At 42.8% G+C, this 72,089-nt stretch overlaps 2 protein-coding genes across 3 annotated transcripts in view; both read left to right on the forward strand.

The window, feature by feature from the left end:
• Positions 1 to 4,646: 4,646 nt before the first annotated feature.
• Positions 4,647 to 27,817, forward strand: ppp2r3a (protein phosphatase 2, regulatory subunit B'', alpha). 2 transcript variants are annotated; one of them, XM_070920463.1, is made up of 13 exons: positions 4,647 to 7,479; positions 9,513 to 9,514; positions 22,386 to 22,670; positions 23,003 to 23,106; positions 23,197 to 23,299; positions 23,408 to 23,482; positions 25,321 to 25,564; positions 26,188 to 26,236; positions 26,330 to 26,419; positions 26,581 to 26,756; positions 26,876 to 26,994; positions 27,457 to 27,563; positions 27,721 to 27,817. In XM_070920463.1, the coding sequence occupies exons 1-13, from the start codon at positions 4,647 to 4,649 to the stop codon at positions 27,815 to 27,817; spliced, it is 4,284 nt and encodes a 1,427-aa protein (XP_070776564.1). The 2 variants fall into 2 exon arrangements, with proteins under 2 accessions (XP_070776564.1, XP_070776562.1); XM_070920461.1 differs by lacking the exon at positions 9,513 to 9,514 and having other exon boundaries at positions 4,647 to 7,475.
• Positions 27,818 to 38,799: 10,982 nt separating this feature from the next.
• Positions 38,800 to 72,089, forward strand: part of fndc3ba (fibronectin type III domain containing 3Ba) — an 87,399-nt gene continuing 54,109 nt past the window's right edge. The window contains exons 1-3 of the mRNA XM_070920349.1: positions 38,800 to 38,835; positions 61,983 to 62,128; positions 64,999 to 65,074. Coding sequence (XP_070776450.1) covers positions 62,012 to 62,128; positions 64,999 to 65,074 — 193 coding nt within the window. The 5' untranslated portion in view covers positions 38,800 to 38,835; positions 61,983 to 62,011. The remainder of the gene's footprint in view (positions 38,836 to 61,982; positions 62,129 to 64,998; positions 65,075 to 72,089) is intronic.

Here is a 72,089-nt window from a genome sequence, read left to right on the forward strand (position 1 = left end):
GTTCCTATTTGGTCCTCCTTCTTCACAAAGACCCACTTCCCCTTGAGAGGCCCCCCTGGCCTCTTGCTGTGTACCCATTGACACGCACAGCAAAACAACATGCATGCGTTAACGTAGGCAAAAGTTGCACAAAGTACACACCCTCTTTCCGTGCACATCTGCGGATGCACACACACATACACATACATGCTCAAACATACTTTTAGTGGCTGGATTGGAGGTTGTGACAGAAGTGGCCTCCGGTGATTTAGTGCTTCCTGGTGAAGGTCAGATTGAAGGGAAGACTTTTTTAGATGGAGGAGAAAGAAAGGTGGGGAGGGAAAGAGGGAGAGAAGGAGAAGATGGGAAGAGGAGAGGCGAAAAGGTTGTCACAAATAACCTCAGGGAAACTCAGGGAACACAATCAACCAATCTGCTTACTCTGCTCTCTTCTTGTTCTTCATTTGAATCCATTCACACACAGAGAGAGCAATAAAACCTCTGAAAAGAAATAGGAAGTGGAGGAAGAAAAGGATAAAGGGGACAGATCAGATTCCACTGCAAATTGCATTATGGTGCCCTTCGTTAAATCCTCACATAAAGCTAAGTGGTATCCTTCATTATGTTCTTGATCAACAGTAAGTTTCAGTCTGATGAAATTTGTTCCAAATAATTGTTTTTACAATGAAATAAAACATAGGGCTATGTGTATTTGGAGTTAATAGGTTGTGAGAGTTAACAGTTACATTTTTGTCATTTGTTCTTATTTTCTTGCAGGATTTCTTAAATATAAGCCCACATTTTTCATGTCCAAAGACATTCCTCATTTCAGCTTTAAGCTTTGGCTTGTTGACGTTAAACTGAAAGCTGATACCTCCACGCATTCTCAGCTAACTCGCCCATAAAATATGTCCCAACCCCCCCCCCCAACACTTAGCTGCCACTAAATCATAGAAAGGCTTAAAAAGACTCCACACAATGTGTGTGTGTGTGTGTGTGTGTGTGTGTGTGTGTGTGTGTGTGTGTTCTCTAGTGAATCATCTTTTTCTGTAATATGTGTTAGTGTGGCAGCTGTATGTGTAGGCATTCATGAGTAGGTGTATGCACGTGCGTGCGTGTGGAGGTTGCTCAGTGTTATAAACACCAGTGGAGTTTGTTTACATGCTCGGTATCACTTTGGGAACCTGTCGTTTACCAAGATATACACAGATAATAAGTGTGTGTGCAGCAAGGAGGAAATAGGACATGTTTGTGTGCATGTGTGTGTGTATTACTATCCTATAATAGTCTATTTCTAACTGTCTGTCCACATTTCAAGTGCAGCTTGCCAGGAAGTGTAATTTCCTGCTCAAGAGACTGATTCAGCAGCATCCAGCTGTTGTGTTTGTGTGGAGAGAAAGGGAGACAGAAAGATGAGGTGACCGCCTGTTTTTTCCACACAACTCCTTAATAGCTGTTTTTCCAGGTGCCACAAACCCCCATCCCCACCTTGCCAGCCGGTCTCCCCCTCCCATTAGCCCACCAATCATCCCTCCCCCTCTCCCCAGTTGCTCTTTTTTACACTTTTAAGTAGGAAACTCCGGCTCCATAATTTCCCCAAGAACCCACTGCAGATCATATGTCTGCGCTCTCAGTCTAAGTTGTAATAACCTTTCAATGTTGTTCTTTCGTCCTGTGGTTATTCTGAAAATCCTGCATCCTGGAGGTATGCAGTTATGAACTTCTATACATCAGCTGCGTATCTGTGTGTTTTCATGAATGCTTAACAAATCTGAAGAATTCTAAAATCAGTTATTTGAGTACAAGACCTTGGCTTCTCCAGATTTTTGCTTTCATGTTTTCTTTTAAAATCCTTTTCAGATTTAAATTTGCACAGTAAATAAGTAAGTTACTTTTGGATTTCTGAAATTCAGACATCCTGACTAAATATACAGTATGTTTGTATAGTTGGGATTTTGAAGTTAGGTTTGTGGTTGTGGCTATTGTAGTGCTGTCTCAGCACAGTATTACAGTTAATGTATATGTACAGTATGTACATATGGGCATGGAGGGCACAGCTCTAAGGAATGCGTTGAGGGGGAGGGAAAACAGAGGGAGAAAGAGAAAAGGAAATTGGTGCAAATGGAAAGGAATCACAAAGGAATCTAAAATGAATTGATACAGCGGGAGAGAGATATAGAGAATGATAGAGAAACATAAAAGAGAGCGTGAGAGCAATCCAAAACAAGGAATGAAAGAACTGGATCCATACATGTTTAATCCTTTCCCTCTTTTACACGGCCTTTAAATCACTTTACCAATCACCCTTGCTTGCAGATTTCACTGCACTATGTGTTTACCTTCTAGTCAGGCTCCTTTAGTTCCTGGTATGTGGCATGTTACTGGTATTTACATATTGCTTGACTGGTTTTACTGTACAAAGATTCTTCTCCAATATGAACGCCTCAGCAGTGGAGGTTTTTCTGCAAACCAAAAAGTAAAAAAAAAAATTGAAATCCAAAGCTGTTACGTGTCTGTTAGCTTACAGTTGTAAAAATTGTTAGGTTGTTCTGTATGTCAAAAGTTAGATTTTACAGCCCTGTGAGGAGTATTTGTTTTATTTAGGCTTATAATAAAAGGAGCAGGGCTGGAGCTCTTTGTTACAGACTGTACAGTGGATGGATGTCCTAGTTGGCAGCACATTTGTATTATGTCTTTAAGGTCATACTGTAACTTCGATTTCACTACTTTTGTTGTGTTTGCCAGTGTGTTTCTGTCTGTTGCTCCTTGTGTGTGTGTTTGTGCTTGTCTGCTTCAATCTTTTTGTTTCTTCTGAAGCACTGGAAGTTGAATCGAATGAAATAGAATAGAATAAAACACAGTAGAACAGAAAAATACATCTTTATTGGCTTTACAAACAGGGATTACAACACAGGATTTGCGCTGGAGCTCAGTGAAACGTGAAAGCAACAGGTGTTTTTTCCCTCTGACACACATGCCTCTTACTTAGTGGTGATTTCTCAGCGGGCTTAGAGAAAACTCTTTGTAGCCCTGCTGTGACGAGAGAGGGAGTCACATCGTTTTTTCCACTTTGTCTGTTTAACCATCCACGCTTCTACTTCTCCCCCCCCCCCCCCCCTCCTTTTGATCTGTATATGTACATGTGTCTATTTGAGGTTAATGTGGCAGGAAGTTGAGTGTGGTTTTGCAGTTTGTTTGATGATAAAGAGTAGGGCTGGGCGATATGACGGTATACACCATGCAACGGTGATAGAGATACAGTATGTCCACTGAGAGATACCATTTGCACCGCGGGAGCTATCCCTTAGTGTCTCTGCTTTATATTCAGGGCAGGCAATGTAGCAAATCAGGGCTGGATTCTTGTGTGATCTCGCAAATCCAGCTGCTTTGCAAAGTGACGTGATTTGGGCAGCAGGACTGCTTACTTGTGAGAGTATTTACTCCTGTGAGAGCGACAGTTGGTGGCGGTAATGCACCTCTAAGCTGGTTTGCCAACCATCGCAGAAAAAGAGTGACAAGAAAACATGGAGGAGCAGAGTGAAATTCGTAATTAAGTTTACAGAACAATTACTGTATTATGATATATATACCGTTACGGTGATATAAAAGTACATATACCGCAATAGAAGTTTGGCCATATTGGTCAATGAATAAACAGGCTAAGCTGTCATATCAGCTGTCATCTTGGTGATAGCTGGAGGGAGAGTGTCTTGCTCATACACAACAGTCACACCCTCATGCACTCACATTCACAATGATCCACTTCTTGATAACTGTCTTAATGATTTACTTTCTCTTCCTCTGTTTTCCCTTTCTCCCCATCTCACCCTCTCTCCTCCCTCCCTCCCCTCTCTGCTGACTCGCAGGTGGTGTCCTCCTGTCACAAACACACACTTCCTCTGACACATGGCTGACAGCGGGAGACGGAAGGGGCGAGAGAGAGTGCGGGACTGACACACAAGCACAGAAATAAAGAGGCAGTCGGCCATCTGTGGTCGGCCCCCTGCTATTCTACAGCTGTGTTAGAGTCAGCAAACACTTCTCAGCTCCGTCAGGACTTCAGAAACCACAGAGTGAGATAAGGGGGTTCTTCCTACATCTCATTGCCCAGGGGATGAGCCTAGGCTGGGGCAATGTTAAGGCCTCGCTTGCCTCGGATTAGGCCCCTGGGGCTGCTTCTTTGGAGAGATGGGTGATACCCCAGCTGGATCTTCTGCTGTCGCCATCCTCCACAGCTATCATTAGTGGCTAATGAGCTGCTGCTAGAGAGGAAACAGAGAAGGTGCCTGTGGAGAGAGGAGGAACCTTACAGCTGTTATTAAAAGGCCCAGACATCTCAGACAAGGAATGCTTTGCCTCTGCAAGAGAGTAGAACCCTTTAAAGCTCTTTCGGGTGCAAGCATGAAGGGATATCGACTTTGGAATTCATTGTTGTAAATTTCTTTTCAGGTGTTGATTGCCAACTTTGTCAGTCAAAATTGTCACCATGCAGTTGAAAGACATTTTTTTTCAGCAAGTTGATTCACTATTAAGACAGAAACCTTCTCAACTGACGGAGTTTCAACAAAACATTATAATCCATTAGGTTTTTCTTGTTTAAGCTATATTGTTTTTTTACACTTTGATATTATTTTGACCTTTCTATGCCCTGAAAGACATTGGTCACAATGGCAGCAGCCTATCGTGTAGTGGTGAGCAGTGTGAGTTGCTACAACAGTGTGGTAGTGGACCGGCGCACTCACTCCCATGCTGTGCACTACTGCTCTGGACCATGTGGGGCGCTGTCCCAGGGACTAGATTGTACTGTTGCACACCGTGGCACGTGCTCCGAGCTGCTTGTTGCACCTGACCCTGCATACACTGACCCAAACAGCTCACTCATACACTCCCGTAATATGATCACTCAGCAACTTCCTAACCATTGTAAAATGAGTGTTTCCATGGACACTAGTTATAATGGTGGTCTAGAGAGGGCAGGCAGCAGTGGCAATTTGTCTATAGGAGAGGACAGCCCCACGTGGCGTGGTAAAAAGACCTCCACTGGTGGAGCATTAACTGGAAACCTGAGCTCCTCTAGCAGTCTGAAGGACATTACAGAAGAGGCCATCAACCTGGCCAGTGGTAAGCTCAAGGAGTTTTCTTTTGACAAGCTTCGCCTCTCCTCTTCCAGCCATGTCACCTTTCGGAAAGGTCGCAAGGTCCGTCCTGACTCTTTCAGCCGTCGCTCCACTGACTTGGAAATCATCTACGGCCACTTCAGCTCCAACATCACCACAAACGGAATGACTAATGGCACAACAAATGGCATAGTTATTTCTAATGATGAGAACCTGCCACCATTTGTGCCAGGGAAAGGAGCAGGGCTGGAGGAGCCAAAGCTAAAGGGCAGCACAGGCACCTTGTCAGCCATCACCAAAGTGGGTGGTGGATCAACAAGCAGCCTATCGAGTATTGGGTCTTTGGACCAAAGTCTGAACACAGTGGCCTCCCTGTACCTTAACGCCCTGGGAGAGGAGAACCTGATTGCCCGTCTGCTGGAGAAGACACGAGCGGAGGCGGGCGCTGGGGGAGCAGGCGGGGAGGACATCCGTGCCTGCCTTGACATTCTGCTTAAATGTTCTGAAGACCTAAAGAAATGCACCGACATCATCAAGCAGTGCATCAGACGCAAAGCTGGTGGAGGGCCAGAGGAAGGTGGAGCCAGTCCTGACAGTGTGTATCGGGCTGTGATGACCCGACTCAGCTCCTATTTGAAGAGACTACCTCTGGAGCTGGAGGGAATTGGAAGCTTGGGAGGCAGTGGGCAGGGGGGTCAGGGTACACCTGGGAGCGGGCATAGCGATCTGGCTGAGCTGGTCAACACTCTTCACTCCATCCAGCAGGGACCGTACTCTCCAATATTTGGAAATGAGCAGCCTCCTCGCTATGAGGATGTGGTGCAATCACCTCCCATCCCAAAGACTGTTCCTCACTCTGCATCTTCTACTCCCTCCTCTGTTTTATCTTCCTCCTCATCTTCTTTGAAATCAGACTCCATCCATACCAAACCAGTCCAAAGCTCCCCGTCCAGAGCCACTCCACTTACCAATGGACTACAACATCCACACCCTACTTCTATCACACAACACACACTCGCTCCCCCATCTGTCACATGCTCTCCATCCAGCTCCTCTCCAACACACTCTCCCTCCCCTTTTCATACCTCCCCAACCCCACCGTACACACACACTCCTCCAGCATCCCCCATGGAGGCTCTTTATATTGAGGAGGAGGAAGCAGATGTGGGGAAGACACCAGAACAAATCTCACAACAGACACACACTCCAACCAGAGGGGTTAACACTATTCATAGCAAAAATGGGACAACATTGGGTGAACACATGCGCCTGACCCATCCACACACACTCCATAACTCTTCGAATACTTTGCCGGCCAGCTCTGGCTACAGTCCCACTTGGCCTTCCTCTGCCTCACTAACAGTCTCAGCACCCAAAGCTGTCTCACACAGGAATGACGACATTGACAAGCTGCTGATGGACTTAGAGAATCTGTCTCAGAGTATGAGCCACCCCAGAAACACTGAGCCTCCACTTCCGGTGAAAACCAGGAAGAGAGAAGGAGGCCAGGGAATTACTTCCAGTGAGGCCCTCACTCAGCCCAAAATGGCACAGTTCCAAGTCCAGAAGCCAACCAGCCACCTAGCCATGAATGGCCCTACCTCCAGGACTCCCCAGAGTCACACTCCTCCCCAGGGAGAGAACAGTGAAGCTGTGGTGGGAGAGGAGGAGGATGGGGCATTGCTGCTGAGGATCCTGGAGAGCATTGAGAGTTTTGCCCAGGAGCTGGTGGATTCTGGGGCGGGGAGCACAGGGAGTGCTGAGAGGAACAGCGGGAAGGAGCGGGAGGTAATGAGGCTCCTGCAGGATACACTGGCCACCACCGGCAGGGCTGACACCCCTCTGGAGAGCACAAACCCACCAGATGCTCCCATTGTTCCATCCATGCACATAAATGTAGTCCCAGCTATACCGCCCAAACACTCCCTGGCAAATACACCTGCAGTTTCACCTGCACCAACACCTATAACTGCATTATCTGAAGATGTGTGCAATTCTACATCTGAACCTGCACCGAAACATACACCTGATGCTGTCCCCAAACTTTTGCCTACACCTACACCTGAACCTACAACTGAGGCAACAGATAATGTTACAGAAGCCTCTACAGGTGAGACTGATCCAAAATCCATCCCTACCCCTGTAACATCTGCACCTGCAAGCTTGCATTCCTCCACACATTCAGCTGAGTCTACACAGGTGGCTGCACCTACACCGGTGGCTGCACCTACACCGGTGGCTGCACCTGAAGCTCCAGCCCCTGTCACCATACCAATTGTGGTCGCAACAAGAGATGCTCCCGTTGCTGTCGGTGACCCTGCTGCTGTGAGAGACACTGGTTCAACCCTCCTCATCCAGCAGACTCCAGAGGTGATCAGAGTAAGTGAAAGACGCACCTTAAAATTCAGACTACTGACAAATGCACATGCTAATGGATAGCCAGAGAGACAACCAGACGTTTACTGAACTTTACAATTTCACACTATTACAGCTGCATGATTACCCACGTATCAACACACCATGTGACATTTTATCAGCTATTCCATTTAAAACTCCTCTAGGGAATAGAGGAATAGGAATGTCAAGGACTTAAATCACATAATGTCAGTAAACTGCACAACTCAGACCTGAATTATTATTCTTTGTGTCTGGTGAGTCCAACTTTCTCTGGCTGAAACACTTGCTCGCTGTTTTGTAGAAGACAATGACGCTTCTGGTATTTGGAGTATGGTATCATACACATCTATTGCAAATCAGTTTCACAGTTAGAGCAGATCTCAGCAGAGGTGAGACACTTTTCTCCCATTTCGTGATTTTGGAGGATATTTGCAAGCTTTGCAGCTTTGATTTAATTCGTGTTCACTGTAGTTGCACATTGGAAAGATGTTTAATATTATGTCAGAAGTTGAGTAAACTGATGATATTAATGAAGAGTTTGGATCATAATAGAGCAGCAGCATAATCTAAATATTATTTCTTTTATTATTATATGTATTTTAAGTGTTACTGTTGCCATGGTGTAGGACGCAAATAGATCTGAGAGTGACAGACATACAGGAACCAAGAAACACAGCGATTGACAGCATTACACTGAGAATAGACAATTTTAGATAAAGCCTCAATTGGTTTCAATACATGTCATATAAACCAGCCCAGGAGAGGGTTTTATCGCTGTGACACAACGGGGTTGATGCCATTGTAATTGATGGGCCGTGATGAATAGTATTCATTAACTGCGATGAACACGCTGATACAGTTTCCTTATCTGGGCTTGAATAAAAAGGCTGGCGCTCTGAATCACAGAACACAACAGCTCATTGAGTTAGGAGTGGCTCTTTGTCTTTGTTGACTTTTCCTGGTTTCTAACTTGTGTTTTGTACTGTGAATGTGTATATGTTTGTGTGTATGTGTGTGTGTGTGCAGGCATGTGTGTGTGTTGGCTCTCCTTTCCACCCTGGGGAATATTTAAAGGTAATTTAGGGTTGTGCTACAGAGGGAGAGAGAGGGTAAGGCAATTGGAGTGTGTGTGTTTCTAAGTGCGTGTGTGTGTGTGTGTGTGTGTGACTTGGTGTGCATAAGCTACTGACACTGCAGTGAAAGGGGGGGCTGTCTCCGCTTGTCTCTGATGTGGGTGTTCAACAGCACACTGTAGATTTGGTTATTATGTATGACAGACAAACACACATTAACACCCACACAGAGGATCAAATCATTACTGTTGTCAGTTTTTCCTCTCTCCATGCATCACTCCATTTGATTTTTTTCTCCTTTATTAATTTGCTTATTCTTTTGCTCTCCCATCATCCCTCCTTCTCCTCGCCAGCCTCCCGCTGCTGTTTGTGTGTGTGTTTATTTACTGAGCTGTGTAACCTTATGCCCTGCTGATATGTAGGGCACCTATTTATGAGGTTACCATGGTAGCTGCCACAGTCAGAACAGAACAGCCAGCACCCGAACACATCATTACGCGATCTCATTCCTCCTCCGTCTTCTGTCTGCCTATCCATCCCTTCTTCCTCTCTGTTTTTGTTTTTCTGCTCCTCTGCCTCCACATATCTTGTAATCTCTTGTCGTTCTTGCATCTTTCATTCTTTCTTTTTTTCTGCATCTATGTCCCTTTTGTTTTTCTTCTTCGTGCCCTTCTTTCACCTGCAGTCAAGGAATCAGTCTACGTTGACCACCGCTTCTCTTCCTGCCCTGTGATTGGCCGCTGTGTTATTTTGGGAGCGGTAAATAACAGTTGTTGCTGTGTGGAGGGCAGAGCAACCCAATGAGAGGTGCTGATTGGAGCACAGCAGGAGCGGGGAAAGGGTGGGGCGAGGTTGGGTAGGGTGTTGGGGAGGGGGGCATCTGTTGGCACACTGAGTGTTAACGGTATCGTTACCCTCCAAGCCCCTCCACCCCTGGCAGAGCTAGGTGTGAGGGAGACCTAAATCTGTCCACCCCTCTGTACTATGGCATCCCGCTAACAGACTCACTGTCGCCACAGTGTAAATGGACCTGCATATGTGTGTGTGGGTGTGTGATGTTTGTTTGTGTGTTGTGCATGAATCCAGGCTTTCTTACATGTCCAGGTGTTCATGTATGTGTGCATTTACATATGTGTTCATGCATATGTATATGCACACAGATGTATTCATATGAATCCCATTTGTTGTATGTGTGTTTAACCAAGTGTGTGTGTGTGTGTGTGTGTGTGTCTGTTTGTTGGCCCGATGGTAAGTTGACCCACTGCTACTGTGGGTCACAGCTGAGTTTCGGAATAGCTCTCTGACACCCAATACCAACTCTGGCACTCTGGGAATTATGCTAATATTACTCAGCGCCAACCCCGCCTCCTGCCTCAGTTGCACATTAAGCTGCCAATCAAACTATAAACAAGGCAAGCCCCCTCACACACAAGTGAGAAAATGCCCTTGCACTCTCACACACAACTACTTACACACTCCACCTTGGAGATTTGTAGCTGTGTTTCCCTTGGCACTGCCATGGCTTTGATGGGAAGCTCTGCTAAGCCCTCTGGGATGACACTGGCATCAGGCGGTAGCATCCTCATCTGTACCCGTGTGTGTGTGTGTGTGTGTGTGTGTGTGTGTGTGTGTGTGTGTGTGTGTGTGTGTGTGTGTGTGTGTGCATGCACACGTGTTTATTGTTGATTCTGCTGCTGACAGACTAATACAGGGCTTTCTGCACCTGTCAGAGCAGACCCATTAATCTCCATGGAGACAAGGAAGCCAGCTGATATAAATCAGAGGCAAGGCCCCAACAGTCAAACTCAGAGAGACGTGGCAGCGGTGATGCTGCGAGTAGAGACGACTAAATCTGTCGGTGGTACTTCAGGTCAATGGCCTTCCAGTGGCAGTTACTCTTTCTCTTCCCCTCTCTCTGTTTTTTTGGGAAATATAAGAAGAGATATCTGAGAGCACATTTCCCTGCACCTAAATTTGACCTGTATGTGTTTGTTTCAGGGGGGTTGTTACAGTCAGCCAATGGTGACATAATTTACAGACGCACGTACACTCCTGGCTGTATCCAGAGCTGCCATTCTGATGGCTTAATTAACCTGCTACTGCTGCTGATTGGAGTGTTTTTGCCAACTGCTGTGGACGTGTTGCTAGAATAGAGATGGTCAGTTTTGGCTCGAGTTAGGGTGTGTTGGAGGGAAACTGGTGAAGAGGTGGTAGAGCTTCACTTCACACTTTGTCCATACCTGGGTCAGAGCCACAATTGGGACATCCTCTGCTAAAAAAAAGTAAATAATTTCTCACATACTGTCTCCTATTAAGGCTGCAACACATAAAGTAACAGGCACTTTTCTCACATCCTGTTGAGCCCAAACAAAACCTCCATGTGCGATTTAAAAATGGAAGCAAACCCAGAAACAAGGTTAAATAATAAGTATCTGTAGCTCTGTAATCTACCTGGTTAGAGAAGGTTTACAATTTAGTTAATGGAAGTAAAATTAGTTTGCAGATATATCTGTGTTTCATAGTCATACAGTTCAACATATTCTTATTCTGAAAATAACAGTATAGCAACAGTCCTCTTCAATGAGTCAGTGTTCCTCTTTCTTTCTTTTCCTGCCCATATTTTTTAGCCAGCTGAGGAAAGGAACTGTTGACCTTTTAGACATGCTACTTTTTGGCACAGGGAGCTTTAAAAGAAGGGTAGAAGGAGCGATAAAGAAAAGCATGGAGATAGGAAATAACAAGAAGACAGGAAAGCCGAATGAATGAATGTCTGTGTGCGACAACAGGGGGTGAGAAGTTTTTTGTTATCTGAGAAGCTGACTTAGAGGAAAGAGGAATTCACAGGGAGTTAGCAAAGAAGAAGAACAGGCGTAGAAAAAGAACGGAGATGAGAAAGAGACTCATGGTGCTGGGGGAGGGGGGATGGAGTTAGTGAGGGGGGCGCCTGCAGCGTACAGTTGTTGACTCAGGGTCGGCAAGGATGACATCATTCCTCGGCTGCTTCCACAGGAAATAAGGTCACAGCGGGAACCTCGGCCAAGCGGGGAAAGACGCCTGTTTCAACCTAGGTGCACAAGCTCACAGATGAATGCATTCATTAATACACACACACACACACAATGCACTCCCAGACCGGGGCCTGTGTTGCTATGTGTGAGAGGACTTTTCCAATACAGTTCATACCATCCAAGGTTAGCCTGGACAATGGAACATTCACCACCCAGCCCTGTGATACACATATACACAAAACACACAAACGCAGAAATGGTGGACTTCATTAACACATTTGGCTGGGAGATATTCGCACACACACATACACACACATACAGCACTTTTAAGCAAGTGACATCATGATACACCACTCCCAGTGCAGGCTGGGATAACATCCAACTGCTCTTCCCAGTGCAGTGTGCTCTGTTGGAGTGTGTGCGTTTGCACAGATGCTTGTATACGCGCACACACACACATATGCAAGCCTGACTTTTTGTATGCGAGTCACTTTTTCATCGGTAAAGTTTTTAGCTCAGTGGGAGGCATTGCTGCGTAACTCTTTAGGCCTCCCTCTGTGTCACCATGGAAACCATCACAACATGTTTATAAGCAGTAGGTAGCTGGTGGGACTCCCCTACCCCAGAATATCAGTTGTGCAATCTGATTGGCTGATGGGAGGGGGGCTCCCTCACAGAATCGTGGCACCAGGGGAGATCAAATGGAGACTGGATGTGTTTTTAGGTTTATTTCAGAATACCGACTGTGTTGATGTGGGTGTGGCTGGCTGTGCGTACGTGTCTGTGTGTGTGTGCATGCATGCACATGTGTGTGTTTGTTTCCATGTGAAAGAGTTTGCCAATGTCCCAGAACATCATGACTTGGTAGAAGCTTGGGTGTCACCCACCCCCCCACCCATCTCTCTACAGTCTCCCTGTTTAACCCCACCCTCCCTCTCCCTTTCAACTCACCCTTCACCCAGCTCCACCCAAAGTAGCCAGGGGGGTTTCTCCAGAAAAAGGCCTCAGTGCTCAGATGCTCTCGCCAGTTAATTGAGACAAACATGTCAGGATATATTCTCTGAAAATATTTTCATGCCTGTGTCTTAAATTTGAATGCATAAAAAGTAATTCTGAATGAATAGAATACAAGTTATTGTTGCGTGTTTTTACTTTTGTTACAGTTGTTTGCATATAAATTATATTTGGCGTGGTGCTTCCCTCTTTGGTGATCTATAAAAATATGGTTTTCATCATACAAACCTCTCACTCTGTCAGCCAAGACGGTTTCAGGAATTGAAAAAGATGAGATGAGGGAGCTGAAGCCGAGAGGATCAAAGGCAGTAGAAACCAGCATCTTCTGTCAGATCCAGGCTCACCGGTGAAGCTTGAGTGTTGGACAGTTTAGACATGGTAACAAACAGAGAGCTACTACCCTCTAGCGAATCTCAGCCCCTACTGAACCATAGGGTACTGCGGCAGGCCAGCTGTTTCTGATATGAAAAGGATCTATAGCTCCATCTACAGGGTGATCTGTGAACACTAGTATTTCAAGCTATAAATCAAAATCGGTTTTAATGCCCAAGTAGGTTTTCACATCTTCCATTTCTTAAGCTGCTTTCAGTGCTTTTAACTGATTGTTTACGATAATGTAAAGGAAGAAAAACTGTCCTGTGTTGAAATAATGACACAATCTGCCATGATTGTGACATTGTGATGAAATTACCGTTGAAAGGAAAGGGTGGTGCAAGATACATCGCTGTACTGGGGCTAAGAGACGTGTTTCTTGAGGCTGTTGTCTTATGTTTTATGCTTGAATAATATAGTTTACTGGGAAAATATTGCTGAAGGTGCATGGCAAAGGTATGTAAATGGTCTGTAGGGTAGGATCGTGATGCAACATCATTTTTAGCATCCTCCACCTGTGTGCATTCTTATGTTTCTTCTTATGTACTTTCTTCAGTGCTATCTGACCATCTCCTGCTAAGATTTGTTGTTAATATCACAGGGCTACAGCAAAATGGGCAATGGCTTGTGTAGTGGCTACTTCTTAATGCTCACACATTTCTCCCTCCTAACATTTCCGTCTATCTTTACTCTTCTCTCTGAAAAAGAGAGGAAACAGGAGCTGATCTGGTTGTGTGAAGTCTATTACTGCACTCTAGTGACAGCTCTCTCACTGCAGCTCCAGGCTGAGGCCCATCACTATTGCTGATGTAGGATTAGCTCACTTACTCTAAATCCTAAGATAGCCCTGGGAAGGTAATGCAAAACTTGCCCTGATAGCCATGTGTATAAATAGAAAAGGCCATGCTGGCCAATGATGGCCTGAAGTTTGTTGTTATTAAAGATTACTTGTTGACAGGCTGTTGTTCCCGCCAAGGGAAGTGATTCACTGGGCCTCCCAGAAAATAAACAGTAAAGTGACACATTAAGAAAAAAAATCTATAAATCTTTTCATATCATGAAGCCTTTCCTCTTGTGATTATTAAGGCAGCTCTATTCCCTTAAAATTTCTGCTTTATATTTTATGTCTTTATGTGATATAGTTATTCAGAATGACATACTGAGAGAATGCATATAGGGTGGAGCCTGGCATCCGATATTATCAGCCCATATTAGATTGTCACAGATATTGGTGGTATGGGAATGTACAGTATGTTGAAAAATATGCAAAAAGAAAGCTTTAGAGGTGCTGCTAGCCAGATTTTGTTATCGTTGGACAGGCTAGCTGTTTTGCCCTGTTTTCAGTCTTTATGCTATGCTAGGCTAATGGCTGTTGGCTGTAGCCTCAACCAGCTCGCAAATAAATAAGAGTATTCCCCAAAATGTCGAACTATTCCCATAAGTCCCCAGAGGAAGCACAGACTGAAAAGACATACAGTCCACAAGAGTGAAATTAAATATAAGTATAATACTAAATCAACAGTTATCCCAACAGTAAATTAGAAAGTCGTATTAGCAATTAGCCTCAGACAGCTAATATAATGGCTATCTTGGTCTGCACTTGTTTGCAGAAAAACTAAATCACAAGTGCTTCAATACATAAAGATAATGATGCTCAAACAAGAGCATTTGAGCAGCAGATCACTGACAATATTTGCTTAGTCACAGATATGACAAATCAGTGGATATAAACAGCAAATGCTGCACAAATGTGTTGTTGCTACTAGCAACAGAGTGTCCAACTCAAACCAACTGGTGGTGGCAGAGTATCTTTATCACAAAGTGTTTGTTATGTTATGTGCTGCTGTAAAATAACAATATCACCAGATACACTGTAGAAAATGGTATTATTTTCGATACTGGACTGTCGGCTGCTGTGGTGCTTGAGCTTGTGGCAGCCTCTGTTTCCTCTCAGACAGCTACAGCAGCTGTGTCTTTAACTGTTCCCATGTTGTCCTCCCCTGATTCGGATGTGAGGTAGACCGTGGCCAGCACTGATTCACTTCATCTATCACGGAAGCAGCACTTGAACTCGGTTCATTCTCCGCAGTTTATAGAAGAGGCTCCCAAGGCAACTTTATGTGTGTGTGTGTGTTTGTCCTTCTTGAGAGGAAGTGAGACTGGGAATAAAGAATAGAGCAGCAATGTGAACTGCGTTTCCTGCTGTTGGCACGGTAACCCTGGGAGCATTCCACCCGCCACTCAGTCCAGGGAAAGGGTTATCGCCATGGAGATGGCATTTGGCAGGCCTGGTCTAAAGTGAGTGTGTGTGTAATCTCAGAGATGGGGAGGGGGAGTAGCCCATTTCATGCGATATCAGGTTCAAGTTTAAACTTTATTTGTCCCAGTGGGCAGTTTGTTTCACTGCAAGCATTAAAAATAACAATACATAAAAATATAAGGCTGACATGCATAACAACGCACACTTGCCAATGTAGTAATGATTACAGTAATCCCCTTATTGAAAGGTTGACTTAAAAACCTATATACTTAAGATAGCTTGTTGAAAGGGTCAAAAAGCATGTTTTCAATTATAAATCACATTACAAATTTAAATGTATCTTATGACTTTGTGACTTTGTGTCATAGAAAGTTTGTAAATGAGAAAATTAAACAATAAATGATAGTAATAGGTTTAATTTGATTTAGCAGTTCAATTAAATGCCTGATAATATCTCTACTAAATTATCAGGAAAATCTACTAAAATGTGTTTTCAAGCATCTTTCCTAACCTAATGCATGCGTGTGTGTGTGTGTGTGTGTTGTCACGTGTGTGAAGAAGTCTGCCCAGTGCCTCAAGCAGAAATAAACATGAAATCGGTGGCTATATTTACACAGATAATTTTACACACAGCAGACAGCCAATTTCACAGAGCAGGTGTGTGTGCGTGTGTATGTGTGTGTGTTTAGGAAGTTGTTATGTTCACACTATTCAACTTCTCTGGAAGACACACCCACACACACCCACACACCCTCACACTAATGATACACCTGACAAATTAGACACATGTATCAATGCTCGTGTGCTAATTAAACCTTTTAGAAGAGCGTGTGTGCACATCCGGTGTGTAACAGTTGGACGAAAGCGACAGTTGCTTTTGGACAACTGATCCTCTGCTTCGGCCCCTCTGCTCTTCCCGTCATGCATGTAGTTGATCAATGCTGTGAAGGCTGCTGACTCACCTGTTCCTGTAGCAGTGGGGTTGGATTAGGTTTGTGTGGTGGGCAGAGGAAAGCACTCGCAGACATAACAGTCAACACACACTTACACACACCTGTTGCTCAGCCCCTACCCCCCCCCCCCCCCTTAAACTTCCATCAGCCTTTCTGCCCTCTCTTCCACTTTCCTCTCACCCTGTCTGCCTGCCTTTTCTCTCCTTAACCAAGCATCTTAAAGAAATACAGTCATTTTTGGGAGGTTATATGTTAGCTTGAGGTTATATATCAGTTAGGAAGTGATAGCAGGTTTAAATCCTTCTGTCCTGTTAGTCTACATTCAGATCATGGCATTTACCTTAATACTCAATCTGTATGTACAGTAGGGAAGTAAAAGGGCTGCACATTTAACTTAGTCGTGTGGCCTGTAGTTTCATTAATTTTAATCATGAATTGTCATTAAAATGATTGATTTGTTTTTGGCCACTTGGGGCAGTGGAGCAACATATTACCACTTTTTAAATTTGATACGGCAAACATGTTAGCATACAGTTGCCTATTTACACATCCAGCAGATGAATATTCACTCTCCTTTTAGCTTAAGCTTTAGCTCAATTCCTGAGGGAAATATCTGGCTCTTTAGCAGCTAAATGCTCCACTATATTAACCAGCAGGTCGCTTAATGTGTCGGTCTGCCTTTTGGTATTGGATAGGTAGCGTACAGTGGGTTTATCAGAGCTTTTTTTGCTGAAAGCTGGAAACAGGGTTGAAGAGAGCGTTAAGACTGAACCAAAACAGTAAAGTTGCGGGCCAATAATCCAAAACAATGAGCTGAAAGTTGCTCTGTAGAGCTGAGGAGAACTGCGTAGTTATTCTCTGTGGGTTCATCACTGCGAAGGACCCTCATTTCATCTATTGTTAATATAAAAATATTGATTACTGCAGCTTTAACACAATATAATAATATATACAATATAACAACATACTGTAGCACCTTGCAGTTCAAAACATTTTTTTCTTGACAGTTGAATAACTAATTTAACTAAACTAAAATTCCAGGTTATTACAATTCAAGTGTTATTGTTTTCCATTTTATATAGCATATTAACAAATAAAGCATATCAGTAAATTAAGTCCTTATGCATTTGGGGGGGGGGGGGGGGGGTCAACAGAACTGACCCACACATCACTGCTGACCTTATGGATCCCTCCCATGGGGGACAGTTTGTCCCACAAGTAGTCACCTGAGCAGGCTGCAGCTACTGTCCCACATACTGTAGTGGAACATCTCAGAAGCTTTAAAGGAGTTGCCTCCCACACCGCCCTCACAGTCTTTACATCTTGGTGAAGTACCAGCATTTTGCTGTTGTGGCAGCTTTAGTGACAAATATTTTAAAAGCTGGAGTGAAGTTTAGAACGCTGGAGATGGAGGGGGTGGTTTTAGGACCAAGCGGAGAGTTTTTTAGAGGGCAGGGTTACACCGACTGTCAGTCTGACAGGAAAAGAGCACACAGCTGCCCAATGGCATCTGTTCTGGCTCCCTTTACACACACACACACTTACATGCACACACAAATCTCTTTATGCAGAGATTTATGGTATCACAAGTGCATCGCTATAGTTGATGAGGTGGTGCAGAGGAAGTGGTGGGAACTAACTCTCAGTGATGGGACTGAGCGGCAGAGAGAGAGACAGAAAGGGAGGGGTGAGGGACTCAACATGACAGGAAAGGCTGGCGAGATGGCAGTCCTCAGATCGTGCTCATTTGTTGATAGACACGAGATAGCGATTGTATAATGTTTCCCCCTGCAGCACAGAGGTGAGAAGTGGACAGAAAGAAGACAATGTGTGTGTCAGCGTGAGTGTGTGTTTGGGATCGGTATGTGACCTTGGCTTTAGTACAGAGTCCAGTTGTTCCAAAGAATTCAGTAGGACGTACAGGGAGCTGAGAGGAGTTACCCTAAAACCCAAGGTGACTCACTTATTATTATTCTGGAAAGTCATTCACACACACGGAGGCATTCTGAATGCCGAGGCATCAACAGTTTACAAAGTGATGAAATACATACTGTAACATGAGTCACAAGGACGGCAAGAACAGGGACTCCAAAGGATGAAACATTATAGAAATATAGTTACAGATAGAAAAACACACACTGGACCAGCATGAAAGTAACATGTGTTGCTGTTGTGGGAAAAGCTCATAATTTCAGTTTTAGTTTTTCAAGGACCCTTGTGTTCTTAGACTGCTTCATGACCGCAGGAAGTGAAAAATCTGTTCCTGGAAAGTTTTCATCTAACGGCAGTGATTTATTTCTACTTAATTGCATCCTTCCGTTTCATGAGTTACCATATTCTTGGAGTCCAGTATAGCACTAGAGGGCACTAGACTCTCCATCTGTGCTGCACAGAAACACAAACAAAGTGGAATCTGTTTTTATTGTTTCCTTTTCTTTGACAGTCAGCAGCAAGCATTGACATACATGGTACAGTATGTGTTAACATTTTTATGGCAGACGTTTGGTAGAGTGTCATACTCTTGGAGGGATTTTAGCTGGACAGGTTTAAAATAGATCACGCCCGTCTGTCCTGAGGGATCCCCTCTTGCACTTGTCAGGCTTCAGATTGGTTCTTGCTTGGCACTGAAGGGGTGCTGGCCTGATCTGGCATAGCTGGGAGAAAGGAGAGACTCTGGGCTTCCTGGCAGATGGAGGATGTTGTATTGACAATTTATACACTTATCTATTTCTACTCACTATTAATTAGCTTTTACCATATATGCTAATTCACCAAGGGTGCAAATATGTTTGCATTTTTACTTCCAAGCTTGCTTTATAGATAATAATTCAACCACAACTACTACATTTTAATATTGCACCTACATATCAGAAGCATCAGGAAAGAACCTAAATCCTATTGAAGTCTTTTGGCCGGTGTCAATCAAGAGTAGAGAGTTTGACTAATTGATTAGTCAAATGACAGAAAAGTTGTTGTTTTTTTGTTTATGTCATTGTAATCTGAATATCTTTGGACTTATTGGACTGCAGAGCTGATATGATCAGTTGATTAATCAATTAGTCGATCGACAGAAAAATAATCAGTAACTATTTTGAAAATCGTTTAATCCTTAACTCATCTTTCAAGTAAAAATGCCTTACATTCCCTGGTTTTGGCTGCTCAAATGTGAGAAATGGCTGCTCTTCTTTCTCTTATGTAATAGTAAACTGAATATTTCGGAGTTTGGGTTGTAAAAATTCAAAGATTTGAAGATTTGAAGACATCACCTCGGGCTACAGGAAATTGTGATGGACATTTTTCCCTTTCCTTGAGAAGAGTGTCAGATTAATCGTAATAAAAATAGTCGTTTTGTAGGTTGTGATGTGCATTTTAAATTATTTTATGACATTTTAATTAAGAGTGACTCTTCATACACTGCGTGATTTTAATATTGTAGCAAAAGTGAAAGCTGCTTTAAGTCTCCTTGCTTGTCCAGCGGAATAGCTGTATGTCAACAGATATAACAACAGGTGCTTTGCCCGCTGATTCATCACTCCATCCCAAACTGCCTCTATGAAAACATTTCGGCTCACTTGTCCTTTCCACTCACGCTAAAGCACTGACCCAAGCCTCCTGTCTGCACTAAAATTATTTCAATCAGACTCACTTTGAGTTGTAACTTCCCACTGGCTAACTTTAGTCAAAGGCGGGGACTGAGGAGGGCTCAGGTCCTGCAAAACACTGCACACATATATGTGCAACATGGCTGAACCCCCCCACCCCCCCCACCCCAATGCTCAGGACAGCCGGTTTGCCGTGTGTGTGTGTGTGTGTGTGTGTGTGTGTGTGTGTGTTGCCAGACCCCGGCATGGCTCATGTTTCTAAGTGCAGTTTGTCAGAGCCCAGCTTGGAGCGGCAGGCACCAGTGAGACTACACCAAATAAATACATCCAGAGCTGACAGGGGGACATCAGAGGTTTTCTACCCCAGAGAGAAGCTGCTGTTTGGGGCTGCGATTGGCCATAAAACAGCCCAGTACCACGGTTCTGCCTCCCGGCCTTACAGTAGCACGGGAGTCTTAAGGAACATCTCTTTGCACAGATACACTGCTGGATTACTGCTTTGGGAGCCAGCAAATACGAGTGGAGCCTGGAGGAGAGAAATTTTGTGAGTGTGAGTGATTGCCAAAGGGCGTTTTGCCTGAAATCACACACATGCCTCTCTGAGGTGTTTGGCAATTTTTTGGGCCACTGGATATCTGAGCTGTTAAGTGGACTTCTTTACTACAGTCCACTCGATTTCCTTTCAGCGGTTGTTTCGTTGCCGGGCAAGCTGGTCCGTCTGTAGTAGCCGTGTCAGTAGCCGCACCGGTGGCCGTGTCTGGTGGGGGGTTGCGTGTCTCGGCCCCCACCATGATGATCAAGGAGGCATCGTTGCGCCGGGACCCTGATCTGAGGGGGGAGCTGGCCTTTCTGGCCAGGGGGTGTGACTTTGTCCTCCCCTCACGCTTCAAGAAGAGACTCAAGTCCTTCCAGCAGCAACAGGTCAGTCGCTGCAGTAAGCAGGATGGACAGGGTGCGAGTCTGGACATGCACTCAAAATGCAAGTTAGACACACAAAACAACTAAAATCCTAATAATCTCTAAATGTCTCTTTTTTAGTTTGTTTCTCTCTTTTACACACATACACGTCCTATACACCCATAAGCATACACAGATGTTCATATATTATATAGGCACGCACACACAGTAGATTCATCTTTTTGCTCTGATACACACAGAGTGACATGCCAGGGACAACAAACTATTCCCAGGCAGATACCAGCAGGGTATTAATAGGGCAGGAGGTGCAGGAATAGAATGATAGAATGAACTCCGTGAAGCAGAGTGGGGGGGGGGAGGACCGCTACAGCTGTCCTGCTCAGTACACACAGTATGGAGGCCCTCGAGAAGACACACACCAAATACACCAAATACACCAGGGAGCTGCTGCTCGAGCACACCGAGTAGTTTTGTTAATTAGTAATTGCAGTGTTAATTAAATCCCAGAGAGACTGTGAGAAATCTGTGACTTTTTCACATCATCACTGTTGAATTATAGGAAATGGGTCTTGTATCGTTATGTCACCTTATCACTGCTGTCATGAGGGCACTCCACAATATATGGGTGCATTTATCTTCCCTCTGTTTCATGAAGTGAGTTTTGTGTTGAGTCTCAAATAGAAATGGCTGCCTGGAACTCACTGAAGCATTTTTCCTCTCCCTCTTTCCTGCTCGTCATTTGATTAGGGAAGAAAGCAATCTGAAATGCTTGCAATATTGTGAAACATTGCATAGATATTCTTGAGGACTTTTTGGGGGGACAATTTCCAGCCAATTATTCCCAATATCGGACAAATTATGCTATTTTCTCATGCATGCATTATTGTAATTCATAGTGTTTTCCAATTTGGGAACTTTAAAATTCTATGCACATACATATCAGTAAAGCTGAAAAGGCTTGATCAAACCATCTTAAATGCAGAAGTACTGCTGCCACGTGTGTTGTTTATTTTTCCTTATTAGTTAGTTATGGTTCCAGCAATTAGGATGAATTAAATTAAGCCCAACATAGTCTTGTGCCAATTTGCCATAGTCTCTTGCCAACCATTTCGATCAGTTTAAAGTGCTGAAGGCTTTGTAATTTCCTGACAAACTGACAGATTGTAAAACAAGTCTGTCGTTGTTTGTACGTATGTTTATGACTCACCGGGAGTTTCCACCACATCCCTCACATGGGTCCTTTCTCCTCATAAAGTAGTGTCTTGTCAACACTTCTGGGGAAAGTACTCATTACTTCTAGCACTACTTAGTTCCCAATAAAAGTAAAAATGGAATTGAAAAGAAGGTGATTCACACATTTGGATCGGCAATATGGCTGTAAGTGTGTTGTCAGCTGATATTTAAAATGCAGTGCATGAGTGTAGCTCTGATGGGGAACAATAAGCCATATCAAGCTTACCTTATATGTGGTGTTTCAGTCATTAGCATGTTGTCTACATAAGATGTATTTTTTTCTACCTTTCTTTTAAGGTTTGCTTCACAAAACATATGAAAAAAAGATAAAATGAACAATGTTCTGTTCACTGATTACAGATGAATAGAATTGTAAATATGACTCAACACCACAGGTACCACATCACCCCAAGCCCTCCTTGTCCATTCCCACACATGATCTCCCCTCTCTCTTTTCAGGTCCAGTCCAAACCAGAGAAGAAACCAGGCACACCTCCACCGGCCCCCACCCTGGCCACAGCCGCACCCACCCCCACACCGCGCTCACCCAGCCCTCCTCCGGCTCCAGTGATAGTCACCCCTCCTCCCCCTGCCATCAACATTCCCAGGTTCTACTACCCCCGTGGGCTCCCTGCCATGGGCCTGGCCCCCAACCACGACGCGGCCATTGCCGCCATCGAGACGGCCTTCACTGAGTTTGAGGAGGAGAAGGCTGACATATATGAAATGGGCAAGATCGCAAAGGTCAGCAGCGTAACAACAGACATTACAACATTCATAATTCTAGAAACACCCTTCTATTTTTTCAGCATCAACATTTTCTTGCAGTCATATGTGAGATTAACATCAGTGTTTTCATGTTTGATCTTGAAGCTACCACACTGATTAATTCCATGAACATTTTCCAGAAATCATTGCACCCACAGTAGCCTGGGTGACACATTGTTGTCTGCATGCTGCCGCTCCTTTCTAAGCCGTGTGATCACAGATTCTAGGAAATACCACAGTGGTGAAGTACAGTACACAAATGTTTTTCCGGGTAAGATAACGGTGGTGTTACTCGTGTTTCTGTTCAGGCATGCGGGTGTCCACTTTACTGGAAGGCTCCCATGTTTTACTCGGCAGGTGGCGAGAGGACGGGCTTTGTCTCTGTTCACTCCTTCATTGCAACCTGGAGGAAGTAAGACAGACCTCATGTTCATCTCACTCTTAGAAATATGATATCATAACTCTAATCAGGTTATAATATTAAATGTCTCCTCTCCTGCAGGTTGTTGCATAGTTGCCACGATGATGCATCAAGGTTTATTTCCCTGTTAGCCAAACCCAGCTGTAACTACCTGGAGCAGGAGGACTTAATTCCTCTACTGCAGGTAAACGTCTTATCAACAACCATCTCTGTGTTGTCCTCTGTATTTACCAGAAATGTTTCTAAACTATGTTTGTTTTTCCCGTCTCTTCCTGTTTGTTTGTCTGATTAGGACATAGTGGATACACACCCTGGTCTCACATTTCTGAAGGATGCACCTGAATTCCATTCCCGCTACATAACTACGGTAAATGTCGTGAAAAATAACATCAGCTGTCCTTTTTTTTATGTTTTATTATAATAGTGTATTTTATTGTAAGATTACTACCATTCGGTATGCTGTAATGGAGCCACAGCGTCTTATCTATTATCCAAGTATAATTAAAAAACATACAGTGTTATATAAGAGTAAAGCAAGAAAAAGCAATCAGCAACATAAACTGAACATCACAGTGTTACGCATTATTAATGTTGTCCTAGGTGTCACACAAAAAATGAAGAAAAGTAGTACTTAAACCTAATTTCACAACAAAATTGTAGAAAAGTACAAAAAGTATATAAACATTATTGATCCTTACAAAAGCAAATAGGAGTTAGGATTATAACAACAATGAATGATAGAGTGTCCTAAAAGTGTAGCGCTGTGCCAGTTGTGGAAAATAACAAAATACGTTCACTCAAGTTTTCATGTACTTCCACTTTATACTTCCATCCTTTATATGTTATATTGTACCTTTTACTCCATTATATATATATTTGACAGTTTAAGTTACTAGTAGTAGAAGTTGTAAAATATGATGTATTATTATAGATTAAACTGTTCCACATGTGTGATACAGTTCAAATAAGATCAAACCTCGACTGGTTACAGCAATAAAATGCTAGTTACTTAATGCATCAGTAATAATAATCCACTAATGAAATATAATAATATAACATAGTGGTCATTAATAAGTAGTTTTACTTTAAGTACATTTTGCTGATAATACATCTGTACTTTTACTAAAAAGTAAAATTTTGATTGGACTTTTACTTGTAATGGCGTATTGGCGTATACAGCATGGTGTTGTTACTTTTACTGAAGTAAAAGACCTCAATACTTCTTCCGCCGCTTCACTGTTCAAAGCATGTGCACAGTGTGTGTCTGTGGAGTCGAGGCTTTGCTGCGTAGAAGTGCAGAGATGCAGAGACGTCCGTGCTGTGGTGCGTCAGCGTGTGATGACGTCATGGAAACACTGATGCCCCCTACAGCTCACTGCAGCAGAGGCCCCGACCCTCCACATGCCCATATTAAGACACTTCCTTCAGTTTAGGCCAGCTGACCCGCTACTGTATGAGACATTAGTAGCCCTGGGAGGTCCATGTACCAGGAAATGGGTGCTAATCCGCTCTTTACTAAGCCTAAGTGTTGTGTTTCAGGGACAAGGGGGGCCGACCCTCTTGTTTCCATTGTATGCTAAAGACCTGTCTCTCTTAAGTTATGAATGAGGACAAAAATATCAGGCATTGTTGGTAGGTCTCCCTCATGGCAAGATGAGGAATATGTTTAATAAGACCGGATGACGGGGCTCACATAGGTCCATGTGAGTTTCACGCTATTTTCATCGACAGAAAGCAGAGTCCATCCAGCCTGACAGCTCCCGTGTCAGACCTTCTGGATCCCTTTTTAGACTCCCATCAGCCAAAATTAACATTTCATACCCTCTAGCACATTCATAGACCCAAATTCCAAATTTAAATTTCAAGTTTTTATATATTTATTCATAATGTAAATTATTTAGAAATAGTTTCAACTTGTGTTTCTCATTTTTGCTCATTTCGCTGTTCTCTGTTTTGTATTTATGATGGGTTCATGTGCTGTTTTGTGTTTCACTGCTGCACAACACACAAGTGATTGATTGATTGACTGATTGAGAACAGTAGAAGCAAATGGCAACATAATGCTCTACTGCATTATTATGGAGCTCTCACATGCAGTTCTGTACTGTATTCTGTATTCTTGTGTACTGTTGTTTTGACTCTTCTTCTCTCCCTTTTGTGGAATTAATTCACTCATGCTGATCAGTACCATCTGGAAATTCGCAGGTGATCCAACGGATATTCTACGTGGTGAACCGTTCGTGGACGGGTCGTATCACCATGATGGAGCTGCGCAGGAGCAACTTCCTGCAGACCTTGGCCCTGCTGGAGGAGGAGGACGACATCAACCAGATCACCGACTACTTCTCCTACGAACACTTCTACGTGATCTACTGCAAGTTCTGGGAGCTCGACACCGACCACGACCTCTACATTGACCCCAAAGACCTGGCGAGATACAATGACCATGGTAAGAACAACTCAAAGAGCAAAGAGGGTTTATTTTCGCCAACTGAAATACATCTATACTAGACACATGGGGGTTATTCCACAACAATCACCACAAAAAAAAACTATATCAAGAAAGAATTCAGGCCTTGAGGCAAAAACAAATATTATTTCAAATCAGAAACACAACATTTATGGTCGATGACGTGAAGTATCTAAGGACAGAAGGTGTCATATGCAGTTTGTTAAGCCCCTTTAGGCAAATGTGTGATATTTATATAAATAAAATTGAAGTTGCAGCTGTATTTTTCGGTAATATGGATTGGATGGCAGTAAAGAATCAGAAGCAGGCTGTCTTTGGATTTGGCACATTCATTTGCTTATTATCCATTTGTTGGACTCTTGCTAGTGCTCAAAACAACAGCTGTTTGACCTATGGTTAACACTTTCATGCTGTCTGATTCAAAATGCATTACGCTGTTAACTGCATTTTATCAACACTTAGCCAAAATTTAATTCACTGATTCAGTACTTGCGCAAGTGACTGTGCTGTATGTGCAGTGGTTTACAACAGTGTCCATTTGTTTCTGTGTCTTTGAACAAAATCTCATTTGCTTATTTTTTCTCTTTCTCTCCTCTTGACAGCATCCTCAAACAGAATTATTGAAAGATTGTTTTCGGGGGCCGTTACTCGGTAAGTGGAAACACGCACATAAACAAACAGAGCAGCTGATTAATTGAAAATGGCAGTATTTAATGTGAATGGCTGGGACTCTCTTGTTTCCAGGGGTAACTCTGTGCAGAGAGAAGGCAGGATGAGCTACGCTGAGTTCGTCTGGTTCCTCATATCTGAAGAAGACAAGAAAAATCCCACCAGGTAATATACATACGCTTGGTTCTGTGTGATTGAGCAGCCGTCTCTCTGAATATATTAAATCCCAGAAAGATTTTAACTATTTGCAAATGCACTTCTTCCACAGTGTTTGTGTTAGTGTCTAACTCTGCGCATTTGTCATCTCTCTCTCTCTCTCTCTCCAGTATAGAGTACTGGTTCCGCTGCATGGACGCGGACGGTGATGGTGTCCTGTCCATGTTTGAGTTGGAGTATTTCTATGAGGAACAGTGTGAGAGGATGGAAAGGATGGGCATCGAACCTCTGCCTTTCCAGGATTTGCTCTGCCAGATGCTCGACCTGGTCAAACCGGAGAGCCAAGGTTGGTGCCAGTGCTAGCTCACCCTTAGTGTTTTTGGAAAGCCACACCCTACCATCCTTTTTACCTTGCTGTCTGGACTTTACATGTGAATGTGTTTGTGTATATGTTGTTTTCTCCAGGTAAGATAACCCTTGGTGATTTGAAGCGCTGCCGGATGGCTCACATATTCTTTGACACCTTCTTCAACCTCGAGAAATACCTGGACCACGAACAGAGAGACCCGTTTGCTGTGCAAAAGGTGCGAATTTGCATCTCTTTAATGGAATAATCAGCTATATTGCAGGAGCTGTCAATCTGAAGGGGAATAAAGGATGCTGATTCCACCCACATTCCACAGAAAGCATGGAAAAGAGAAAATCTATCAAAATTCAAAAAACGTGTGAAGCAGCACACAGTTAAGAAAGGGACACATGTTTGAAATGTGTCTCTTTTTAAATGATATTTGTCCTCTTTGGCTTTAAGTATTCTTTTATTTTTAATCTAAGAAATTCCTTGGAAATTAAAAACAATTTACTCCATAACCGCTAGAAAAATTGGCTGCTGGGTTTTGACACATCCTCCACACTCCGAGGTGCCATGTATTTGTTTAAGTTTAAAGCTACTTTCCTTTTTGAAAAATGCATGAAATCCTCTTCTAAGTGCTTTTGTTTTTGTTAATACCTGTAAAATACTGATATTTGGCGTGCATGTGTTGTTCCAGGACATTGATAGTGAAGGTCCAGAGCCATCTGATTGGGATAAATATGCCTCAGAGGAGTATGAGATACTGGTGGCGGAGGAGACTGCAAATGAACAGCTACATGAGGGGTACGACACGTACACACTCGCATGCACGTACACTCACCCTTGCATGCATGCCTATGTGCATTTCCAAGTGTGGATGCAACAAACCCTTTTAATAGGCTTAGTGTAAGGTGTATGCAGAAACAATTAACCAGTTCTACTATCTGTGTTGTGCTCCTAGGTCATTTGATGATGACTATGAATCCGAGGAGCTTCAAGTCCCCGGAGAGATTGGGAATAAAATGGAAAAACTGGTCATATCAGACCTGTCAGCATAAAACTCCTTCCCTGGAATTCCTGGGCCTTTCTCTCTGGAAAACAGACAGGAACAAAATGACAGAAGGTCCCTTTGGATGGATGCATCAAAAAATACATGGATATAAAGACAGAGAGAGAAAACGATTTTGGCATCTGTTTTTCAAAGACTCTGGAGTCTCCTCTGTACGGAGTCATCCGATTTTGTGTGTGTGTGACCGTAAACCAGTACCGTTCTGTATCTGGTACAATAATGCATCTGTAGTTATACAGAAAACAATGTCACTGCCTCCAGCTCTTCACTCCATCTGAGAGAACAAAGCCAGCGGACAGGGGGGAGAAGTGTACGATAAGCTCTAAAAGGAATCAAGAAAAAAAAACTTCACTGTAAAATAATGTCGTTACCATTGTGAATTCTCTGCTGACAATCCTGCCAGAAGACAATCACCTGAATTTTCAATTGTCACTGTGCTGAAGGTAGACAGACAGTTAGACTGTCAGTTACACAAATAGACTCCTAGTTGGAGAAGCAGGGAGACAGAAACAGACATTTTATAGTGATAGGCACTGCCACAGTCACCAAACGGGCAGCTGCTCAGTTATGATACATACAGACAGACACTGCCATCAGAAATCTGCTGCCTGTGCAGCTCGTCACTGTGTTCCTTGTAAAGGAAGTAGTTAAAACTCCAGTCTCTTCAGGGAGGAATCGTGTAACAGTTTGGGTGATTGTAACAGCACCTCTCTGTGGCCAGTCTGTGCTACTGCATGCCACGACAGTCATGCACGGTGCATAATGGCTGGCCAACCTTTCCAAGAGGGAGATCAGTTCACTGCACAGCCTGAGCTGCTCTATTATTAGTGCGGCATTATCAGCGCTCCACCTCTGGACTCCCTTCGCTATCATTTCTAAACCCTGGAAAAAGTCTCTGACTACATGGACTGATATGTACCAGCCATTCACTTCATTGCATTAATTCTCAATCAGGTCACCGTGAGACGTATGCACATAAAATGATGCATGTTGACAAACATATCAAACTCTCTGGTAGAGTTGCCCACACATTTCCACCTGTAATACATTTGTAATAACGCAATAGATACGCATAAGAACTGTGAGTTGTTCCTATCAGTCTCATGCAATTATCCAGCACATCCCACTGTATGTTTTCTCACATCCTTGTTGATTGTGTACAGTACCTCTTAATTACCTTGATCTGTTTTTGTCATTAATGCCAAAAATTGTCAAATACTATTTGTTTATGAAACGTTCTGATGTCCATTCTCCGTGAAACACACATACCAAACACAACACTAATGATGCCTCTTAAAGGATCGGATCACCCAAATTATGAAAAAAGATATTTATTCTCAAACCTCTAGTGGTATCTAGCCTGCTGCTATTTTTAGTTTTATTTGCCAAAGTTTCATTAAATCCGCCTCTGAGATTTTTGCCTCACACATTACAATGGAAGTGAATGGAATTTCATTTGAGACACTTATAACATTGAAAAAGTTTTCATTGGAGTTACTTTCTACCAAAGAAAAGTATTTATGTAAACTCCTGACAGTGAAGTCTGTGAATTATCCACAGTAATGGGGACATTGGTTCTTTAAAATACGTGTACATTTTTAAATGTAATTTTTTATTTTAAGCACCAACATACTGTATTGAAATGGAGGCATAAATCTCAGGAACGGATATCTTACAACCTGGCCAAATAAAATCCAAACTATTTGCTTAGATAGATACACTAACTGAGATTTGGTCTTGGGTGAACTGACCCTTTAACTCCATTATTTACTGTGCTGCACTCACAGGGACAGGTGCTTACTATAATAGCTAGGAGCGTGTGTTTGCTTATAAATCACTGATAGAGGGGTTGTGTTTTAGGAGCGTGTGATGTGTAGCTCTCAGTTTCAGGCTGTTTATATGTCGTAGTTGTTGCCATGGGGATGTGTTCCCAGAGTGTGTGTGTGTGTGTATGTGTGTGTGTGTTTGTCTGTGCGCGTGCTTGTATAACTCTTTGATTAGGAATGGGGCAGCTCTTGTCCTCAATGGCTTCAAATTCACTGGCATATACCTCCTTTACTGGCACTTACTGTACACAGACACATTTATACATCATACACACACCACACCATAGTCGCTATTGAAAGGAAGAAAGAGAGCTGGTGGATGCTGTAAGGCCCTTAAGGACCTTGAGTTTCCCCCTGCTGCTCTATAGCCATTGTAAATGTGCCTGAATGTGTATTAAACTATATTATTATAATAATAACAGAGATAATAAGCCATTATAGATATAACAGCTCTGATTTTTTGATGTATTTTGATGGTTTGTATTGCTGTGCCACTGTGTGGCTCGGGATAGGGGGGTAAATTATGCTAGATGTGTGTATGTTTGTGAGTTAGATGCACGGTGGATTTCATCAGCAGAAGAGGGTCGAAATCTTGTGGAGGACTGACAATCACAAAAATGTGAGATACATCTCATATGGAGACCTCCTGAGACTGATGTTTCACTGCTGTGGTCACACACACACACACACACACACACACACACACACACACACTCTCAAGGAGACCCGCTCATCCAGACAGTATTTAAGAAGAACTGTTGAAGGCAATGGGATGTCTCCGGTCGATAACTTTCTGGCTCTATGTAAAGTGTCCTGGTGCTCACACATGCAGCATCAGGCAAGGATAGAAGCCATGCAAGACTTTTACTTTGACGTTCTTCCTCTGTGCAGAGGAGACTTGATTAGGCTGAGATGTGTTCAAATCCTGATGGTTATTGTATTGGCATGGTTTTCTTTCCGTTCGTCACTTTCTTTCTTTCTTTCTTTCTTTCTTTCTTTCTTTCTTTCTTTCTTTCTTCCCTTCCCTCCCTTTTCTTTGCCCTGCCCCCTTATTTGTTGCTTTCGTCTGAAGTTTAAAAGGTTAAATAAAGATGTTTCAAGAATACAAATTCTCCTTGAAGATTCTTTATGGTTACCCACATACACCCTCTTCATACACCCTCTTCTATCCCCTCAGACAAACAAACGTCTCTCTCACACACATGTTCGTCATCGTTCCCTCCTTGTGTACACACACACTGTGTACTGTCAGTGTGTTTGTCTGCACTGGTGCCCAGTAGAGTGTACTTCACAGTCTTTTGAACTGCTGAGTGCCCTGTCTGGGTTAATGACCTTTTTACCTGAAGGCAGATTTATCTACTTTCTTTGTACATGTGCTGAACATATGTGTATTAATATATTTTTTTTTAATCAGCAGAACTTCCAACTCAAAAGATCCTGCTGTTCTTTTAACAACTTAACATTTGAAATCAACACTGGGACACTTCAAGGTAATTGAGGTTTTGGGAGTTTGTTTTCTCATCAAGTGCAGGAAATGATTTGATGCCAGTTCACTTCATTAAGGGTTCTCAGACCCACATGGCTTGGACTGTGACTCGCGTACATGACGTAAGCAGCTCTGTACTGATTCACTACGGCTGCCGTCACTGTTGTCATGACAAACATGGGCCAACACAGGAAGTGTCTGGTGAGTGTGGCACATTGTTGATTGTTCTTTTGGCAGAAAACATTTAGGAGATTCCCAAGCTAACTGCACCCAATGATCCCACATTGACTGAGAATCACTCATTACATTTTACCTAGTCTCATAGATATCATAGTCCACGTCATGTTGTACAATTAAATTGTGTAACTTTCCAAGCGGATCCACTCTGGTACCCCCAAGTGGAATGCATACTGATACTGGTTATAACGTCAGTCAGCTAATTATCTCTTATTACTCAAAGTATCAGTACCTTTCTCTCATCTCTAATGGCCATCACGCTCTCCATCCAGCTTGCAGTGACATCTCTGCTGGTGTTTGCCCTCGCCATGACCACAGTGTTGCCTGGGCCTCAGTGCTATTGCTCCTACCTTGGAGCAGTTGCCTCTCACACACTACTTGCTACCAGTAACCATGCTGGGCAGTGGTGTGACCCAGCAGGAGCCAAGTGGTACCATCTGGCACCACCACCTCATGCTGTCTATCTTTGTCATCTTTGTCCTTACCGCATGGACAGGACAGGGCAGGCCAATAACAGAGCTTGAGAACTTCAAATGAGATGCTGAAACCAAAAATGTTTCTGAAATAATCAATATCTACTCCAATAAAATGTCTGTGCAATCAATCCAATCCTCTACTGGGACATTTCACTTAAAAAAACAAGGTCAACCTAATGGTGGCAATAGAGGAAATCTCAGGGGATCACCAAAGTCACTAGGAATCATAGTCTGGGAATCATGAATGTCTACCAAATTTGCTCCAAACCGTTTAGTAAATGTTGAGATATTTCACAGTGAAAACTGGTGGGGGGCACTACAGGAAAAGTAAGGAAATCTCCAAAGTCATTATGATTCATCCTGTGGGCACCATGGATATCCGGAGCAAATTTCATGGATAGTTGTTGTTGTCAAAAACCAAAAATGTGGCACTTGAAGAAAAGTCAAGAAACCAAAGTCAGTTGGCATCATCCTGTTGGGACGGTGAATGTGAAAATTTCATGGCAAACCATCCAATAGTTGTTCCGATATTTACTGACATTGCCATCCATAGAGCCAGGCTGCTAGCATGGCTAAAAAGTAGTCCTTTACATATGAAATAGTTTTACTTTTATGGTTGTGTTCGTCTTTGTTTTTGAAATTTGGACTGAAGACTTTCAGGTTGCATAGTTTACCTCAACTGATAGCGGTTTGGGATGAAGCCCTCACATATCCCACACTTCTATCTGCCAGAGTAGATTCACTCATCTTCCTACATAAAATTCACTTGGTTATGTAGGACTTAAAATAACTTCTCTTACATTTTTCTTTGGGGTGTGATTCATGGCAGACCAAGGATGATTGTAGGCAGGAGTTTCTACTGGGGGTTTATTGTTCTGAATACAAGGATTGTCCTGGGAATGGTGTAATAGTTGGCGTGCCACCATGTTGTGATTTGTACATGAGCAATTTGCCTCCCATCGAAGGTCAGAGTTGACTGGTCATTGTTTGAAATGGCACTCTGCTTGTTTTCCACAAATGTCAGGGACAAAGCAATTACCCAACCAGATCACAGTCCCACCTCCTTGAGTCGAAGGGCATTCCACTGCCATGATTGCCAACACCCACCACCCTATGGTGGTGTGACCCGGCCTGTGTGATGTCATGACTGTAAGTAGGAACACATGACATGATTGGCAGACCTGGAACAAACGCAGATCTCCACTGAACACAGAGCTTTAGCTTTAGCTAAGCTGGCTGGAAAAACCCTGAAAAGAGCGAGGAAGCAACTGGAACCAATTCATCTTATTAAAGAGAGAAAGCAGGAGACAGAGAGATGAGTGCAGGCACTGAAGGGTCTTGAATCAGGCGCAGTGTAGTGCATGTTCCAGACATACCAGTGATACCAGAAACATGAGCTTTGGACAAAGCCGCCTGGAAAAGTCCTGAAAAGAGCGAGGAAGCAACTGGAAGCAATTAATCTTATCAAAGAGAGACAGAGCGATGTGCTCGGGCACTGAGGGATTTTTAATCAGATGTCAAGCTTGTTCCAGACATACTAGAGATACTGGGTATATACCAAATAAAATACCAAAAATATCAATACCAAACATTTAAAGCCACCAGGTGTAGATGATTTAGCCATGCTAGCAGCATGGCACAATTGATGGTCAGTTGGTCGATCTGTTGGCATTCATGGTGCCCAGAGGATGAATCCAAATGATTTTGTTGATGCCCTGACTTTTTCTCTGTCACCACTAGCAAGTTGACATTTTTGGTTCAGAGTGAAATGTCTCCACTATTAGTACAGACATTTATGTCCCCCATCAGGATGAATTGTGATAACATCTATAATCCCCTCCACAATTCCTATAACACCACCATCAACACACCAAAATGTCAATGTATTGAATACGTTATTACCAATTACATACACAGCATGTTAGCATCATGACGTTAGCATTCATCTTAAAGCATCACTGTGCATATGCAGCCTTGCAGAGCCGCTAGCATAGCTGTAGAAGATTATAGCATCTTTAAAATTATTCTGATGAAACTTGTTGCATTCTCTGTGTTGCCCATTCATCTCAGTATCCGTGCTTCTTCTATCTAATCAGCCATAGTGTCTGTATGTGGTACTACCACCAGATGCCACTAAATGCAGAACATTTCAAATCATACACATGTGGCTTTAAGTAAGAAAAAAAGAAAAATAATTTACTGCTTATTTTTTCTTTCATATTTCATATACAGCATCTACATCTGACATTTTCATTCAAATTAATGTGTCATTTGCAACTCTCTATTTCTCACTGGCGCAAGACAATGATTCATTATGTGTATTCCCTGTTCATTAAAGCTTTTAAAAATTGGCTTACATTACCTCTGCTGCACAAGACATGGTACATTGCACATATTTACTGCCAAAGCTGCCACATGCCAACAAGCAGCAAACGCAAGGCTGAAAAGGCAAAGAAAAGAATTCCCCTCAGAGAAAATATATTTTCATTTTTATTTTAACATTAAAGTTTGTCTTTGCACAGTGTGTCACGTTAACAAATAATAGGCACACAAAGGAAAAGCTATATGTTCCTGATCATTTTCAACTCATTTGTCATTTAAAGAGGAATATGATGTGATGTCATGTAATAATATAAAGCGGATTAGAATGTAACTATGTGTTTTTATTGTAATGGGAGGTGATGGGACTTCAGTGATCACAACAGCGGATCACATCCCAAATCACATCCAGCTTCTTTTTCTGACACATGCACACACACACACACACACACACACGAGCCCCAATGAGATGCACAATTCGGGGCATGCACATACAAACACACACATATCACAGAAATAGGTGAAGTCAGTGTTTGATAATCCAACCAGCTGCATTTCAAAAATCTAAGAAAAAAGAGAATGAGGGGGTGGGGGGTAGAGAGAGGTTGACAAAGAGACAAAGACAGAGAGAGAGAGAGAGAGAGAGAGAGAGAAAGAAAAAGAGAGGCATGCCTGCTCTTGTTGGTGTGCAGAGAGCTTTGGGTTGACTCCTTTGAACTCATGATGAGCCAAATTCCATCCTCACATCTATGGGAGGACGTATCTCACATGCACACACACACACACACACAGAAACGCATGCACGGACCATCATGTTCCATCCTGGTCCTCTCTGCTGCCAGACACCGTTATCATCTGTCAGCTGATGTCTCAGACTTGCATTTCAGCTAACATATGCACACACACACGCTCATGTAGACACAACATACACACAAAATACATACATAAACGCACACACATGCATGTAAGAGCACAGCGAGGGCATAATTAACATCTAGAAAACCACACCGACGAGCTGGCAGCAATCCAACAATCTCTTTTCCCGCTTTCTCTGCTTCGCTTTCTCTGTGCTATAAGAATATACAGTGCATACTGTCATATGGCTGGACACATTCCACTTTACTTCAAAGACCTCTGGTGAACTGAGTGTGCATGATTACAGGGAGGGCTTGCTTTAAAGGGCCTCAGAGAGAAAAAATCTGAGAGGGAGAGACCGGGAGAAAGAAGGGGAGAGAGAGAAAGCAGCTGGGTTGGTGGTAAACATCTGGTGGTTGTGGAGGACTGGCCCTGACATACAGGGGAAATAACTGCATTGCTGTTCCAAGATCTGCTCCCTCCAGTCTTTCCTCATCCACTCTCCTCCACAGATCTAATGTAACGTGACAGGCTGTCTGTAAAGATCTAATATGTCACTAAAGGTTGCCCCACTTTGGCTTTGTTAACAGATTTATTTGAATCAATAGAGTTTTTTTTTTTTTTTTTCAAATTCACACGCTAACAGTACACAACTCCCAAATGTACAATGTTTTCACTGTACAAAATCGTGGGAACGTCTTCCTGATATTGAGTTACAATCCGTGTTGCACAACAATTCACTTCTCACTTGTTTAAAAGTTTCTAAGCAACTCCCTAACTCATCTGCTTCTCTTTATCTACATCTCATCCTTTGTCATTAATACAGATTTAATAGAGGAGATGCATTAAAGGATACAGACCTTAACATTAACCTCAGTGGTGTATTGCATAAAAAACATATAGATATTATTAATATTTTAACTTTTAAACCAACAGGAACAAGACGTCCTTAAAATGCTCAGAAATAAAATATTCATATTTTCATGATAACTGAGTTAATTCTGCTGATGAAGCTCATGTGATGTGTTTGAAAGCTCCAGACCAGCAAGGAGAGATTGTTTTGTCAACTATATATATTGTGTTGTGCACAAGTACTTTTTCTTCTTGATGGCTTGCACACAGCTCTATTTTGAATAAAATGCATGAAGCATCTTGATTTTGAATTTTTTATTGAAGATTATATTTTGGATTATTTTTTAATGTCCATTTTTTTTACTAATTCACAGGAATATTCACAAAATGGACATTAACATCTGGTTAAAAAGAAGGTAACTACTTGATGGACCTGGTGGTGACGTATTGGTGGACACTTTATGTTGGCGACAGGTTAAAAAGACGCTACATGCTCTTACACACTGAAGACAGTATTACAGAAACATCAGTGCATCAGGGCTGAAGATAAAAAGGATTTGATTGAGTATTTTGATAGATTTGGATGGGAGAACTCTTCCTTTTTTTTTTGGATCACAATATACATCCCTATCACAGTATAAAAGTACCTATGATGGAATATTTCATCCATATTGCCCTCTCTGGAATATAAAGCACTTTGTGGTTGCTTTCAGATACATCCACTAAAAAGAAACTAAAGTCATGAACAAAGAAGAGATTACAAAAGAATAATATGAATGAGCCCATATTACAAAATAAATCTGGAAGTAACCCAGTTTGTTTAAGTGGCATCATACACTATCTCTGCAGTTAGGGGGCTCCACAGTCTGTCTGTGCCAACTGTATATAACCTGAGCATGATTTCCACATCAGTTGCCCCTTGAGGATGATTATTGTTTATTGAATTGAACTGAGTTGAATTTAATTCCTTACAGGCACACTGTCCTGATCCAGGGCCATTTTTCCCCCTACTGGCTTAGAATTACACCAGTGGCTGTTTTCTTAGTGCAGTTGCTGGAATGTGTGTGTGTGTGTGTGTGTGTGTGTGTGTGTGTGTGTGTGTGTGTGTGCCAGCAGAGAGAAATCTAGAACTCAGGGGCAATGAGTGTATTTGGCTGCTTGCTTTAAAATACAGGAGAAAAAAAAGAGGTCGATAACTGTTGGAGACAAACACGAACATAACTGATTTGACGGCTTGTTTTTGTGTTGTTTGCACATGTTCTTTATGTAGCTTGTAGTTGTGTTATTGCAAAATGAAATAGCGATCTGAAAAGAGCAACAACTAAATGGACCAAGGCTTTGTCATGTCTGAAGGATTCCTCACATTTTTCAGTCTGGGAGCCAAAATATGTCAAATTCAGTTCTTATTGCGCAGTGAGTGATTCACTTTTATACTGTTTTCAGTGCAGTTCAACTCTCCATAGTCACCAGTCAAAATCCTGTAGGCATTTAGACTGTTATTAGGGGGAAATATACCTGATTGTAAAGCATCTGCTCTGTTTTAGTTTTAAAATGCACTAGAAATCATTCAGGAAAAGTAGTTTTCATCAAATGGTGGATATGTGGGTTTGTAATTAAACTACTGAAATTATGCGTTTGGCACCAAGGCACTTAGTAGGTTTAATGCTCTGATCCTGACATGCACTTGTTGGCATTAATATCTTAATTTCAAGCACCAACATGCCCAAATAATCTCCTCCACAGATAAAGCTCTGTGTACACATGCAACTGTGTCGTAATGCATCCAGTTAAAGGAAGCTGATTGGATACACTGTACAGTTAAAGGTCTACATACAGTCTCTTCATTACTCTTTGCAGTACACGAGGCCTTGTGATCACATCTATGAACCAAATTCAGATCACAGATTTCACTGATTTTGATCTTGATTGGTCACAATGTTTACATCTTAAGCACCAGTGTCGTACCTACAACCCACAGACCTGCCAGCTGAGGGATGCCAGGTTTCAGCGCAGCCACCAGAGGGACTTTGGCCTGTTGTCTAAGTTGTTTTGGAGACACTGCAGACAGAGCTTTGACCCATTTGACACACTCAAAACCTGCTGTAGGCAGACTATTTTGCACATGTTATGTCTGTAGGGAACTTTTGTGTATTGTAATTAAGTTCTTTTTCTGTGACATTTATTGTTAATTTTGGATAAAATGAGTGGATAAAATGTACCAGTGCCAAGCAAGGTGACATGGATCAGAGCAGGTCATTTGCAGGTTATTCTGTGTCATAATGAAAGATAAATGTAAACCAGCCCAAACTGGACCCAGCTTGCTTTTATTTGCAGATGGGTGCACCCACCGTTGTGGGCTGACATAATGCCCTTAGGACAGAAATTCTTTAGGACACGACAACTTTTATGTAATGCATGAAGGTATTTTATGTAACACCTACATTTCTCCTGAAAATAATGCTGAAGGTGGTGTTTGGGATGTCCAGGTGGATGTTTCTTTGCATCTTTATAACTGTTTTCTACCTCTACCTGATCAGTGGCCATTCCAGGACAAAATTATATATATATATAATATTATAACACATTAATATTAGGCTAATGAATCATAAACTGGATCATAAATCGTTTAGAAATGACCGAAAATCACCGTTTCCGTTGTTGACATTGCTTGTAAAACACCTTCTCTGCTTGAGAAGCTCTGCAGCAGTGACTTCCAACGTGCCTGCTGCTGCTTGCCTCCGTCAAATCGCTGCTCTCTGTTTTGGCTTTTTTCAATGCGCAGCGTCTATTACGGTAAAAAGGAGGCGGGCTCTGACCTACATGTGCGTCGCGTTTTGATTGACATGGCGGAGTCTCGCAGTACGCGTCGCGCCGCGCCAGCAGACAGTCAAGACCAGACCCTGGGAATAAAAAACGCGCAGCCCCGTCTGTTTGAAGATTATTTTATTGCAGCGAGGTGAGTTCTTTTACACTTCTTTTCACGGCGCGAACCGTCCCGCAAAGAACGGGAATGGAGGCCGATGGAGTCGATGTTGAAAAAGTTTTAGAAGTGCGTGTCTCTCTCTCTCTCTGTGTGTGTGAGAGTGTGTGTGTGTGAGTTTGGAGAGCTGAGCGCTGACGCCGGCAGTCTGGGCCACTTGGCCAGCGCAAAGGAAAAAGGAAAACTGCTTCTCTGCTGCGGAGGGGGGGTGAATCGAAACTTTTGGGCAGAATTTTCCCGTTTATTTTGAAACAACAAGGAGAAAGCAAAACAGCGGGGATTACCGAGTTAGTCCTTCACACTAGTCGGGTGAATGTGTCGGGTCTGTGCGCTTGGAGCCTGCTCTTTGTGGTCCCGATTCCTCAGCTTTCACGAAAGAATGTGTTTTTGTCTCCGAGGACTTCAGATGGAGTGAGTGCGCAACAGGAGAAAACCTTTTCTCTTTGGCTTATTTCTGCAACTAATCGCAGCTGTTGCGCTGCGACTTGCATTCTGTAAATAGCCGGTGGTGTTGTAGCTGCTCAAAATCAGGAAATGAGCACTTTTATAGCTGGAAAAATAACTTGGAATGGAAGATGCTGAGGCAGTCAGATTTGACAGAGGGGGTTGCGAAATCATTGAATTGACGCTATAGGGGGTTATTTTGCGTTGGATAACTGACTGTTGGGAAATGTTAAAGGGGCTGTGTTTGAACGACTTTCCATAGAGTTTGTGTGCCGTTGCAGAATGCAGGAAAAAGGCTTTGGAAAAGAAAAAAATCTCAACTCCAGCATATCCTAGCATTCCTTCCAGCCAGTCTCTCTCTCTCTCTCTCTCTCTCTCTCTCTCTCTCTCTCAGAAACGACTACGTGTCTGTCTGTCTGTTTGTGCAGGGAAGACAAATCTCCCTCTCCCTCAGCCTCTCTGATGCAGACGTGGAAATCAAACATTGGTCTCCAGCTTGAAACGGTCGATTATCAACCTTCCACGTACCTACATGGAAAGACAATAGTGCACCGAAAGCCCTTTCGCTCATCAGTGAGGAGGAGACGGGAGATGTGGCAGCAAAGGGTCGGGGGGGAAATTAAGATGCAAAAGATGACTTGAGATCCAGATTTTGGTGGTTGTGCGTCATTTTTTTTATTTAATAACAGGGCTGAGTGGTTAATTGTCATGCTGTCATGATTAGCGGTGGAGGGGGGTAACATTGGGGCTATGATTTGGGAATCGCATACCCCCCCCCCTCCTGCTGTGGGCTCTGGATCCAGTGGGCACGTTGGAGAATATAGGCTAGGGGAAAAAATAACCTAACACATCTCTCTCACACACACACACACACACACACGCGCGCGCGCACACACGCTTACGTTTTTTCAGGGGAGAGAGAGAGAAAGAGGAGAGGAAGAAATCTGATCCCAAATACATGACGTCAGATGACATTCCTTTGGTGAAAGGCTGATGTGGCCATGTAATTTTTTTTTTTCTGTGAAAAACTGATATGGGACTTCTTTGGTGGGGGGTGTGAAATGATTGGCTACCCGCTGAAAAGGTGTGTTTAGGTGAGAGCAAAGGAATTCTCTCCGCGGTGCATGAATGGGCAATTTATTTTGCTTCCACAACTCAGAGGCATCAAAGAGTCTTAGCATCAAAAGTTTAGGCCATGGACACAAAGCCAAGGTATGGAGAGTAGGAAGTAGGCAAAGATGGAGACTAGCTTGATTGACATTATTTATGTATTTTACCCTGAAGTTTACGTTTCTAGATTGTTTTTTTGTTCTTAAAATCTTTCAAAATTTCACATCTCTAAATCTGGCACTAACTCAGATTTCAAGAGTTACTTAAATCTCTGCTCTGCAGCCCAGGATGTTTCTTTTTGTTTCTTTGACTTCAGTGAAGGTTATTTGTCAAGTGTGTCACATGTGAAACAGATGCTGACGGTGCTGTAGGATTTTGCAATTGATCAGCCGGCACAAAGAAGTGGAAAATGAAGGATCTCTGGTGGGAAAAGTTGTGTAGGTCCGAGCACCCGTGTAGCCTGACGTTCAAGGTGCTGAGCTGATCGCAGAGGATAAGTGCAATCCATATTGTCAAAGCAAAATCTGTGTTTTTTTCCATGGGTTAAGCACTACACCCATATCCCTCTTAACACAAGCTGAATGAGGTTCATATCACTGTGCAGTGTTCTCTGAAAGTTAATCCTCTTTGGCTTCAACATTTATACACAATAAGAATGTAAACAAAGCTCATAGGCCGGCATTTGAAAAGTTATGAAAGCCCTCTTATGTTGTTCTTGTATTCATGGCAAATTCAATAAGACGTTTTGGATGAAATGTCCTATTTCAGCATTTTTAACGACAGTCTTTTTTTTATACTTTATATTTGTGTCTAGTTGGCTGTGTGGAGAGCCAGGAATGTGGTGCTGGACGATGTACAGCAGCATAATGTAAGCAGGGGTTTTCACTCAAACTGATGCAATTGCAAGCAAGTGACTTTTCCCCCCAGTTTTAGTCCGCCACTTTTAAAATTCCCTTTTTCGGTGTTTTCCTAAAAAAATCGAATACACTGCAATTATACAGAACAGAAAGAACGATGTTTACACTGGAGTCAGGTTGAAGGAGGGGAGCCATTGTTGCTTTCTCTGTCTTTCCCATGAATAGGCAAAAGGTTGAATAAGGCTTTATATAAGCTAACCACCGGTGTTCTGTAACCATTACAGCCTCTTGTCACACAGGTACAACCCACTCAGTTGTGTCAGTCTGGCTGATGGTGCGTCATTTCCTACACATTGGGTAAATTTGCAGCTGCTTTGTTTGATCCCACTTAATCAGTTTGTCAGTTTGTTTTATTCTACTTAAGTGCCTCAACCAGGACAGCAGAATGGGTACCAAGAATTCAGAATATATCATTCGAAAGTCAATTTATTGTGCTTTCTTTTTTCAGACAATTTACTACATTTACCACCAAGTTTTCTTTACAGGTCACACTTAAGAATGACATATAGTGACCCAGGTTGTGATTTAGTGGAAAGTGTAAGATGTTTACCCTCTAATATTCTGAGACAGGTTATTCTAAGAGCAATGAGGAAGTTGTTCCCATGTTTCATGAGGACTCGTGATGTCTCCGTCTAACCTCAGGCGTAATCTGGGCTCTCCGCTTTCTACCTGCGCAGGCTCGCGGTTCCCCGTTGGCCCTATAAAACCTTCAGGTACGCTTGGCTGAAATGGGGTCAGGGAAGGGGCAGGATGATGCTATTCATTGTGTGTGTGTGTCTGACTGGTAACCTAGAACATGTTATCCGAGGGGTAGTGTTACTGAGCACTGCTTGTGTATCAGGAACAGAAGCTGGAGCACCCTATAGAGTTTCACAGACAAGACAATGCAGCTCTGGAGAGTGTGTGTGAGCATGTGAAAGACAGGCGAAGAACAAGAAGAGAGCTTCAGATCAACCTTTGTTTTTGCGATATTAAACTTTAGGCTGCATTTTTTGCTACTTTCACACATTTTATAGACCAAACAGTTAATCAGTTAATCCAGAAAGTAATCGTCAGATTAAGCGATAATGAAAATAATTATTGGTTGCAGCCCTCGTCAGTATAGGACAGTGGTGCTTTAGCTGATGAAACAGGTGCACAAGCCCCTTGAAGCTTTAAAAAATAAGGAGGTGTAATATGCTCTGCCTGTGTAGATATAATTATCCACCATTTATCATCTACAATTTTCGCTCTGTCTGCAAGAAATCATACATAATTACCGTTTATATATACTCATAATGACCATTTGAAATGGTCCAGTTGGCCCTGATCAGCTGCCCATATTTGGAATATTAATTGGTGTGTCTTTTCACGTACAGGTCTAAACTATGTCTGCTATCAGTCGTACCATCTGTTTCTCCAAATGCAACAGGTGTGCTTCCCAGAACGATTGCTGCCTTCACTGTTACTGTAGCAGAGGTGTGGTTTGGTCAAGTGAACGAGCTGCTTCCTGCTTCATTGCCTTGCGATAGGAGATTTTCTTATTGGTGGGTTGGATGTGTGAAGGCGTTCCCGTTCTGTGAGGTCAAGGGGTCGACACCTGGGCTGTGGTCAAATATTCTTTCTTTGCTTAGGAAGGTTCCTAATGATGAAATGACCTGGAAGTATCTAAGTGGCAGCCATGATAAGAGCTGGTCGAATTCTCTAGATGCTAAGGAAAGGTGCTTCAGTGCTTCCTTTCTTATCTCCTTTAGCACGGGGTGCACTGGACCATCCTTTACGAAAGGAAAGGAAAGGAGATAATGCTGTCCTACAATTGCAGCAGCAGACCTACATCAATAGCATCTGCCGTTGCATCATTACACGAGTGTAAGTGCAGTCAGATTCTCCCAATGAATTCTCCTTCTCATCTTTCCTTGACCTCATGACGTTTTCCATTGAGGTCAAGGAAAAGTGTTCAGAAACTTAATTTCTTTTGACTATTCGACCGCAGCCCTGGAGGGCAGGAGGAGAGTCCATGCAGTTTCTCTTCCTCTTGGCCCCCGTAACCCTTCTGCCCTGAAGATGTGCAGTAAAGCACAGAGGTTCTCCCTGTGGTGGACGAGATCGGTGTGTTTGCCTTGAAAACAGTCTCTGATGGAGTGCAGGGGAGCTCCAGAGGGAACACTAACCTAAACTTCTGTGACCTGATGTTTCATTTATTAATTCAAATTCAAATGTATCTATAACTATACCAAACAGATACCAAGTAAGAGATGCCTGTAGGTGCAAAGTCCAGGAAATAAAAAAGCATTACGTCCTGTCTCATGACAGCAGCTGCTTGATGCTTTCACTTTCCGTTTCCCAGCTTTTCCTCTGTGTCTCTCTGCTGGTTGTCTGACTGTCTCTCTCTCTTGCATGCTCTCTCCCTCTCGGTGTCTCGGTGTCTCTTTCTCTCCCATATGAACGGCGGCTTTTTGTTGAAGTATCCCAGCATCTCATGTTTGCTTGGCACAGAGCTGTAATGTTTACCCTCCTCCTCTCTTTCTCTCTGCCTCCCTTCCTCCCTCCTTCCCTTCCTCCCTCATTCTCCAGAGCCTTGTCTCCCCTTTTTTTTTGTCTCCCTTGATAATTTCCTGCATTGTTGACAGTTGATTTAGAAGAAGATAAAAGAAGCCTTTCAACTTCTCTCCTCCTCGTTTCCCTCCTCCCCTCTCCTTTGCCATTGCCCTCTCCTCCTCTCCCCTCCTCTCCACTCATTTAACATAATGTGTAACGCCAAACAATTGCAGTCATTTTTGTGGTTTCTGGTTTTACAAGTTTCAGTCCAGAATATCTGATATTTGGAGAAATGTGATGCCTCCTCTGAGCGATTACCATTGCTGGCATAAATTTAAAACTCCCCAAGGACTGTCAATGAAGGTCATTGAAGTTCCCAGCTATCCTAAACTTTCTGCTAACAAAATAGTAACAGTCTTAAAAGGCATAATTCAATTTCAAATGAACAAGTCAGCAACTCGTTGACTTATTTCACAGCTTATATACACATCTGCTGATAATTTTTTCTGAGTAATCAAGTAATTGTTAAGTCTACAAAATGTTAGAATTGTGAAAAATGTACATCACAACGTCTTCAAATGTCTTTTTCTGGCCAACTAACAGTCCAAAGCCCAAAGATTTCAGCACTAGTTTGGAGGTTGTTATGACATCTAGTTTAAAGTATTCATCAACATAATGTGGCATTTACACAACATTTCGGAATGAAAGCATGCATGCTGTATTGGGGCAAGGCTATCTTATATAGCACGTTTCGTACACAGAGGCAATTCAGGGTGCTTCATGCAAAAATACCAAACGTTAGCTGGTTCCAGCTTTTCAAATGTGATGATTTTTTGCTTTTCTTTGTAATATACTCACCCATGGTTTGAAAACACCTCCTTGGGTTATAATGGACATTTTAAGGTGCTTTATAGACCAAACCAATCGATAAAGAGAAAATTCTGTGGATTTAACAGTAATGAGAGTAATTAAGGAGACGTATCATTGAAAAATGACACATTTACATATATATATATATATGTATATATATATATATATAAAAAAAGAGGTGGAGACATATATTAATTACTGATCAAATACGTTTTAGGTTCAGAATTAAACATGGTCATATTGAAACAGCACCTTAGATCATGCAGGAAGTTGTATAGTTTAGTATAGTACAGTACGGTGTTGTATAACTCTGTGAGGGGATACAGTAGACTTATTGTGCAAATATCAGCAATATTTGTACAGCTTTGCATTTGAAAACACAACATACTTGGCACATGAAGCAATGTGTCACTTCACCAAAAACTTTCACTTCTCTAGTTGGTGATTGGTGTCATTGCTCATCACTTGGTGTCAGTTGAAAGGTCTTCACAGCAGCTGTATGGCTGCAGTAGAGACGTCAGTGAGAGGGAAAGGCAGAGTGACACTGGAGGAAGAGAGCCGATGATGAAATGAAATGATTACGACAAAGAGATAAAATGTTTGGAATCCAAAAATTAGGCTGTCAAGTTTCTCATCAAGTTCTCGTCAGTTGGTAAAGTTTGGTGGATACACGCGCGCAGAAAAGCTGGAGTGATTCAGATGCCCTGCTCGTGCCCTTACACAGTTCCTCATCCATAGAAATAGCTTGATGAAAAGCTGCCCACTGATGTGTGTGTGTGTGTGTGTGTGCGCGTGTGTGTGCGTGCATATGTGTGGTCAGCTGGCTGAAGGGATCAAGCGTGCACCTGTACACACGCACACAGAGCACCGACTTAACACACATGCATGAAACATACACACACAGAGTTAACTTTACGTGCCTGCATTAGCATGCCAGGCGTGTTGGTGTTGCTAGCTGGCAGGCGCATGGAAAGTTCCGCCAGTCGTTAATGGCTGTTTTTATGCCTGACTGTGAGCGTTATGAGAGTGTATCTCAAGTGTCTAGAGTCTGCTGTGGGCGGGGGTTATTTTGTGTGTGTGTGTGTGTGTGTGTGTGTGTGTGCTGGAGTGGTGAACTGAATTTGTAACTGGTTATATTTCTGATTATTATATTGCTGGAACTGGAATTGGAAGTGGTACATGCTCACATTTTAAAGTATACTTCTTTCTGTGTGTGTGTGACCATCTGTGTTTGTGCATGTACTGTAAATGTGTGTGTGTGTGTGTACATGTTGGCGGCTATGCAGGGCCAGAGTTGAGGGTTCTGCTCAGGGAGGAAGTAGGTGTTTTTTGATGCAAAGCCACATGTTTTATTGCTTTTCCTTGTTAAACCCCCCCCACCCACCCACCCCCCTTCAGGGCATGCAGACACACTTCTACCTCTCCCTCCCCTCCTCTCACCCTGTCTTCCCCCACCCGACCCAGCTCCACATACCTGTCATTTCTCCTTTTTGTTCTGTTGCCACTCACATCCCATTTCCACAAGGCTAATACATTTGAAAATGCTGACTTCTTCCACATTCCCAATTTTAGGTAGTTTCCGAAACGGGAAAATAACTAAGTCTTCTATTCCATAAGGGCCAACACAGCTACTCAGGCAAACTCTGTTATGTTATAGGTATAAAAAAGGTGATTTGATCACGGCTCATAAATGGTATCGATCTACCAAATCAAACAGTAATCCCATCACTGCTTGAATGAGACGTAGAACAAGTCATGACTTTGTCCTCGCACAACTTAACTGACACCATAAACATGAATACAGGTTAATGACACCACCTGTATTGTGTTATTGGCTGTACTAACTTTCAAAATGAGTGACCATTGAAGGCAATAGAAAGTTGTTCTCTTAACCTTACGGCCTCATGTGCACCTGATTGTGTCTACGCAGGCTTCATCATTTCGGAAAAGCTTTATTCCCTTTGGAGAGAGTTTAAAAAAATGCATTTTCAGAATTATCCAGCTTGGTGTGGACATGGCCTCCCGCATTTTCCTTCACCTCTCCCCTCCTTCCCCTCAAGCCGGACCCCCCACAAATCATTGAAACATCCCAAACACACATCCACCCACACACGCAGGCAGGCAGAAACACACACACACAACTGCACTCACACACCCACACAGCCCTGAACTAGTGTGTGAAATCCTGAGGCTGATTGAGGAGGAGGAATGTGACCTTGTGACCTCAGGCTGTGGGGAGGGGTGTTATAAGTGTGTGTGTGTGTGTGTGTGTGTGTGTGTGTGTGTGTGTGTGTGTGTCAGTGTGTGTTTGATGTTAGGGAGCAAGTGATTGTATGTACACTTTCCATTGGCTTGCTGTTCCCAGAAGTGTCCTCTCTCATTTTTCAGCCCATTTCAGTTTTCTTCTAATGGATTAAACACTCCTGGCTGCTCACACACACACACTTACACACACATGCACTTTCATAAACACGACTATGAGTTAGTCATGGAATTAGGCATGTAAAGAGCCATTCATTCATGATTTGCTTGCTCTGTTGTGCATTTAAAGGCTGTGTGTGTGTGTGTGTGTGTGTGTGTGTGTGTGTGTGTGTGTGTGTGTGCGTGTGCGCACATCTCTCAGACTCAGTTGTTGTCTGTGAGAGAGGAGACAGGTTTCTCATGTAGGTGTGACTAAATAGTCTTTCTCTCTCAGCACCGACACACACACACACACACACACACACACACACACACACACCACCCACTGAGCAAGCTTTTTCATGGCCCATAAAACTGATGATCTGAATGTCTCTTGGTGGTTTGTCTGCGTCTGCGTGCTCGTCCATCCGAGAATGTGAGCTTGTGCATCCGTCTGTATCTGTGTGTGTTTGGTTTGTGTGTGCGTGTGAGAGAGAAGGGGGAGTAGAATTCACTTCTTGACTTGGCATAGCTGTCTTAATTAAGACTCATGGCATGCAGCCCTGATGGAGCTCGGCATTAGTGGCAGAGACATGCTGTGTGTGCAGGCCTGGACGGCAGCAGGTCCACTGGCAGTGAATGTGGACTTATTGTCTGGGACTCTGTGGTTGTCCTGCTTCACTCCTCTTTACCAGCCCTTTGTAATGTAGAGCTGATTATGATGATTGGAGGTCATTGCATTGAAATACATGGTAATGCAGAGGTCTTTGAGCCAGAGAGACTTAAGGTAGGTCCTGACAGTGAACTTCCCAGCAGAGGTAAAACAACAAAAGTCATCTAATCGTTGCAGCTCTACATTCTGAATATTTTCAACAACTTTGTGGTGACTCACTTTTACGTGAAACATTACAAAGTTCAGGAGATTTGGTTCAGGTTGGCATACAAATACACATCTTCTTATTCTCAATTTTAGAAAAGTTAGAAACACTTGACATTATTTTATTTATACGTTACCCTCCTTTACTATGAAAACACTTTCATAAATATTGCACATATGTCTATTGTCTACTGCATGTCTATTGCACAAACAAACATTTCTTTTGCATGCGAGTAATGCAATTTAATATCTGGATGGTGCTAAATGTTCAATTCCCCAGACAGCTGACCTTTTCTGTCTTTCTGGACACACATACAGAACTGTGCACACACACTCACACACACTCACACACACACACACACACACACACACACACACACACACACACATATTCTGCCCAGTGTCTGATCCCTGAGTCTCATTCTTTGGTTTGGGTTTTGGGGTTTGACTCCAGGGACCCATTAGCTGAGATGTTTATTGTGGATTGTACAGTTAAAGCCCCACAAAAGGTTTTTTTTTTGAACTCAGTGGAACCAGAAGACAAATCATACACTATATATGCTGAATATGCATGTGAACTCTTCCTTCATGAGGAACTATACAATAAGTAATCTTCAGTCCTGTGGTGTTTTGGTGTGTGAGTCTGTGCTCAGCTGTAAGTTTACTGGCTGGAAGTGCAAGACTGAAAGTATTGTCCACTGCCTGCCAGGGTATACAATGTGTATGTGTGTTTATATATATGTGTGTGCATGCTTGTTTTTGTGCAATGGAGTTCAAGCATGCCTGAGCACCCAATTGATGTGTGTTTGTGTGGGGGTGTGTGTGTGTGTGTGTGCCCGCCTGTGTCTGTGTGCCGATGTGCGCAGTGAGGAGGAAGTGGCTGTGTTTGTTTAAACTAAGCACGCTCAGCCATGTGGGACAATTTAGCGGGAATGAGAACCCTGCACCCCGCCCCCCCCTCCCCGAGCCTGTGCTGCTCTCCTCCCCCACCCTACCCCAAAACCTTCTGAATGGGCGGCTGTCTTTTGAAGGCAGAGGGGTTGTTTGGGAAGTAAGGCCAATAGTGTGGGGGTGAAGATAGAGAGGGAGCAAGTGAGGAAGAGGGAGGGCAGGGGAGCGCTCAGACAGGTTAAAGCTGGAAGTGGGACAGAAGAGGAGATGAGGGAGGAGGGGTGAGTGCTGGTGCATAAAAAAAGTGTAACTAATGTTCATTGGCCACTGGTCCTTTCTTGTGAAAACCATGCAACCACAAAAGTCATACACAGCACACAGGCTGCCTTATCTGAGCCGCCACTTGAAAAGGATCCAGCTCTGCGGGCAAAGTGTCATATTTACGCTAAAGGGCTGTATTACATGGAACCAACTGCATTTCATAGCAATAAAGTCAGGAAAGACTTGAGAGGACGGGGTGGGTACGGACATATAGAGGAGAGATGAATGGGGATGTGGAGCTAATGCTGAGCTAGTGCTGTGTAATGTCATGCCAGCACAATAATGTCATGTCTGGGATGTAAATGAATGTCTGAAGCATGTGTAAGGCCCCCTGAGAGCCCACAGTGTGCATAATTTTGTGATTCATTTGTGTGCATGTCAGAAAGAGAAAAAGGCAGACAAAGACAGAATGTTTGAACCTGAGTTGAGTTCATTCCGTCTTCATATCTCCATGGTGACAAGAGGAAAAATGTCTTTGAAATAACATGTATTTCTGAAACTGATCCATTAGTATATATATAAAAAAATCAATGACCCACATAACTGTCTAGCTTTTCTCCTTATGTATTTCTGTTTTTCTACTTTCTATCTGTCTTTCTATTGTTATCAACGGCTTGTCTGTCTGTCTTTGTGTTTGACTATCACTGGAAGTTAAATAAAACACTTTTAATTTAAACAGCACTAGCTAGCAGAACACAAGCACACCTGCAGACGTGCACGTCTTTGGTCAATAGGTTAAAGATCATTAGGGTTCAGAGGTGCTGTGCTTGGGGCTAAAGATATTCAAGTATTCCCGAATCTTTAATGATCCTTGAATGTTGCAAGCAGGCATACTTCAAACTGGATAACCCCAGCTCTTATTTAACATTATTAACAAGTTAGCCATGCCAAGCCAGCACCCAGATGGCTTGTGTGTGCATCTCCACAGCCTGTCATACCACCTACCCACCAGTCAGCCACAACTTAGCCTTTAGTCTCCTGGCTTGTGGAACTAGCCTCCATGTGTGTGGCCAGACTGAGCCTTGGAGATCCAAGGTGTTAGGGAGGGGTTTGCTGTGAGCTCTCCTCAGGCTCAGTGCTCCTCTCTGGGCTGCAGAGCGCTCAGCCTCTCTTGATCTGATGGAGGAAAGTCTGAACTGTGGGGCAGTAGGAAGGAGGGAGGGATGAGAGAGAGAGATAGAGAGAGAGAGAGAGAGACAGGGAGAGAGAGACAGGGAGGAGGGGGAGAAAAGGACAAAAGGAGAAGAAAAATCTGGAAGCGTTGCCATGAAGAAGAGTGAGTCATGTTCATGTGTTTGTGGGAGAATAGCCACTTCCTCTGTATTAAACGCACACGAACACCAACAAAATACAGCATTTTCTTAAGGCAGTCTGGCATATTGACAGGCGTAATGAAGATGTTGGCAGTGCCAGCCATGGGGATGGCAGAAATGTTACAGGCATTGATGAGGCTGCTAGAAATAATGAAGACAATGACACCAGTTTTAATGATGATTAGGGTGGGTGGGTTTGTGCCGGTAAACAATTTTGTTGTGTGTGTGTGTGGTCACCAGTTTGTGGAACCAGGTTTCGAACATCTGTAAGTCAAAGGAGCTCACAGTTGGAGGAATAGAGCCAGAGTCTGGCTGATGTAATTGGTGGAAATGTCAGTGCCTGTGACTGGGATAAACGGTATCACAAAGTCACTTTGTCTCCGTCAGTTTGACTGTTTGCGTTGCCTCTGTTTATACTCTGACTCCCACACAATGACCCACATTATTTCACTCGATTATTTTCTCCCCTCTGCTTTTCTCATACACAGGAGACAGAGAGAGAATATAGATCTCCTTTTCTCTCCTCTTGAGTTACGTCGCTGCTACGTGGCTACGTGGCAAGCATTGGACTGTCAGGGCCTCTACTGTGGGTTTACTGCCTGCTGGCCCCCAGCCCAACCACACACACACACACAATCACACACACACACACGGCCAGCCCACAGCCGTACAGCTGCAGGAGGGAGGGCTCGCTGGCAGATGCGCACATCTGCTGGAGCTTGCTGTGCTGTCCTAATGTGAAGCTAACGGCTAACACAGAACTCCCAGTGCAACACAGAGCTGATTGTAAACGAATGAATAGCCAGGGAAAAAGTGGAGAGCATGTTTCAAACTCTCTTAGCTTGACTCTTTATTTGCCGGACTCATTTAATTAACTCTCCCTCTCTGTCTCTTTCTCACACACACGCACACACACACACACACACACACACACACACACACACACACACACACACTCGCTCAGTGCCTGCTGTCTGTGGTATGACAGGCAGGACTAATGTTTGTTCTGGAGCAATAACACAATTAGGATTCCACACATTTCTCTCTCCACGCACACTCAACGTGCCCCCCCCCCCCCTCCCCTCCCCATTTTCTCCCTTCTCCCCTTTCCTCCCGTCTTCTTTCCCTTCCCTCCTCCTCTTTCCATCTTGCCTGCCTGCCCTTCTCTCAGTTAACAGATTGCTGTCAATTCCGCCCTGACAGGCAACAGATAATATTGATTTAATAACACCAAATTGCTTTGTTTTTGACAAAACTACAGGGCTGTGTCAGTCACGTGTGTGTGTGTGTGTGTGTGTGTGTGTGTGTGTGTGTACTTTATTCTTGGCACAGTTCTCCTATTCGGTCCACTGCTCTTCCGCTTAGCGTTTGATGCAGGTGATCTTCCACCGTACACCAATTAACCTTTCTCTCTCTGTCTCACTCACACACACTGGAACTACTCTCCCACAGCTCCTGACCTGAGTGTAAAATAGCCATTTCCTCTTCATTTTGTTCACAAGGAAAACTGATGCCTCACCTGCCCCTCCCTCCTTCTCTTCCTCCCCCTTTCTCAACTTCTCTGTCTCCTTTTCTTTCTCTGCACTCCCTCTACTGTCTCTTCACCTTTCTTTCTCTCTGACCCTGTTTTGTGTTCCGCTGTGTGTTGAGGGTGTTGTCTTGATCCTAAGTGTGTGTGTGTGCACACAGTTATGTAACTGTAGTCTCTCCCTGGGAATGGACCGCTGCTTCTTTGAGCTCCACTTTTACTTCCTCCCGCCCACCGCCCCGGCAACAGCCTATAAAGGGAGCCGATGACTTCCCGTCAGCCAGTGGGAGAGGGGAGCTGTGTTTTGACAGGGTAATGGAATGTGAGGAAGGCGGGGTCTTTCCAGGAAGTGGATGGCAATAGAGTCAGATCCTGGTCTCCTTGGCTGAGCTACTTATTTGACACCCTGGAAAACATTGACTGTCGATACACTTTTTTTTGTGTGGAAACAAGCTGATCAGCGCTGTTAAGAGTTTTGTTTTTCAAAGCATTGTGTTGGATTTTCACTTAAAGTAAAAGAAAGAGGTTTAGACAAGAACTAAACTAACTGTCTAAAATTGGACATTGTGTTTGTTGACAGAGGGAAAGATGGGCAGACAACATAAGCATAAGTCTTGAAAAGGCTCAGTAGCAGAGAGGGGAAAAGGGAGGGAGAGGCAGAGCGAGGGCTGACTTGAAGTCACTGGGTCATCTGTTTCTGGCCTGTGTTCCTGGAAACCAGGCCTGATGAGAGGATTGGATGGGTGGGTAGATGGATAGATGGGAGGATGACAGGGGAGAAAGGCTTTGCCCAGGGTGCTCATTTTGTGTGTGTGTGTGGAGGGTGAGGGATGGACGGGGGAGAGAAGTGCTGAGCCTGTCGTTTACTAGGCTGAGTCCGGACTTGTCGGCGCTCTGGCTGCACACAATGATCTGCAGAATGCCTGGCATTTAGAGGAAACAGGGAAAAAAGGAGACGGGTGTTGGGGGGGTGGGGGGCCTGAGAAAATTGAAGAGAAAGAATAGTTCTATGGAAAGAGTAATTAAATGCAGCATGACAGTTCAAGATTTCATCAGACACTGACATCAAGATCAGGGATGTTCCTGCATTTCCTATCACTAACTGCAGATTGTTCATAGCTCCTCATCTGCCATGAGTTATGTGCAAGATGCAGGCAACCGACCGCAGTATAACCTTGGAGACTCATTTGCATTCTGTAGAAGTGGAGAAATGCTTGTTTATGCAGGGAATGTGGGACGTGGCAATGACAAAACTTCCAAAACTCCAACATTGTTGTGATAAGGATAGCAGTAGCTAGGGTTTGGAGAAAAAAAGGCCTGTATCGATAAAGTGCTGCTAGTTTGAATATCAGGCTGTTTGGGGGAAATTTCCAGTTGGTTTCTATGTCCTATATATTGTGTTTGCATTGATGTGTTCATCCTATGCAGATACTCCTGGTTTGGCAGGTTTCCCTCATGATGAAACAGATTGAAGAAGTGTCCTTGAGCAGAGACAGTGAACATTTAAGTGCTAGTTCATTGTAGGTTTCCCTCGACAAGAGGACCAGATAAATGCACAATAAACATTCATAATAACGGCTGTTTTGAAAAGAGGGAGATTAGCCTGATTAAAAGTTTTAAAGACCTGTTGAAAGTGAATTGAAAGCCATATGCAGCATCAGATGTGGTTTCTTGAGGTGCTGGATCTCACCTGTTTTGGGGGGAAAAAAAGATGCTCTAAAGACCTCAGTTCAGGGAGTTGAGAGAGGAGCTTGTTCATACATGGCTTGCAATTGGAAAGTGACTGTGTGCTCGTATGTGTCCATTGCATTCCACTCCACCCGTTCCGAGTTCTTCTTCGTGGATGACATATCATTACCGCAATTACAGGGCAGGAGGACTTCGACCATGGACACACACACACACACACACACACACACACACACACACACACATAGAGAGGCGTGCACACATAAAGAAGCTGCACAAATGTATGCACACACACATATGCAAACTTAATGCATGATGGGAAATTGAAGAGCAAGCTGAATTTTTGTTTCAGACACTTTGCCTCTGTCCCTCTCTTTCAGCCTCTCAATGCACACCCTCTTTCTCACACACACACACACACACACACACACACACACACACACACACACACTGAGTGCATATGTGCAGAAAGCTGCCAGCCGACGTGGGAACCCGAGGAGGTTCCATCTTTTATAAATCCCCCCTCTGTCTTTCCCAAATGTGTGTGTGTGTGTGTGTGTGTGTGTGTGTGTGTATGTGTGTGTGTGCTCCCCTCAGAGTAAGCACAAGCACAACATTCCTCTTTGCCTTCCTCTCCACCCTTCTTCCCTCCCCCTTCCCTCCTTTTCTGCATCTCCCCCTTCTCCACTCCACCTCTCTCTCTCTCTCTCTCTCTCTCTCCTCGGGTAACAAGGTACTCTCTCTGTGTGTGTGTGTTAGTGTGTGTGCATGCATTGGAAAGAGGGTGAGTGAGAAAGAGAGAGCAGGTCCCTCCTAGACTGAATACCTTTTGTAAAAGGAGCTGGGGTTGAATGGGAGTGGTGTTGGTGGCAGTTTCCCACCATATTTAGAAGCTATCCCCCCCTTTCTCCAAACACACACACACACACACACACACACACACACACACACACACACACACACACATTGATATGTGTGTGAGTGTGTATTAAATGCCAGCACAGATTAAAGTTGTCAGTTGATAAGATGGGTTTAAAAGGACTTGGATCAATCCCAGTTGTGTTTGATGTATACTGTGTTTGTGTGCAACTTTATTTCTGTGTGTGTGTGTGTGTGTGTGTGTGTGTGTGTGTGTACTGCAGTGAATAGATAGTCATTCAGTTCTGAGCACTGACACCTGAGAGCATTCCTCACTGCTTAACACACCCAGGATGAGAAAAAGGATACTTACACTCTCTGTTATCTCTCTCCTTCTGTGTCGCTACATTTACATGCACATTACAAATGAGGTACAGCTGATGTTTTTTTAAAGCTTACACCAGTGTCTAATGTGCTCCGTTAATACAGGAAATGTATGCATAAGGAGCATGCATTCAGCCTGCCTTTGACGTATTAATATGAGACCACAGTCCCCGGTTGATCTCTGGTTCTCATGTATTGCCATGCTCATGACTTTTAAACCTCAGAATTACAGAGAATGACATTACATACGCTGCAAATGAAGTTCAGTTTCAGTTTCGACTTTCCCTCTCGCTCTTGTTTCTCCTTTTTGTTCGCTCAAACTAACCTACAATAAAAAACCGTTCCTTGATTGAAACGTTGAAATAAGGAAGTTGCTGACATGCGTCAAAGGATGCATGTTGACATATTCATACTGACAACATTGGTTAAACCAGCCTTACCTTTTATAATTGAACTGGTTGGTGTGAATATAAATGTGTAATGTTTCTCTTCAGTCTTTCTGTGTTTCTAAACCTCTTCTCTTTTCTCCATTTTTTTTCTCCTCCTGTCTGTACATCTCCAATCTCTTGCCTTTCTCTTTCCCCTGTCTTTTTTATCCTCTCTATTTAACCTTGTTGCCACCAGAAAAAACTCCAGAAGCTAGTTGAACAAATTTACAGAAATGTGTCTTTGTGTTTGCTTTCACGCTGAGCCTCAGGAGCTGTGAATAATGGGCAAAATTGGAGGAATTGTTAGGTTCAGCACAGAACAAGACTGTCAAAAGTATGAGGGATCACAACAGCAGCAGTTTTTTTTTTTTTATACCTTCTTGCTTCTCTGTTTTTTAATCACATGGTTGCTGGTATTTAAAAATGGCGGTTGTGTATGATTCTTGCAAAGCTTGTGTATGAGTAGTCAGCAAAGTTCAGTAGTCCAAACTCCACCCCTGTATTTTGCAGCCCAATGAAAACTAGTACCTTGGTTGCAGGGCAGTTTTTTTGTGGTAGGAACCAAAATCAGAACCAGATTTAAGTTCCTGAAAGAGTTCCCAAGTTCCTGGAAAAGTCACTGTGCTGGATAAAAAGGTTTAGATTCTGTCTTTCTCTCTGTTAGTGGATATTAGTGCAATGTGTAGCTGGTTATGGTTTCTGCGCTAAACTGTTATCCAGGACAGGAAACAGCGGTTCCTTTTGGTGCACTCAAGCTGCTCATGGAGCCATGTTTGTTTTAATTGAGATGTAATGCTCTGACATAATACATTTCTCTGTTCTGCATATCATTGTGTTTGTGCATGTTGGGTTGACATGAACACGTGCATAGTTCTGTGACAGCATTTTAATCTTCTGTTAATCCAAATACTAAAACAACACCAGACAAAGACAGAAAAGTGAGCAGTTGAAACAACGAAGCAATTACAGTGAATGTGCAATCAAATACACCACATTTGGGGAAAGAATTTTTGTTTTCATACCATGTTCATCGTTCTACCAAACACAAGAAAGGCTTCAGACACCCTACGGCACACAGCATTGATAGAAAAGCACTATCCTGCCTTTTTGGAACTCAGACAGACACATTCCTCAGATGAAAATTAGCTGTTACTGACTCGTCTTGCAGATTGGGTCTGTGTGGCTCCCAAAGTTCAACTTGCTTTCTGTCCGAGTTTCTAGACTTTTATAGATTTCCATCATCTCCACTGCCTGTCCCTTGGTAATAGTGCTTTGGGGGACCGCAGGATTACATCTGAAATCAATGCTTATCTCTTTTTGTGGCAAATTCACTTCTAAAGAAAGACTTGTCACACCAGTCATGTGTGAACCATGTATCCTCCTACTCTAAAAAGAGTGACCAAAAGCTAAATCATTAACAAACTTTAGAATACATCAGTTTGTAATGTCTGTGACAAACGCCAAAGTTATTGACAAGTTCATCGGCTGATGATTGGAGCTGAATTGTGTTGAAAGCTGGTGAAAACGCAACAACAGTAACAATAACAAACAATAGTGTGGAGAAAGTCAAGAGGAGTTGGAATAATGTTACGAACAGCCCTCTGGGCCCTAAGGACGGTCTACAGGGGAAGGCTTCAAGGCTGCTTTGCTCGTGGAAATGGACATTTACTGAAAAATTACTCAGTCTATGATTAGTCAAAATATATAGGATTCTACATATTTGAGCTCAAATTAAGTTCATTTTAAGCTTTCAAACATGTTTAAAACAAACTTTTTTTTACTGTATAGAGCTGATGAAGCTTCTCTCTGCTGTCATTAACAGCAGAGGAAAAATACAAACTAAGAGAATCAGACGTGCTGATGTGTTGATTCACCGTTACGCTGCATGATGAATACCAGGACGCGGATGACTTTGATCTCCACAGCTGCAAGAATCAAAAGGCAGCAGTCAACTTGTGCCCTCAAAGAGGAAGAAATACATGTATGGCCAATTAGGTAATGTTAGCCTTATATCAGCTGTGGTGGGAGAAACTGCATGCTGTCACAGTGTTTCATTTTTTTTATGTCATCAACAAAATCTCTGTGGTCGGAGGTGGAAGAAGAAGTGGGAACATGTGATCGGTTTCACGCTGTCTTACCAGAGCTTTTGCTTTTATGAAGTCATTCACTTTCAGAAACAGAGAAGTACAAGTTGGTAAGAGCATCATTTGAATTTTATGAGTTTAGTTAATATGCTTTATTAATATGAAAAATTCAAGACTTGTCTCCAAGACCAAATTTAGTCAGAGGAAGGAATACCAGTCTCAAGAGATTCTGGCTGTTTGGAGGTTGCACAAATGTGTGTGTGTGTGTGTGGCTGTGTGGAGGGAGGGAGAGGTGTGAAGCAGTCGACTGGAAGTAAGTCAGACAGTCTGTTAGGTGGTTGTGAACATCCAGTATGCTTCATCAGGATGGACAAACTGGAGTCATCGGGGCGTGTGTGTGAATGATGAATGGCTGTATGAGTAATGACTGTCGTGTTATGAGGTCAGAACTGCCCCTGAATATCTAGGACTTCTGTGTGTGAGTGTGAATGAGTGCGTTACATCTCGGTGTGTGTGTTTTACTCTATGCATCTTTTATGTTAGAGAGGCAGTTTCCATGCTTACACAGGGCTTTCTGTCTAATAACACAGACACGTGTACATACATACACACGCACACACACACACACACACGCACACACACACACGCTCCTTCACTTGCATACACCCACAAACATTCACACACCACCCGGACAAGTGGGTGATTGTTTTCTGGATTCAACATGGAATTTTTCAATTTAACATTTTATCCCTTCTGGGAATCGACACCTTATTCCTCCCACATTCCACAGGGGAACGGAAACCACTGTGTGTGTGTGGTGTGTGTGTGTGTGTGTGTGTGCGTGTGCATGTGCATGTGCATGGTGATGTCTGAAGCTATCAACAGCAGCATCCGTCTGGTAATGATTCCACTCGAAAACAAAGGTCATTATTCATTCATTGATACATTAAGTTTCCAGATATGTGCATTAGATCCTGTAGGAAACATGTGCAGCGCACCACAGAGAACAGCTGCAAAACTAAAAAAGTGCATCTACATTTTCCCTACATTCAACTTCCTAGAAAATCAAATCAGATGTCTGTAGACAAATGGATAATCAGTTTTTTTTTTCCTTAAACTTGCCTCTGCACTGTGCAATTTCACACATCAGTTGCTCCAAATTGCAGTGAAAGGTTAAGTGCTCAAATTTAGAGGATGCCCATGCCAAGAAATGGAAAAAAGTAAGCTCAACACAACACATTTGTGTTTATCTACTAGACTGGTCTATTATTGCTTTAAAGGAATAGATAAGACATTTTGGGAATTATGCTTATTCAAAAGTTGATGAGCAGATCGATAGCTGGCTTTGAAAGAAGCCAAGAAATAGTATTTATGCTTTGTTTTTTGTACATATCAAACAAATGAGATATAGCGTGTTAATTAGTGAGCTTTAGAGCTGCTGGTAGGCAGATGTTGTTATCTTTTGACAGAGCCAGGCCGGCTGTCTCCCCCCGTTTCCAGTCTTTATGTTAAGCTAAGCTAATCAAAAGAGTGGCATCAATTTTCTCATCTTCTCATCTAAATATCGGCAAGAGAAAAGTCAAACTCTTTCTCTAAAGGATAGGTTTACCCCCTGACCAAAAAAAAAGAAATATACTGAAATATACTGTATATATACACTCGCTATTTAGCCATGTAGATAGTATCTGCTAATTTCCAACTGGCCCTTTATAAAACAAAAAGTGACACAATACAACTTTTTACAAGTTTTTGCTTCCAGGTACAGTAACATGATAGCTTTCGTGATATTATCTTTATTTTTTGGTTGCTCATAGAATTGTGTATTATCCTGTTGGAATTCCTCACTTCCTGTAAGCAGAAAAGACTTCCTGCCTACTTCAACATCCAATAGCACATATTATTGGAATCTCACTTCTACTTGTGATTCAGGCTGATGTGTATTCATGAGTAAAAAGATAGTATAAATATAATGAATTTCTTCAGGAAATGAGGGGTTATTTTAAGAACATGTGGTTATTGGAAAAGGTGTCTCCGACCTCCTCTTCATTTGCCCACTATTTATCATATAAGCCGATCCTTCATTTACTTATTCCCACTTCTTCCTCCCTCCTTTCTTCTCTGTCTCGCTCTTCTCTTTTTCCTGGCAGAGCTGAGAGTGGTGTTACCATCTGTCTGTGATGTGTCCTGGACGCAACTGTGTGTATGTGTGTGTTCAAGGCAGGATGGCCAGGCTGAGCTGGGAACGGGGCTCAGATGGAGAAAGAGTTTAGGACAGAGGAAGAACAAAATCGGGAATTAAAGGAAGAGATAGAGTCAGGAAGGCAACAAAGACATGGAGAGTGACGCGTGAGTGTGTGTGTGTGTTTATGTTGTAACAGTATGAGCCACAGCTGTGTGATCTACTAACCCTTTCAAAGACCTTGTCAGTGCTAGAAGACGACCAGCTGAAAGAGAAGACACACAATGACACACAGCTGTTTTCAGAGGAACGCTGTGTGTGTGTGTGTGTGTGTGTGTGTGAGTGCAAATGCATATTATCTGCGTACGTATGTCAGAGATGGATATTTGAGATATATTTCTTGTGCTTACTTAAATGAAAAGCAAATCCCTGATGCATACTGTTTGTGTGTGTGTGTGTGTGTGTGTGTGTGTGTGTGTGTGTGTGTGTGTGTGTGTGTGTGCTAATAGCCATTAGTCAGTAGCTATTTAGCAGTGATATCACTCACCAGCGTTGAATTGAAACACCTACGTCATTCAGTAATCTACCTCTGGCAATGAATCTGTGTGTGTGTGTATATGTGTGCATATGTATGTGTTTGCGTGTGAGCTAGGTTAGCTTTTACAGAACACTTTGGCTAGGGCTCTCTGTGTATCTGCTGTGTATGTGTGTGCGTTCTCTCACTGGAGACAGCACATGTGTCACTGCTGATGCAAGTATATGGGAGCTTCAGTGGTATCTATGTCGTTTTTGCTCTGTGTATGTGTAAGCACATACGTTTTGACAGATAAAGTTCGGGTTAGCAGCTTGGTTAAAACCCCACCACGTGCACAACAGACCAATATATTTTTTGATTCTTGCCCTATAGCCAATTAGGTGAAGCCATGTTATTTTCCACTTAAGATGAATGGCCTTGGTTGTTGTTTTTATTTTTTTCATAGTTATGCTTTTTGGTTTCACTGCTATTATTATGCAAGCAAAGAAACCGTCTCTAGATTTAGCTTTCTGGGTTACTCTCAAACCAAAGAGCGCTAACACAATTGACCCCAAAAGCCCTCGGAAGACATCCTGTTCTTCGTGTTTATATGGAATACTAATCTGCTGTATGCTGTGTTTACCAAGCTAACAGCAGGTGCAGTTATCCCTATTCACCCACCGAGCTAAGACCTTATTCATTCAATATTTATTTTTTTGTTATTAATCCTCCAAACAGGATACTCACCACAATCCCTCCTGTATTTTACAAGACTATTGTTGATGATGAAGTGCTTTGAATTCATCTCTCATTCTCATCTTTTTCCCTCTGCCTCTTTAATCTTTTTTTCCCTTTTATATTGACATGATATGACTTGTTGTATTGTGCCAATGTTTCACATACACCTCTGTTATTAGAAATGTATCTGGCTTTTGATCTAAGTGTTTATCCAGATTGGGAATGAAACCACTTGACTACAGTGAACCAATTGAAAACAGACAAATTTAATAAAAGCTCCTCAACAATGCAAAAAGGTTTTCACGCTCACATGAAGTGGAAAATTGTTTTGTCCATGAGGAAATTGCACGATTAACACTGATGGAAACACACTGGTAGGCAGGCCTCATATTTCATTACACAACAGTTAAAGGAAGAGTTTGCTATTTTGGGAAATACACTTATTTGCTTGCTTCATATGCACATTTGTACGGTTAGCTTAGCCTAGCTTAAGAAAATGGAAGCAAGGGGAAACTGCTAGCCTTTTTACATCTAGAGATGTTTTTTACCTTCAGACAGAGCCAGGCTAGCTGTTGCTGCTTCCAGTCTTTCTGCTAAGCTAAGATAACTGGTTGCTGGCTCCAGCTTCATACAGTATATGAAAATAGTATCAATCTTCTCTTCAATCAAACTCTTGGCAAGAAAGCAAAAAAGCATGTTTCTCAGAATGTCCATCTATGTCTTAAAGTATGTTCATGAGACGTTCTTTGTGGCATATAAATGTCCATAATTTGAAATATATAAATAGACAGTAAAGATCAACAACAAGTCACTCTTCCCTTTTTTCTCGTTAATGTTTTGTTTTATGATGCTCTGGAGTCCTGTTTGATTGCTTTAAACCAGTACAGTACAATCTTGCTTTGACTTTTCATGTCACACATTTCTATGTACTTCACCTGATGACACAATGGAAGTGTGTCTTTTAGTCACTATATGTGTATAACTGAGCAATACTAACGTCTCCTGTACCCCCCCCCCCCCCCCCCCCCCCTCTCTCTCTCTCTCTCTCTGTACTTTCCCAGGTAGGGCAGTTCAGTGAATTTCTCCATGAATGTACGTCACAATGATGATGACAGACCAGATTCCACTGGACTTGGCTCCGCCCCCCCTCCTGAACGGGGAGGTCCCTCTCATGCCTCACATGGTTAACGGTGACGCAGCACAGCAGGTAACACACACACACACACACACACATCTGTCGCTTGCATTCAGTCATCCTTGCAGAATGAACATGCTTCTTTCAACATTCATGTGTTGCCACACACACACACCAACCAGATGCACGCAAGACCATGCGTCAAACAGTCACGCAGTCATTTTGTTGTCATTTCGTCACATGGCTCCTGGATTGTTGCCACAAATAACAGCTCTTACAGTAAAGCATTTGTCATATAACAGGACCAAGAATAAACACGGGCACATACACTTAGATCATTCAATCCTAGAGACATTTTTTTACACAGCATATTACTGGTTGACTGGCTCCATTGATGGATCCCAGGCCTTAGCTTAAATTACTTTGGAAAAGGATTCAACTGCTGACTGAATGATCTTATCAGAAGCTGCAGAGCCAACTGGATCATCTTCAAAGTACAAACCCCACCCGAGCTCTGCACAGACAAAAGGAAGTGATCAACGTAATTAAAAGCATCACAGTTAATTGACCTGGGTCTAATCCTGTTGTCACAGATACATTTTTACACTGTGTGCTTTTAGTAGATGATGATGATGATGTTTATGTGTCGACCCCGGCCTGTTTCCTCACGGCCCAGAGGAAGCATGGTGGGAGTGTTTTGGCTGCGACACATAACAGTTAGGGAGGGTTTTGGCTGTAACACACAGCAGTTAGGGAGTTCTTTTTATCGTAACAACCTGCAGTTTCAACTTGGTTCCCAGTGTGGAATCAGGGATCTAGACCGATGATTATATAGATTTGACTCTACCTGCGTGTGTGTCCATGTTTGTGTATATTTGTTTGTTTCTTGGTCTGTTTTACACCGCGTGTGTTTCTTTTACCCTTTGAGTGTCTGTTTGGGCACACCAGTGTCTGTGTTGAGTCTGAGTACATACTTGTACTTACTTGTGTTTGTGTTTGTCTATCAGCTTTCCTGTCTGTCTGTGTGTGTCTACCTGCCTCCACCTGTTTATGTGTGTGTTTATCTGTGTCTGTGTGTTCCTTTTGGCACAAAGCAAAGAGATCACATACACTGTTAGGGTGCAGCAGTATACCATTCTACAGTGTTCAGTGTTTAAAATGTTCCTTTATGAGAAAGTGAAAGGTGTTCCTGGAGTTTACTATCCATATACTAAGTTAGTATATACTTACAGCACTTGCTATTAGAATTTGAACCCTAAAAAGGTTGATTTGTTATGATTCAAACAGTTGTAACAATACTTACTTATGACATAATAACGCTCAACGGTGTTGCCAATAGGAGTGTTAAAGGCCTTTCTTTTTTTAAATGTGCAATCCCTTTGTAGACAAATGGAGTGAACTGCATGTCTGGATTTTAACTAATTGTCATAGTTTAAAATGTCAATGTGATTTTGAAGTTTTTGGAACTTTACTTTTCACATATGGAACAGAACTTGGATGTTTTGGTTTCAGTTTGGCTCTCTATAAACTATCTAAGCTCTCAACTGCTGCCTGAAATTGTTGACTAAATAAAGAGGATCAACAAGACAACAAGACAAAATCAGTTCTCTCAGAAGATGCTTCAATAAATGTTTGTAACGTAGCCAAAGAAGATGTTTGGAGAATGTCTGTCAGTCCAGCTGATGTCAGCTTTCTGCTCTTTATGTGACTTGACAAAACATTCTTGTTTATACATGAATGAAGACTTTCTCATGCAGGCATCTATTTATTGTTTTATGTACATAAGGATTTGCTTTCAAGTCTTAAGTGTTTTTTTTTAATATGCTGTTAGTGCCTTTTGCACCAAAATCTACAAGTGGTTAAACTTAAAAATACATTTTATTCTAACTTAATATTAAACATTTTTGTATCAAACCATTAGCTGACTGGATCTTTACAGCCTTAGTGATCAATCCTTCTATCAAAACATAACAAATATGCTACATGACTACTTTACATATGCTATGATCTTGGTTTGTGGAGATTTATACATAACACATACTATATATATATACGCACTCACACACACCCACCCACATGGTCTGAAACGGGGGTTTTCTCAGTCCTTGGGAAACATGGGTCGCCCTGTACTGTGCTAGGGTTCCCATAGCAACAGCAGCCGCTGCAGCAGACAGAGCAGGAAGTGTGTGTGTGTGTGTGTGTGTGTGTGTGTCTGAGGGAGAGGAGCAGGTTAGCGCTGAGATGGGAGAGCATGCAGACACTACAGGAGGAACGCAGGATATGAGGATCTTACGACGGCACACCTGTAGAGCATAGACAGGGCTGTGCTTGTGTGTGCATGTATGTGCGTGTGAATACATGTGTGTGTAATGGAGGGTCACCTGTTTCATGTCTACAGCCATGTGTACACTCTCAACAATCTGTATGCGGAGAATATGACGGTAAGGTGCATGCACACTCCCTTCCGGCATATTCAGCAGAAATCAAAACAGTGCCACATATTTTGGCTTAATTTATGTGCGCCACATGTATGTATGTTTAATTCTGATATATGCATCCCTCTGTGTGTGTAATATTTGTGTGTACTGGTTTTAGTGGTTTTCTGCCAGTCAGTGTGGTTAAAAGAGAAAGGCTTTTGTCGAATCAGGGTGTGTGAGACAGCAGTATTGTCTCGCCATTAGCTTATCTAACACCTCATTTATATGTGTGTGAACTCTCTGTGTCCGCCCTACTCTGGGATCCGATGGTTATTGTGTGTTATGTCACCTCTGCAAGCCTGTTGGCTGCTCAGCAGAGAGTCTGTCCTGTTTAGTGATTGTTGAAGATGGATGTATGTTTGTGGCATTATATGTGGCAGTGTTTTTCCTTATGACTATTCCTCAGTTAATCTGATCTGTTCTTTCTAACTGTGTTTTTTTTTTTTCTGTGTGTGGTTTGTACAGGTGATCCTGGTGCAGGTGAACCCGGGGGAGACGTTTACCATCCGGGCAGAGGACGGCTCACTGCAATGCATCCAGGGTGAGTCCCATCATACATTATTATATTATCATATTAACATGTGGCCTGGTGTCACTGTGAGACTGAGTATCTCCCATCACTTAAATTATATGCTGGCTGCACATGCTGTACAAACATGATGTTGTGGGTTGGAAATGCAATTTAATGATTTCACAAGAACTGATTTCACTATTTATTTTGGAACATCTGTCGAAAAAAATAAAGCTTAACATATGAAACCCACACATGGAATATCATGCCAGTTTGTCTTTATTGTGCGGTGATACAGGTGAAAGCATGGATTCTTGAAAGCGTATTTCCAATTCAGTGGTGCATTCATGTGCTGTTGTTGAGATTGGAAAAATTATTTGCTCCTTGGAGACACATTTTCAAAGCTTTTTTGAATCCAAGAAACTTCCAAATGATCCTTTTTACAGATGATATAACTCCCCACCAGCGCATGAATGCATCATATCAGTCCATGCTTTCAACTGCATTACCATACAGCAGTAATGTGACTTTTTAAAATCAGAAATTAACAATGTGATTAATTACCTATCGAAAGCAAGTTCTAAGTCTCTACACCAATGTTTGCCTTTCAGAAATTGTACAAAATAATGGTTTTGAAAATAATCAGCAGTAATGTGTGTAAAATGTGCAAAACCTCCAGAATGCTCCTTAATTGTATCCTTTTGTGAGATCAGTCAATAATGCAGCAGTAAGGATGAGGAAAAGGAAGTGATGGGGGAAATACGTGCATCCAACCGTGTTATCTTCAAATGAAAAAAGACTAGTTGAAAGCATAGTCAGTGACAGAGTGGCAGCCATGGTCTCACTCTCTGGCCTCATCTGATATCAGTACATGAAAAGACTGGAAATGTAAGCCACTTAGAGGCTCTTGAAGAAGGAAGGAGGTGGCAGTAACACGGGAATTCCCCAACTCCTGTGGAATCGCGTCTCACTTTGATGATGTCAGCAGAGTAAGCTGTTACTCTTTGAAACTTTGAAAGGGCGCCTTTGTTTTCTTCTCAATCTCTCTCCCTCTGTCTGTCTCTCACTTCTTCTCTCACTCTTTTCTTTGCCCTCTGTGTGAAGGTTTCCTTTGAGTGAGAGCAGTTCTGGCTCAGACACTGAACCCCCTCCGGAAAAAAAACCCACCACCCCATACTCTATGTTGTAACTAATTACAGCCCGCCTCTTTTTCTCTGCCCGCCGTGTAATTCAATTTTCCCCTGAAATCAGAGGGATCGACCCAGGCAGACCTTCGAGGCACAGATAATGCCAGATAGAAACAGTACATGATAGGATGGACGGACGCAAAGATCTGCAGATATAGTTGAAAAATAAATTTATAGATATGGATCAGTGACTTATGGAAAAATGGATAAAAGATGGATGAAAGAATGTTTTACTGTGTACGGTGAATAGATGAATGGGATACCAGACACTGATTTGCAAAAAGACACAATGCTGACGTAGTTGGGGTCTGGCGGTTGTCTGTTTATTTGTCTGGGTGCATGAGTGCAAATTTAGCATCGAAGGCACAGTGTGTATCAGTGTGTGCTTTTTTTGGTGCCTTTTACTACAGTCGACGACAGTTAATTGGGCGGGTGGCTGAGGGCTTGGGGTCATGTTTGAATGCACATATTATTAATGTGGAGGGCCACACACACACACACACACACACACACACACACAAACTCTTGCTCTCTCTGTCTCTCTCTGGAGGAGGTCACTGGGTTTAATGAGAGGTGGAGTGTGGCAGTGTGTTATGAAGGCAAACTGAGTCGCTCTTTAGACAGAGACTCGGTGTGATTACTGAGACCTCAGAGCTCCGGGTTTTTTGCGCATGCTTGTGTACTTGTGTGCCTCAGTGTGTGTTTGCACTTTGCCGTCCTTATGTGCAAGTGTGTGTGACAGAGAGCGAGATTACAGAGACCTCAGGGCACAACCAGGAACCAGCTTTTATATAAAGTAACCTCTGTTTAGCTACTGCACTGCGGTGCACGCATGCAAACATGCATACACACACACACACACACACACACACACACACACACACACAGATGCTCTGCCAAGGCAGAACCAGCCTGGAGACGTCGACACAGCAGCCAAAAGAGATTCTTTCATATGAGCCTTCAGCCTTCCTTCTCCTCTGCTCACTTCTCTCTCTCCCTCTTTTACTCCCCTCTACTTCTTTTCCACCCGCCTCCCCCCTTCTTTCCTCCTCTCCTCCTCATTTGTCTGCCTCTACCTGAAAGCAAACCTGGAGCGGCAAAGAGACGATTGTATTTGTTGGATTGATGTTAAGCACTGCTCATTAGCCACACCACCGCTAAATGCTACTGGCTGAATTATGCTTTTTTATTTGGACTGAAAGTTTACATAGAATTTTATTATGCTCAACAAATTCCATAACCTCAGGCCACAGAAAAATCCCTTTAGAACGACACTGTGCACATTCAAATAATCCATGCTTGCTCTGAAATATAGAAAGGTTTTCAGTTATTTTCAGTAGTTCTGTCAGTTGTGTCGGGGATAGGCTTTATCTGCTCTCACTAATTCGCTTCTTTCTTCCTGAGTGTGTTGCTGTGTTACTTTATGGGTATTTCTTTGTGCCACTTTTGTAGCAGTGAATCCCAAATCCTTTCCTGTATCAGTCTGTTAATTAGCATGTACTGTGTGTCTACTTGTCTCCATCCCCTGTTTAAACAGGCTGACCTCTCAGTGCTCCGGGGGTCAGCTTCGACTGACCCCGCCACCCCCACTCCCAGTCTATCCCTCACCGTCACAACATGTTGCTCTCATGTATACACTTTTCTCCCTCCTTTCCCCTCCCCCTCTCAAACCCCCCCCCCCAATCCCCTCTCTCCCTTTCTCTCTCCCTCCCCCACTAAGACCATTCCCCTGAGCTTTCCCACACTCACATCAAAGGACAAGACTCTAGAGGGTGTGTTAGAGCACCCTGCTATGGAATGCGAGTGTGTTAATATGTGTGTGCATGTGTGTGTGTCTATGTGTGTTTTACAAGGCTGTGTTGGTTTACTGTGTTGTTTGCTCTTTGTTGGACTTTTATGAGGGATGATGAGGCCAGGGGGTGAAGAGCAGGAAGCTGTGCCCTGCCAGGGAGGATGTGACATCATGCGGGATGGGTGGCAGCAGCTACAAGTCTCTGGTAGAGTCGCTGTACTTTGTGGCCTTGGTTGAGATTAAGGATAGTCAACAGCTGATTGGTTTGATTTTTATATGTAATGCAACCTCTGGTGGCCTTACCGGATGTCCTCAACATTTCAATAAAGTTGTGTAGAGATAGTTCATGTGTGCTGCGGCGGTAAATGAAACGAATCATTTTGCCACCAAAAACTGTATTTTGCATGTAGATAATGCTAACCAGCTACTCAATAGTTTTACGATAAACACATCATATTTTCCCAAAGAATTTTGTATCTACTAGAGTGGAGTTTCCAATGTCATTTAAGAGGCAAATTAAGCGCTTTGCATAAGTGGCAAAACTTTTCTTTGACATTACTACTATCTCATGACATGTTTGTGGAATGGGAGTTCAGTAGGAAAACGGTTTCCTCACCACAAGAGTGTTTTGGTTTAGAACCCTTAAAACTCTTTCTACGTCGAGTTAGCATGTTTTCCCCTTTTAAACCCGAGTTTCATCTGTGTGTTCCGGTTTTCTCCAGAAGAGGTGCATGTTAGGGACATCCAACGCTCTGGCCTTACATCTGGAACGTGTGAGGGTTATATACTGTAACTGTTAGCATGGGCTGTATGAGGAGAATGACATAACATTTGTAGCTGCTTTGCTTTGAAATTTTGAGAGACAAAATTCTGACAAGTGGGGGTATAGAATCACAACATAGTTATCTCTCATGCTGTTATTATGTAATAATAAATAAGTAATAATAGATGTGTTTATTTCATCTTTTTCTTTTGAGTTGTTTTGTTTGTGTGCGAGCGTACCTGTGGAGATAAGAGAGACCTTTGCTACAATCAAACTTTTTGTTTTTCCTTTTTATTAAAATTCAATTGGTTACAAAATTAGTAATAACCAAACCAATAACGGTCTTATCCAGTCAAAATGAAAACAAAAACAAACAAAATTGTTCCTACAGGCTATTTTCTCAGGTATAATTAACCTTATTAGAACCTTATTACTTTTTCATGCACAGACTGGTCTTTGTCTGTGAATGCAGAATGCATGCATGATTCAGTCCATTCTCACTGCTGAATTACTGCAGTGGCACAATGGGAAATGTAGTCCTATGCTCTGCTGCAGTCCGGTTAGCCCAGGCTGTTTTTCTGACAAACAATGGTTATGGTGGACACTGCCAGGGTGACCTCAGTGATGTGGTCTCTGCACCAGCTGTGTGCACATGTTTCTTTGCATGTGTGTCCTCTGGACAGAGCAGAGTGTGAATCATGTCATGGTCTGTTTTGTGTTTTACCAGCAGATGTGTGTTGTTTGTTTGCTCTCCCTCTTTGTGTCTCCCTCATTGTTACTCTCTCTCCCTCTGTGGGTGCATCCTAATCCTGTTATTTCGGATCTCCACGCTCCCGAAATCGTTCTGGCTCGCTGTCATTAAGGACGTTCCACTTACCTTATTTCTGCTCAGATTATCTTAGATGGAGGATACACAAGAGTACCTCAGACGGACGTCTTTTATCAGAGAGATACTCCCCATTGAAAATGTTTTAGTAATTGGATGCTGCATTGAAATCACATCACCACAACACTGCAGTTTTGTGAAATTACTGATGTGGATCGACAAATATTGTCAACAACTCAGGTTGAATATTATTCTAGTTCTTTTAGATTGTATTGTTTTCTTTTTCACCAAGTAGCTGAAGTTGGACTTCTCCTGAATATAATTTTTCTTTTTACTGTCTTTACAGAACTTGTTTGTATCACAAAGTACAGCACTCTTGCTGTTGTCAAAGTAATTGCAGTAAATTGTTTCTAAACTCATCATAATCTCGTATTATTAAATAATGGATTTATAAGTGAAACAAATGCAAACCATGCACATTCAGCGTCTGATCAGTAACTGATGTCTATTCAGATAATTTGTGATTCCTCGATTCCCACCTCAGTGCATCTCATCCTCAATTTCTTAAATGGGAGGAACTAAGCGTGTAAGGGGAAATGAGGAGATGATGAAGGGAGTTTAGATGTATCCTCTGGTTTTCTCCCCTCTTGAGCATTTCTCTCTATTTCTCTCAGCCCCTATCTCTCTATCATTCAGCCTCTCTGTCCCTTTCACTATTTTCGTCTCACTTGGTTTATGTCAGTTACTCTCTGCCTTGGTGTTCGTCTCAGCTGGATGGATGATGCTGATATTCCTCTTTCTGGTTTCACTGCATCACTACACAAGCACGCTGAGGTTCTCTTTCTCCAGCCTCCTGCCGGAGTGTGCACTTCTGTGCTTGCAGTCCTTTGATGTAAATGGAAATAGCTGGTTGAGAGAAATATGGTGGAAAGTCTCGCGGCCTGTGTTTACACCGAGCCAGATGGCTCTAAACAAGCTGGGGAAGAAGACACAAATACACTTTTCTCAGAAGGGCTTAATTTAGAATACTGTTTCGGACGGTCCCGTTGCTGTTTTGGGAAAGTCCCACCCGTATGGGCCAGTGTGACAATCAAACAGAGCAGGATTGAAAATTACTGTGGAAGACAGTTGTCTGATGTCTGTATTCCCGTTGACCTATATATTATAGGAACCCACATTATTTGGGGTTTTATGTGTAATTTAAATTAAAAGGAAGTGTATTCTTCATCTCAAAAAGTGTGTACTTGTGTAGGGATGTGTCTCTTTCTGTTTGTGTGTGTAAATGGATGTGACTAGACGAATGAATGAGGGTGTTGTTATTGTTATGGCACTTGCTTTTAGCCCCAGGCATAATGAATCCCATAACAGATTTAATGTGTATTGCATATTTATGCAGTGCTTTGAATCAAATGAACCAAATTAAGAGATGCATGGTTTTCACTCGACAGCGGCGTGTGAAGGTAAGATTTTCAAAAATACTATTGTAGATTTCATTATCTGCATCCCCAATACCTACTCCTAACAAGCCAGGCATCATATTTAAATCTCCCAGTACCATCATGTTGTCTGTCAGACCATGAAACCACATCATGAGGGTTCAGGCTCAGACGGTGAAGCCTCCATCTTGTGTTTTTGTAGAGCTAACACCACTGTAGATTTTTGGCTGGACTGGCTGGATTATAGGCGCAGCCCTCAAGGCGATCGCTAGTGGGTTCATCCATTGCTCGCGCTGCACTGAAGACTTTTAGTTTACGCCCACTTTGTACGTGGGCCCCACCTCGGTCTCACCTTGTGTATAGGTTTTCTGAGACCAGACAATCAGCTCCCAAAAACAGCTTTTGTATGCACAGAGACAGTACAATACCTGACACAAGGGAATGAAACTGGAAAACAACATAAAAACTTCTGCTGCGGGAAACAGAGATGATGGTTACGCACTGTAACAGTGAGGGAGAGCCCACAGTTCAAGCACCGCAAATAACAATCACTCTGACAAAACACTCAAAACAGAGTGAATCATAGAAAAACATCCTGCAGATAGAAACAAATGAAAGAGCAGGGGGAGTTAATAAATAATTTCTATGACCTTTCGAATTAATGTAAAGTGTCTTTGAGTACCCTGAAAAGCGCTCCATAATAAAATGTTTTGTTATTATTATTATTATTAGAATATTTGTAATTATAAGTAGAATAAGTTCTGTTTCCAATCAAACATCTGATAGGAGTGGAAAGTTTGGTTCTTGCAATTGCATCTATACATCTATACTTTTCTTTTTTTACTTAAATGTAGCTCAACCATGTCATGTGATATTCTGCTTCAGTACACTTTAAGGACAAATATTGGCCCAATGGGACCTCTACAGAAAATTGCACATTGCAGAGACTACCACTGACTATCTGTGTAACAGTTTGGCAGCAATATAGCACATTGACCATATACTAGGTTTCCACATAGACCTGTTTTTTTCTCCCCTCTC

The sequence above is a fragment of the Enoplosus armatus genome, chromosome 15, assembly GCF_043641665.1.
Source record: "Enoplosus armatus isolate fEnoArm2 chromosome 15, fEnoArm2.hap1, whole genome shotgun sequence".
NCBI classification, from domain to species: domain Eukaryota; kingdom Metazoa; phylum Chordata; class Actinopteri; order Centrarchiformes; family Enoplosidae; genus Enoplosus; species Enoplosus armatus.

Excerpts from the sequence above, each read along its gene's own strand:
- ppp2r3a (XM_070920463.1), top strand. The coding sequence starts at position 4,647 with ATGGCAGCAGCCTATCGTGTAGTGGTGAGCAGTGTGAGTTGCTACAAC. Across the intron at positions 23,300-23,407 it reads ACTTAATTCCTCTACTGCAG|GACATAGTGGATACACACCC; the intron begins GTAAACGTCTTA and ends TTGTCTGATTAG. Across the intron at positions 25,565-26,187 it reads GGCGAGATACAATGACCATG|CATCCTCAAACAGAATTATT; the intron begins GTAAGAACAACT and ends TCCTCTTGACAG.